Source organism: Schistocerca serialis, chromosome 6 (genome assembly GCF_023864345.2).
Source record: "Schistocerca serialis cubense isolate TAMUIC-IGC-003099 chromosome 6, iqSchSeri2.2, whole genome shotgun sequence".
NCBI classification, from domain to species: Eukaryota; Metazoa; Arthropoda; class Insecta; order Orthoptera; family Acrididae; genus Schistocerca; species Schistocerca serialis.
Genome location: NC_064643.1, coordinates 164760822 through 164832910, shown reverse-complemented (window position 1 = coordinate 164832910; position 72089 = coordinate 164760822). Strand labels below are relative to the sequence as shown.

At 44.9% G+C, this 72089-nt stretch overlaps 1 protein-coding gene across 1 annotated transcript; it reads left to right on the top strand.

Moving 5' to 3' along the window:
* The first annotated feature begins 41642 nt into the window (after positions 1-41642).
* Positions 41643-65611, top strand: LOC126484275 (uncharacterized). The gene is made up of 4 exons (XM_050107698.1): positions 41643-41794; positions 57018-57103; positions 60807-60989; positions 64416-65611. The coding sequence occupies exons 2-4, from the start codon at positions 57050-57052 to the stop codon at positions 64593-64595; spliced, it is 417 nt and encodes a 138-aa protein (XP_049963655.1). The 5' UTR covers positions 41643-41794; positions 57018-57049; the 3' UTR covers positions 64596-65611.
* The last annotated feature ends 6478 nt before the right edge of the window (positions 65612-72089 follow it).

Below are 72089 nucleotides of genomic sequence, written 5' to 3'. Positions count from 1 at the left end.
GCTTCTCTAGAATGAAATGATAATTAAATTGACACTCTAGCTGCAAACAGGTGTTGATGTAAATCATTGGGGACATGTTGAAAACTGGTAGATTAATCTGCCACGAGTAATGAGTGTGATGGGCAAACATCTATTAGGCGTGGACATGCTGGGAATGTGGGTCTCACGGGGAGCGTGCAAGTGATAAGTACCTGCAGGCTCACTATCCTCTCTGATCTCGGTGTCTCAGATGGATAGAGTGTCTGCCATGAAAGCAGGAGATCCAGGGTTCGAGTCCCGGTCGAGGCCCACATTTTCAACATGTCCCCAATGATATACGTCAACGCCTGTTTGCAGCTAGGGTGTCGGTTTAATTATCATTTCATGTAACTGTGTTCCCGTAGCTCTGTGTAAAACTCGCTCACTTGTGTAAAGACACGAAATTAGGTGGTATTCGTCTCGCATACTGCTTTTAGGTGGCTGAAAAGTATCTAAGAAGCAATAACTGATAATCACCAACTCTACAGCTTCTTCGTATGTTATAAGATTTAAAATAATATCGTAACTCATTGTTACTTCGTTTTAAAATGACTTAGTTACAAGCCAACTGGCGTTATTTTCACTGTGTGCTAGTAAAGTTACGATTTCTATAACTAGGATATAGCCCTTGTACGAGATGCAAGGAGCACGCCCGGCCGCTTTGACCGAGCGGTTCTAGGCGCTTCAGTCTGGAACCGCGCGACCGCTACGGTTGCAGGTTCGAATCCTGCCTCGGGCATGGATGTGTGTGATGTCCGTAGGTTAGTTAGGTTTAAGTAGTTCTAAGTTCTAGGGGACTGATGACCTCAGATGTTAAGTCCCATAGAGCTCAGAGCCATTTGAACCATTTGCAAGGAGTACTTATTTGCTGGTTGTCGAAATATCAGTAACCCTACAAGAATAGATAATATCATTACGTTGTCGTTGTTGCCGTTATTGTTGTTGTTGTTGTTGTTGTGGTCTTCACTCCACCATACCAGTTTGGTGCACCTTGCCACGCTAGCGTATCCTGTAAAACCTCTTTACCTTTGCACCACTACTGAAATACGCATAATTTCCAACCTGCTTAATTTAGTAAAGCCGCGGTCTCATCTCATAGTTATTGCCCCACCCACTTCCCTCCAGTATGACACTGCCTCATGATGTGTCCTATCAACCGATTCCTTCTTTTAGTCAAGTCGTGTTATAAATCTCTTTTCTTCCGCAGTTCGATTCAGTACTTCCTCATCATTTACACAATCTACCGGTCTTCCTTATTCTTCCGTAGACTGCATTCCAAAAGCTTTCACTCTCCTCTTGTCTGAACCTTTTGTCGGGCCCATGTTCCACTTCTATACAAGGCTGCATCCCAAACACGTACCTTCAGAAAATGCCTGCTAACACTTAAACTCATATTCGATGTTAAGAAATTTCTCTTTTTCCGAAATACTTTCCTTGCTGTGTCAGCCTGCCTTTCATGTTCTCTCTACTTCGGCCTTCGCAAATTTTTGTCCCCAAATATCAGAACTCATCTGCTGCTTTTGGCATCTCATTTCGTAGTCTAATTCACCCGACATCACATCATTTAATATGTTTACATGCCATTATCTTTGTTTTATTTTTTTATGTTCCTCTTATAACACTATCCAAACTGTTTAACTACTATCCCAATTCATTTTGTGTCTCTGACAAAATTACTGTGTCATCGGCAGACATCAATGTTATAAATTCTGGTCACTCAATTGTATAACATAAAACCAAATATTTGTAATTGAAATTATTTTCATTATGTAATTAACTTTATCCCAAAGAAGAGACATGTGCAGCGCACTCAGTGGATTATATTTGCAAACATAGTGCCAGTCAGCGAAAAGGCACTGTTATATAGACCTATTTTTACACAGTAATGTGAAATGTCAAATAGTAATGCTTGTTGTCTCGGTACTTGTTTGTCAACAGAGCGCTTGATCGTCATGAGCAGATACAAGAAAGGCCTTGGTACATGTTAAAGTTTAAGATGGAAAGCAGGAACAAAATTCTGCCATTATTTCAGTTAGGACAGATACACAGTGCACTAATTGCAGAATCATTTCAGTGAAGATGTCAATGATATTTAAAATTTTATGCATAGAGCCAAACAGGACGGCAGCAAAACTGCTCGTTGGCCGACTAGCTGAATCATATGCTAATGAACGACATGTTCAGCAGTTTGAGTAACACTTGCAGTGCCTTTGAGTTTAAAGTGACATAGCGACAGTGGGCATTGTACCCCGTCGAACAACAAGTGTCTGCGGAAGGCGGTTGCTGGAAGGCAGGTTCAGCTAAAGCACCAGCTCCCAATAGTCCCTAAGTAGACTGATTACTTAAAGCGACCGTCACCCTAATCCTCTTCTGGCATTTATACACGATTCCACTCCAAAAAGAAGTATAAAATCTGCGAGTGAGTGCACACGTAAAGCAACTGTTATTCGACAGAGTGTCCCCCGAGAGTGAGTTGGTCACTAAACCACGAAACCATGGCCACATGTTATCCAACTTGCTGCATAGAAAGTGCGTCTTGTCCGACTACCGGCATACCATTCACTACAGCAAGTCCCACAAACAACAACAAACCGTTGAGACAACATACTTGTTTGCTTGCTTGCTTTAGCAAATGCCTCTTCTTCGTTCGGTCAAGTCATCTCCTCGACCATCTTTCGTTTTTTTTTTTTTCACTTACTAATGTTAATTTTTTTCTATCGAACGACAGAAGAATCAATTAACATGTATTATTTTAGCTAATTAATAACTTCCTCTGATTTCAAGAAGAATGTAATAACCCCAGCTCCAAAGAAGGCAGTTGCTGACAGGTGTGAATTTTGTGAGTTTCGTTTACTAATATTAATTTGTTCTCCCAAGCAACGACAGAAGAATCGATTAACACGAATTTTTTCTAGCATATTAAGAATACTCTCTGGCTTCAAGAAGAATGTAACAATCCTAATTCCAAACAAGACAGGTTTGAATACTACAGGGCCATCAGTTTTATAAGATAATACTAACATTAATTATTAATTATTTGCACAGGAATGGAAAAAGCTCGTCGAAGCAGACCTCAAGGAAGATACGTTTGGGTTCCAGAGAAATGCAGGAACTCGCGGGGCAATATTAACTCTACAACTTCTGCTGTAATTTAGGTTGAAGAAGGGCAAACATAAGTTTGTAGCATTTATAAATTTAGCGAAAACTTTTAACAACTAATTTCTTGTCCAGTATATGGAACACGATGGAGCAGGTTCCGCAATTGTAGCAATTACTTCGTACTGTTAATCGTAACAGCACCAGTTGCACTTTTAATTTCTATCACCAAGACCAGATCCTGCCACCAAAGCTATTGTCCAGTGGTTATAAGTCTAGCGTTGTGGGTGTAGACAGATGAGTGTGTGCTTAGCGCAGCCCGTAGTGCTGTAATACACTAACCCACCCCTGAGTGTGTAAAACTTCGTCACCTCCGCATTTTCTATCTTATCCGTTATGGGCCACAACGCATCACCCTCCTCTTGATGTTTAGATATCCCCTTAAATAATGCCGGGGAATCTTCTAATGTTCGGGTCACTCCCGGTGGCTTGTCCTTTTGATCAGCAACAACACTGATGCCATCCTTCTAAAGGTCCCCTTGCAACAAACGCGACTTAAGACATCCTGACTGAACGCTGACTATCCATCCGCGGACTGGCTGTTTACATGGAGCCAGCTACCGAGCTATCTGGATTCAGTGAGCTGCTTACCGCCTCATTGTTAATTCCGCAGCATGTCTCTGAATGGAGTCAAATGGTTCAAATGGCTCTGAGCACTATGGGACTCAACATGTGAGGTCATCAGCCTCCTAGAACTCAGAACTACTTAAACCTAACTAACCTAAGGACACCACACACATCCATGCCCGAGGCAAGATTCGAACCTACGACCGGAGCGGTCCAGACTGAAGCGCCTAGAACCGCTCGGCCACACTGGCCGGCGAATAGAGTCACATTTCGCTGTTGTGCAAATGTGATTGTAATACCGCCTGGATCAACGACTGAGCTAACAACTCCAGCCCCCACCCTCCACCCACCAGTGAACCCTTAAGAAACTGTCATCTGTTCGAGTTCGAGTTTTGCTTTACCTGCGGTCATGTGTACATAAATACATAAAAAAATGTTTTGCATCTCCCCAATTCCCAGAACTCCTGAAGATAGACGTTGACTGTGGATATTGTATCACAGACACAGACCCTTTGACTGTTCATAGATGTCACTAAACCCGCTCAAAGTTGGAAACAGCCATTCATGAGCAGTGCCTGTTAGACGGAGGGGGTCAGACAACCGATCAGTTCCAGTCATTCCGCCGGGAAGAAGGTACACTGCTCGTGTTGTCTGTTGTTCAACCATGCCTGGACAGTCAATACCGCTACTCGATCACGTCCGCATTGTTGCTTCGTGCCAGGGAGGGCTCTCAACAAGGGAAGTCTCCAGGCGTCTCGTAGTGAACCAAAATGATGTTGTTCGGACATGGAGGAGATACAGAGAGACAGGAACTGTCGATGACATGTCTCGCTCAGGCCGCCCAAGGGCTACTACTGCAGTGGATGACCTCTACCTACGGATTATGCCTCGGAGGAACCCTGACAGCAACGCCACCTTGTTGAATAATGGTTTTCGTGCAGCCATAGGAGGTCGCGTTACGACTCAAACTGTGCGCAACATGCTGCATGATGCGCTACTTCACTCCCGCCGTCCATGGCGAGGTCCATCTTTGCAACCGCGACACCATGCAGCGCGGTGCAGATGGGCCCAACAACATGCACCGCTCAGAATTGGCATCACGTTCTCTTCACCGATGAGTTTCGCATATGTCTTCAACCAGACAATCGTCGGAGACATGTTTGGAGGCAACCCCATTAGGCTGAACGCTTTAGACACACTGTCCAGCGAGTGTAGCAAGGTCGAGGTTCCCTGCTGTTTTGCGGTGGCATTGCCTGGGGCCGACGTACGCCGTTGGTGGTCATGGAAGGCGCCGTAACCACTGTATGATACGTGAATGTCATCCTCCGACCGATAATGCAACCATATCGGCAGCATACTGGCGAGGTATTCGTCTTCATGGACGGCAATTCGCGCCCCCATCGTGTACATCTTGTGAATGACTTCCTTCAGCATAACGACATCGCTCGAATAGCCAGCATGTTCTCCAGACCTGAACCCTATCGAACATGTCTGGGACATATTGAAAAGGGCTATTTATAGGTGACGTGACCCGCCAACCACTATGAGGGATCTACGCCGAATCGCCGTTGAGGAGTGGGACAATCTGGACCAACAGTGCCTTGATGAACTTGTGGATAGTATGCCCTGACGATTACAGGCATGCACCAATGCAAGGGGCGTGCTGCTGGGTATTAGAGGTACCGGTGTGTACAGCAGTCTGGACCACCACCTCTGAAGATCTCGCTGTATGGTGCTACAACATGCAATGTGTGGTTCTCATGAGTAATAAAAAGGGCGGAAATGACATTTATGTTGATCTCTATTCCAATTTTCTGTACAGGTTCCGGAACTCTCGGAACCGAGGTGATGCAAAACTTTTTTGATGTGTGTATATTGCCTGTAAACCCACAGAGGGAATACCCATTCAACTTTGTCCCTTAAATCCGTCGAACGTTCTTCCATTTTCATTGGCTTTCTCTTTTTGTACCTCCATTCCTTGACCTTGTTTTCTTTTTTCTTTGCGATAACAGTCTGTAACATCAACATTAACATTAATTAAATTTTTCTCTGTGTCCAGAGACATATACTCGTATATTGAGTGAGAGAAGAGATAGTATTTATGCATCACTGCTGGGAATTACATACATTACCTGTTTTATTGAGCGTTGTTCAGCTTGCTCGGTCTTCTTCTTCTCCTCTCTAGCGTAGGCATTGAAGCTGTGTGGCTAATTTTTGCATTATATATTGAGGTAGAACAGAGCCACTGATGTATTAATCTTGTTGAACACAATCTATTGAAAGATACAGAGATCTTTCTCATGTTATTCATGTGCAGTTAGTCAATATGTGAATGCACTCACCATTCTTGTCTTCTTAAATGTTAAGTCTACAAATTCTATGTAATCTTAGTTATGTGGCAGTCCGCGTATAATAATGCTGTTGGAGAAGGGTAACATTGTCAAATATTTGTCTCCATATCTGTTGTTGAGACAGCCATATTAGCAATCCTCAGTAAAATCAGGAATTATTATTTCTATGTAACCTCGAAACTTATAAAGATTTCAAGAAATATATCTTTTAAAAATTTTTCAAACAAATTTTAACTGTTTTTTCTTCAATAAATCTGACATAACATTAAGCATATATGACATGTAACACAATCCAACCATTTTCTTTACGTGAACCCTATGCTGTGGTGCATCTGCCGCAGAGGACCGGAGGCCGAATGTCTGCCGGCCTCACAATTCAAACGGCCACTCTATCTGCGGCAGGGCCAAGAAGTCCGCGAGTAGACCATCAGAGGGCGACGCCAGCGGCCACACCTAAATCTCAGTTGTATTATTATTATTATTATCATTATTATTATTATTACGCTCGTGTGAGAAACATACTTAACACACCGTTTATATAATCTTTGACCAAATTTGGTCACTTCCAGTGCATTTTCCGTTGCCTTTCGAAGGTCATCTTCTGTGCAGGTGGCTGGACACAGTCTACACTGAAGCATATGTTCAACAGTCTATTCTTCCCCGCAGTCACATTGGGTTTTGCTTTCTTCAGCATGCGGGCTTTCAAATAAGATGAGTGATGGTGTGGCCCTCAACTATGTACCCTCCGACTCAACGTTGAATTATTAAAAGTTTTGGCTGGTTTCATTGTCTAGCGGCTGGGATACGTAGTTTCTGCATTACAGGCCAAATACTGCTGAGTCTACAGTATACGATAAGAATACACACATGAATCCAATGGTCAAAGGTTTCTATCACTCGGCAACTGCGAATTATGAATGTAACATATAAATTTATAAATGAAAGATTGCAATTAAATGAAATCTGCAGGTACTATCTTAACAACTTTAAATGATGAGTACGATGGTAGAAGTACTTTTGAGTATGCGGTATATTTCTGCAAAACACTTATAGGTGTCGATGGTCCACCAATTAAATAAAATATAAGTTGAATAAGAGGGAAACAATAGATTCCTACTGCACGTTATTAGTTATGAACAACTTCATAGCTTGCGAGATATTCACTTCTGAACGCACACTACGTCTTCAATGTAGAAGCCACGGAAATCTCACAAGTGCACAAGTCGGCACTCCGAAGTATTTCTATCTGCCGCGACCACGCGCAAACCGCTCTACATTTTCCAAGTCTCTCTCGCGACTGTGTGTGTCCTGTGCGACTGTCTCTCACGCCGCGCTGTTCCAGACTGCCCCCCGTGTCCTCTCTTGAAGCGATCCTCCTCCCCCATTTCCGTACAGTCTCACCATTAACGAGCACTGTGGTTGGCTGGAGCGCTCCCTTCATGTCTCCAAGCCAATGTACACTCACAAACATATTTAAGCACATATGAAATGATGGATTTACATTTAAATACTTGAAATTAAATAAATATTCCTACGGATGGGCCGGCCGCAGTGGTCTAGCGGGTCAGGCGCTCAGTCCGGAACCGCGCGACTACTACGGTCGCAGGTTCGAATCCTGCCTCGGGCGTGGATGTGTGTGATGTCCATAGGTTAGTTAGGTTTAAGTAGTTCTAAGTTCTAGAGGACTGATGACCACAGATGTTAAGTCCCATAGTGCTCAGAGCCATTTTCCTACGGATGGACCATAAACATGCTCTATCACACATTATTAAATACATAAACTAGTTAAATAAACATGTATCAAAGGACTAGAACAAAAGGTAGGCCAGTAGCCTAATGTCTCTTTGCTTTCTAAAACACAGTAAATATTTAACCAATTTCTTTATGAATAGTATATCTCGGATATAAACAAAGACATAGATGAATAAATATATTTACAAGAATGCTGTTACCGTTTTTTCGTGTAACTTGGAGTACTTATGGCCTGACACGACCGATAGTAATCGGCCACTTTGACCTCAAATCACTCATGTACTATTCAAGTTACAAGTCTGTAATTCATACCAATTTAGGTTTACACTAATAGCTTTCTAAAGACATGGCGATCGACAAACTCGGATGAAGCGTTTATATTTTGGAAATTCGTTGCTGGGTGATACTTGTATAATTTATCAACTCCGAACATATAATATTTCCAGGGCGCCACAACTCGCCTCTTACCTCACAAGCACATCCCCATTTTGCCGGGTTATGCCACAATCTGCCCACTCCTGACCTCAGCCTTTTCAAGGACTATCAGACTAGCCAATTCTCGTAAAGACCAAAGGATGAAGATTCTGAAAACCTTTTCCAGCCAGGATGGTGGGATGCCTCAGACCTCCATAGTTGCAGCCTCGTTTCTTCATCGGTCGTTGTTAGTTTCTCCGATGTTCCGACGAAACTTTTCCTTGATGTTAGCCATTGCGTGTAGGGTTGTAGCTCATGCATGGGGTGTGTTTTTCCCTTGCTCCAGTTTCGTTCCTTGCCTGTTTCCTGGTATTTCTCTTCGAAGGTGGTGCAATTTCTGCAGGTTGGTAGAGCCATTCGACTGGAGTTGACTTCAAGGAGCCTGTTATAATTCTGCATGTGTCGTTTATGGCAATGTCCACCTGCTTGGCATGTGTTTACTTTTACCAAACAGGACAGGTGTACTCTGCGTCGGAGTAGCATAATGCCATTGTATAAGTTCAGATGGTTTCAGCTTGGCTGTTTCACTGTGATCCGGCCAGTTTTCTTAATACATTGTTCCCGATGGAGACTTTTCATTTTAAATCCATGCAGTGTTTCTTGAATGTTAGAGATCTGTGGAGTGATATTCCTAGGTATTTTGGAGCGTAACAGTGTTCCACTTTAACCCCTGGACATTCTATCTTTAACTTGCGTGTCTTTTCGTTTTCCCTCAGATGGAAACCACGAACTTGTCAAGAAATGACGGCTGATCCTTTCATACCAGAAACATCCAAATACAAGCCCTTTTTAGGGCAACAGCTAAGCTAGCCGATCAAGATTATATTCTGCTTCCGCGACCTAGCCAAGCAGTCAGTCTGAAAGAAGTGGTACTTCGCACATTGAGGATAGCTGAAGCTGGGGCAGCAGAAGGCAGTGACGTCACCAGCCCGGAACTGATGAACTTCACCACAGCTGTTGCCGTCCAGTATGCTGTCAACCACAATTCTTAGACGAAGACATCGCGGTTCGGGCAATGGACTCTGCCAGTTCGGCGCGTTTGGACTTCGTAACTCACTGCATTTACATGAAACACATCTTCCGAAAGACGAAAACCGATTTTCGGTAACCGTTTTTCGCTCTCATGTTTACATTTGCTAGTCCAATTAAATATGGCGTCTGAAAACAGCTTTTACAGTTGTGATTTAGTCAACACAATCGTTATTTCTCTTCAGTTAGACGAGGCGTAAACAGCTTCGATCTAATATTTCAACTTATCCTTCACTGCACAAAGCCGGCCGCGGTGTCTCGCGGTTCTAGGCGCGCAGTCCGGAACCGCGCGACTGCTACGGTCGCAGGTTCGAATCCAGCCTCGGGCATGGATGTGTGTGATGTCCTTAGGTTAGTTAGGTTTAAGTAGTTCTAAGTTCTAGGGGACTGATGACCACAGCTGTTAAGTCCCATAGTGCTCAGAGCCATTTGAACCACTGCACAAAAAGCCACTACGTTCATATTAGCCGAAAATTTTTAGAAACAAGACGAAACGTGACAGGCCAAGCACGTTTCAAAATCAGTTGCGTTTACATGGGAGCGATTGCCGAAATGGAAAACCGGTCCCTAGAAGCGGATTTCTAGAATCTGTTTCAAAGTGTTTAGTTGACCACCCAGAAGCGGCATTGGGAAATCGGTTTTCGAAGTCCCGTTCTGGGAGCCCCCATGTAAAGGGGCCGATTGTTTCTGTGACTGCAGCTAGGAACATTAACTTTTTAATCACCCGTGGTCAGCACAGACCTGGTGTTCGTTCACAAGGAATGCGCTCCATAATGGCGTCAAGGTCACTGATCCTCGTCAGCCATTCAAAGAAAATCTGTGCATCAAATTATAAGAAGTCATTCGTTCAAAAATGTAAGAGTGTGATTGTCTTCCTGCCGCCCAACAAGGTAACCTAGAGCCTCTGTGTCACAGAGTTTTATGAACGTCCCAGAATCGTCTGTTGGTATGTGTGTAAACTTGATGTTTACCTGCACGAAACATACAGTCACACCATTTACAGTGTTCTCTGCATAGAGTGGCCAGTGATCTCAAAGGGGGCAACGGCCTTGCTGCCGTGGAAACACCGGTTCCCGTGAGATCACCGAAATTAAGCGTTGTTGGGCGTGGCCGGCGCTTGAATTGGTGACCATCCAATCGCCATGCGCTGTTGCCATTTTTCGGGGTGCTCTCAGCCTCGTGATGCCAATTTAGGAGCTACTCGATCCAATAGTAGCGGCTTCGGTCAAGAATACCATCATAACGACCAGCAGAGCGGTGTGCTGACCCCACGCCCCTCCTATCCGCGTCCTCCTCGGAGGATGACACGGCGCTCGGATGGTCCCGGTAGGCCACTCGTCGCCTGAAGGCGGAGTGAGTGATCTCAAAGGAGATTAAAAACATTAATTTAAGGACCAGGATAGATGTATAGATGTGTTACCGTTTCATTACACTCTTATGTGGTGGCCAGAATACCAAACTCTGGCAGGTATTTGCTAGTTCATCCGGAATCAGTAAGGGCGAAGGGGCTGTGCCCCTTTTCGTGATTTATAACTGTTCCACAAGTAACATACGGACATAAAGGAGCTGTCTCTGCATCATACAGCAGAATGTATTTATTTCATGTATTTATTTATTTAACCTGACCTGATTAGTTCCATCAGTCACTCTCTTATGCTGCACCACGGTTTCACACATACAGAAGCTTTTTTATATCATATTTACCTAAGAAATAACAATTTTAATATGGCAAATACTATGTAAAGGATTTGAGTGTCTTTAGCGACAATGTGAGTAAATAATACTACGAACTAATAAACGTACCTCTGGCAGGACTTGTACTACTGCTGCTCCTTCCACTAATGACAATAATCATAATTATTATTACAGTGACAGATAGAAAAAGGCCTTATAGGCGCACAAAATAGATGTTTTCCAATAAAGTGAGTTCTGGGAAAAGGAAAGTTAACGAGATTGCATCAACTAAGAATACTGGGGAATGAGGAAGATTTGGTTAGAAAGAAGGATGTACAAGGATAACGAGTGCGTACAAGGACAACGGTAATCACTACTCTTGCTTTAGTAGATGTGTTATTAACTTTCTTCTGAAGCTGGAGATGTTATTCAAGCCTCTAATACAATGTTGAAGGTTAGTCCAGAGTCGGGTTCTTGTTACTGAGAAGGACTTCTGAGAAGTGGCTGAACGATGGAGTGAGACAGACAGGATTTTGTTCTGGTGGGAACGAGTATTTCTGTCATGTTGTTCAGACAAGAGCTTTAAGGTTGAGGAGGCATATGAGGGATAATTAATGGTGATAAGACAATAGAAAAGGCAGATGGTATTAAAATCTCTGTACGTGTCTGCGTGTATCCAGGATAGCTGTAGCTGTGCATGTGATAGTGAGATACGATCAAAGAGTCGAACATCGCAGATATAACGAATAAAGATGTTCGTAACCAGTTCCAGCCGCCGTGAGCTTTCCTGAGAAAGGCCTTGTAGGCTGATATCGCTGTAATCAATAATTCGTACAAGTTTCTTTTTCATGTGAAGAGGGAAGAGCTCGTTACATTTTTGTAAGACATGTAGAGATGCTGATGCCTTCTTGCACATTGCAGTTACATGGTCACTCCAGTTTGGATTTTCATCTATATCACTCCTAGACTCTTTGCTGAAGGAGAAAAGTTGATATTTGTCACCTCTATCAGTAAAGGTGGTAGGGATTCCCGATAATTTCAGTTAGTGAGCCTAGAACGGTCAACCAGTACCGCTTGAGTTTTGGATGGGTTGAGCTTTCACCCTATATCTTGCCCATTCTGACAGTGCACACAGGCCGATGCTAACTTCCTCGATACCTGTCTCAAGGTTTATTGGTTTTGCACTTAGATGCAACTGTAGGTCATCAGCGTACATGTTGTATTTGCAGTAGTGCAAAACAGATGTCACATCATTGACGTACAATGGAAAGAGTATAGGTCCTAATACCGGACCCTGGCAAAGGCTTTACTGAAGTCTAAGAATCACATGATAGTCGCCTCTTGCTTTAGGTCAACTCTTATCCTCATTAAGGCAGAACTTGTGCTGCAGTGTTAACGGGAATCTGATTGGTATTCGTCTGGTAGGTTGTTTGTGGCTAGGTAGTTTGTTAGCTGGTTGTGGACTACATATTGTAAGGTCTTGGATAGCGAAAAAAATATGCAAATGGGTCGGTAATTAGAAGGTGCTGTGGCAACGTCATTTTTAGGTAGTGGCTTAACTAATGCTCTGTCCAGGCCTCAGGGAAAACACTTGTGGTTAAGGAAAGATTGAATATATCCGTTATATAGGGCTGTAGTGTGTCAATAATAAGCTTCACAATTTTGACTGTGATGCCTTCGTATCCAATAGATTATGATCTGAAACGGATGATGGATTTTTTGACAGTATTGCAAGTAACATGCTTTAGACATAATTTTTCGTGACTGCAGTTGCTTACGTCCATGAAGTAATGAATGAGATTCTGTTTCGCTTTTAGTATAATTGTGGTTGTCCGTAATATGAAGTACCGTTTCAGTGCTTCAGCTGGGATAATTGGATCAGCTGCAGCTTTCACTTTGCGTATACCAAGGCCACGCAGGTTCTTCCATAGTACGTGTGGTCTATTTCAGTTGTCACTTAATGTAAGGGCATGCCTGAGTTTACATTTCTCACAGCTTGTCTGACTCTGTTCCGCATCTGATTTTCAGATGTAGAGAGCAATTTGTATGTCCGATATGCAGCGTCCGTCAGATTCATGACATGTTTTAGTTCTTCTGTTAGCTAAGTTGCAGGTTTCCTTCTTGCTTTTCCGGTCTTTAGGGGAGTATATTTGTCACACAGTTGAGTAAGTTTGTTAGTAAATCCATGAAGTTTTTCGTTTATGTCCGAGAAGGGAATATAAGAAGTCTCAGGAACTATTTCTTGCACCTCAGTTGCAAGTTCAGATAAATTAATGCATTTGAAGTCTCGGTATGTAGTGAATTGTGGTTTATTTCTGGGACATTCTAGCTAATATGTTATGAAAATGAAGTCTTGGGCACACATGCCAAGTAGAGACATTTGAGACATACGAATTATTCTGTTTGGGAATTTTGTTGCAAATACATCTACGAGGGTGCGACTACTGTTCGTATGATGGGTAGGAGCTAGATGCAGCAGCGACACATTTTAAGAAGAAAGCATTCACTTAAATTTCACGCTGGACGAAATGTTGTGTAGATAATTTATGTTGGTGTCACCAGCTATAATTACATGGTCGTATATCGATTCAGAGTTAAAAGAGCTGTTTCGAAGCAGACAAACCAAAGTAATTGAAAAAGTTTGTAGAGGACACATACCAGGTACTTACGGTGAAGGGATTTGATCTCTATGAGCATATAATATATTCCACTTGTCTATCTTCATTATTGTTGGATGTGTGCACAGTGGGTAATAAATCATAGCGTGTGCACGTCGCTACTTCTCTTCCTTGTCTTTGACATGTGTCGTGTCTTGGAAAGATGTAGCCATGGACGTCTATGGTTTGAAATATATGACGGAACTCATCGAGATGAGGTGGTCATTTGAGGAATGTGGAGTTTGGTACGTTCAGGTATAAAACTCGCAAGGTTGCCGCGGCTGGACGTTAGAGACTCTGGATCAGCGATAGCGATGGAACAAAGCATAGCGAAGCGCGCTAAAGGTGGGGAGGATGGGTTTCTTCAAGTGAAAGTGTCAGATACCTTCAAGGGGGAGAGAGGTTTTATGGCCAAAGCCAGCGGGCTTCGCAGCAGTTGCTGAAACGTCGAATGATAAATGGAAAAGAAACTCACTAAACAGAGCTATAATAATCACTGAATATGAATGTAACACTAGGCACTACTCACACGAATCTTGAATATGTTAAACTGCTTGATAACACCCTAACTGCATGATAAAACTTCTAAATTTCCGGTAAACTTGCAAGCAGAACTAGCGGTCGTCACTCACTCACCGCCATCTTGCGTGTAGTTAATACTGTTACGTTTTTATGTATGTCATTTGTAGACATTTGTTCAACTACACTGGTGTCAAAAATAAAAGTAACAAACGGAAATTTTTCAAGGTTACTTTTATTTTGCCATAAAACAGTATAAAAGATGATAGGAAAGTAGAAACGATGTAAATAATACAGAACGTAAACAACTGCAACATGCATAACGGTAGACAAAAATGTTCTTCGTTTTTTCCAACTTGACGGATTTGCGCACACATTCCGACAACTGGTTAATGTGCTCAGTCTGGGGTGTGATGATGTCATGTCTCATGTAAAGGCAATAACGCCCATTGTTCCTGCAGAGCTGCTTGCAAACCATGGAGAGTGAATGGTGGATGCTAACGTATGCAAGCCGCGTGCGTAATGGTCACTTCAAATAAGACTTGAAACTCGGCGGCCGAACTTCGCCGGATGGCGCCTGCCAGCCTTCAATGTCACACGATCATTTTTTTCTGTGGGATTCAAATCGGGAGAGCGAGCACTCCACGACATGACTGTAAAATCTTCCATTTCCAGGAAAAGATCAACTACCAGTGCTCTACGTGGTAGAACATTATCATTTATCAGTACGACGTCTGGGCCCACAGCACCTCGCAACAACCGCAAGTGAGGTCCCAAGATCTCGTTGCGATACCTGACAGCAATTAAACCTTGCCGATTCACCCACGCAGTTTCATGGAGAGGTGTTCGAGTGCTAAACTTAATCCTTGCTCACACCATTGGAGACCATCCTCGATCTCGGCCTCTTTCCACGATGTCTGGGTCCCGAAATCGTTTTCCACGTTCTCTCCAGATGCGAATCAATCAAGAATCACTCTCCAGACTAAATTGGGACTAATCTGTGAAAACAACATTGGCCCAGTGTTCGATCGTCCAGGCAGCATGTTGATGACTACACTCCAGACGTTCCCTTCTGTGAAGACGCCTCAGAAGTAGACATACTGCATGCCTCTGACAATAAAGGTCACTTTCCAGAATGAGATTTTCACTCTGCAGCGGAGTGTGCGCTGATATGAAACTTCCTGGCAGATTAAAACTGTGCGCCCGACCGAGACTCGAACTCGGGACCTTTGCCTTTCGCGGGCAAGTGCTCTACCATCTGAGCTACCGAAGCACGACTCACGCCCGGTCCTCACAGCTTTACTTCTGCCAGTATCTCATCTCCTACCTTCCAAACTTTACAGAAGCTCTCCTGCGAACCTTGCAGAACTAGCACTCCTGAAAGAAAGGACATTGTGGAGACATGGCTTAGCCACAGCCTGGGGGATGTTTCCAGAATGAGATTTTTACTCTGCAGCGGAGTGTGCGCTGAAATGAAACTTCCTGGCAGATTAAAACTGTGCGCCCGACCGAGACTCGAACTCGAGTTCGAGTCTCAGTCGGGCGCACAGGTCACTCTTCTGAAGCCCTCTGCACACAGTTTGGCTCGATACAACACATCCAGTTGATGCTGCGAGGTTAAATGCCGGTTTCCGTGCAGTACTAAACCGCTAATGTCGTGCACTTACAGCCAAATAACGGTCCTCTCTTCTGAGGTGACATGTGGTCCGCCCTGCCCTTGTCTTCCGGATACAGTTTCGGTCTCCACAAACTGTCGCCACATCCGAGAAGCAACAAAACGATTCACATTAACCCATCGGCCCAAATCAGTTTGTGACTGCCCTGTTTCCTTTCTTTGTATGGCCCTCTACCGCACAGAGTCTGGTAGACATCATCTCTGTGGCATAGGCCTACCACACCGTCTGTGACACAGCGATTGCAGATGTGGGACTACCCAGCAAACACTACCTTGTTTCACAGGTGCCCTGACCTCAGCGATCGCACGGTTGTCCGTTGAACGGAATGCCCTCTTTCCTACAGAACACGATAGTACTGGTTGACAGTTTGTATGATAATAACGCCACGCACCGTCAGGTGGCTTGTGGAGTATGGATGTAGATCTAGATGTAGAAATAGACACAGGGCAGGAAATAGCGGTTTGTTGCTTTGATTTTGGACACCAGTGCATATTGCATAATATAGATATAGATAGAGATATATGGTGTGATGGGGATAAGTGCATGTTTTTTATATATGATACCTTAATTTTTCCCTTGTGTCGAACAGTCTTCCAAAATACACATCGCAAACTTTACGACCTGATGCTTTCTGCATGGTCGTAACTGCACCACTAAGTGGACTGTGCCTGTTGGTACAGACTAACCATTTTGCATGCATGCATCCACACTTCAACATCTGACCTGCTGCCCAGGGGAAAATACCACTAATAGCTTGCTCTTGCCACATGTACCTACAGGTACAGGCCAAACTAAAAATGTACAGCTAGTAGTAGGTATAATTATTAATCTGAAAATTACGGAAATACTGATGTAATGTTGTTCAGTACACAGTCCTTAGTCAGCAATAGATACATCTGCAATTATGCCCGTTACACACTGTGTATTTGTGTGTGTATGTGTGTGTGTGTGTGTGTGAAACATTTTTATTACGTGCATATTAGCCACGAGATAAGATGTTTACTTGTGATATGTTAATCGTGAAAGACATTAGTCACATTTCTGTGATATATAATACTAAGTGTCTGATATATTCACTATCTACTTAGTATTTACACAGTTTGATAAGCACAGTTGCGTCTATAAATAGAGAATTTCAGTCAATATTGTTAGAAAAAAACTTCATGTTCTGCCTTACAGAGGTCTTGTCATGGGTGAAGCTTCGTGAGAGAGGGCCACCGCATGAGCGTCTAGGAAAGTGATTCCAGTGGTGTTTTCCCGTTGCCTTCCACTAATAATGATAGAATGATAATGAGGACAACACAACATCCAGTCCTTGAGAGGAGAAAATCTTCGACCCAGCCGGGATTCGAACCCGGGTCCCTTGGCATGACTGACCGCCGCACTGACCTTTTTTTTTCCTTCGATATAGTTCGTTGCGTTTGGTCTGGGCGGACATCACAAGACATCCATTCAAGTTGATCGTTGATTCCTTGACTCAGTTTTTTTATTACATAGAGTACACAGCCCTCTGACCGAACACGCTGAGCTACCGTGCCGGCGACCACTCAGCTATTGGGGCGGACAATATTGCTAGAACTAGGGTAGTTGATCTGACGAGATATGCATCTATGGCCACTCTCCTTTTTCCAAATACCATGAACTATTGTCAGCACTTTGATACGCTGTTCTTCTGACAGACGCAATAGGCACTGTACAGGGATTTGACGTATTGATGAGGACGTCGTGTTCTGTTTTAGATTTAGTTTATGTGTTGGTTGCACGCATTTATCACTCAGCTGTGGGGAGGGCAGCAGTATTTATTTGCAGTAGAAGTAACCTGAAGGTGATCTTATTTATGTACTCTGTATGTAAATACCGAGGCGCATAGTTCGATGTTACTACCTAATCCCCGGGTTCGATTCCCGGCCAATTCGGGAATTTTCTCGGCCCAGGGGCCGGGTGTTTGTGTTGTTCTCATCTTCTCATGATCATCATTCGGGTAGTGGCGAGATTGGAAATGGAAAGACTGGAACTTCTTAACTTTAGCAGTAGCCTTGCACCAATGTGCTTTCTGATAAATAAGGAATGAACAAAAGTAACTATTATGTATTAATCTATGCAACAAATATTCTATTACCTAATGATTCCATAAGGTGTCATGCTGTCATCGTTCAACGTGTTTTGTGTGGAGGAAATGATGATCTGATGCTAACTCTAAATAATGATAATTTAAATTTACTATATCTTTTAAACAAATAAAGTTACAGAGTTGATATTCACAACGTTTATCATTTTAATGATGCGCTTCTATATGAAATGTAGATCGTTAAGATCGACCAAAGCGTTCAGATTATAGCATTTAGATCCTTGTGACAAAACTTGTTAATTTCACCTTAACAGTAAATCCTAAACTGTTATAGATATGATCAGTATTCAATTTTTGTTGGGATCACCACGAAAATTTATGGAGGATGGCAGATTAAAATTACTGTGACTTGATTGCCTGCAGTACTACAGAATTAAATAGTTTTCATAAATGTTTCCCTTTATGGCCGATCTTAGGTCCGCCATATTTAACACTGCTACGTCTCCTCAGCCACAAAAGCCTTCTACTGGGTTTCCCTATGTCGTAGGTTCTCGTCTGTCTCACTCGCACACTACAGCGCTTAGGCCTTAATAGACAATAGACGCCTGTGAGTTTCCCCATCTCGTGGTGAATCTGCGCCCTGGACGACTGGGTTCGTTTCACAATTCCTGAAGGCTGACTCTTTCGGCCGTATAGTTAAATGAGAGCGCAATGCTCGTTAGCTCACAAGTGACTGTAGGAGGATACAAGGCGACTAAGACAATATCTCCATTTGGTGTGATGAATGGCAGCTAGCTCTGTTAATTCAGGTGAGTACGAAAAACAATACCGTAATGATCGAATATAGGATTAATAGTTGCCTGCAAAGTCACATCGATTACATATCTAGGCGTAACTTTGCAAAGCGATATGAAATGGAACGAGCTCTTAAGGACAGTTGCAGGGAAAGCCAACAGTTGACTTCGCTTTATCGGGAAAATTTTAGCATTCGTCTGTAAAGGAGACTGCGTATAGAACAGTAGAGTGACCCACACTTGAATACAGCTCGGGTGGTTGGTATCCTTACCAGACATCGAAGCAATTCAGAGAAGGTCAACTAGATTTGTTACCAGCAGGTTGGATCAACATACGAGTATTACGGAGGTGCTTCGTGAACACAAATGGGAATCCCTGGAGGGAAGACGAGGTTGTTTTCGAGGAACACTACTGAAAAAATCTAGAGAACCGGTATTTGAAGCTGATTGCAGAGCACTTCTATTGCCGCCAATATACACTTCGTATAAGGACCACGAAGATAAGATACGGGAAATTAGGGCTTATATGGAGTCATATAGATAATCGTTTTTCCTTTGCTCTATTTGCGAATGCGACAGGTAAGTAAATGAGTAATAGTGGTGTAGGGTAGCTTGCGCCACAAATCATCCGGTGCCTTGCGGTGTTCAAATGTAGATATGTAGAAGTAGATGCAGATGTACTGCCTGTATGAATATATACAGCACGCATCAGCTTTGGTGGCGCTCTTTGATTTAGGTCCTTACCGTATTTCGGCGTGCCGTCAATTTTTTATCTAATTCTATAGCGTCTTTCGGCGTGCCGTCAGTTGAACAATGGTCACCATAAATAAACACTGGAATGGGAATTCGTTGTTCCCCGCCACGAGTTCTGCTGCAGCCTTAGGAAGAGTCACGATATCAACAAGTACAACCACAGTGATCCAACAAATCCCTAGTTGTAAAAACTGCAAACACCTAGAAATCATTTGACTTTAAAGAGCGCCAGAGCTGGACACAGCGGCAGCAGTTTGAAAGAACCCAATCAAATTCAACAGCAAAAACTTCACTTCCATCGGCATGATGAGTCACCAGGCACTGCGAAAAGGCATTACGACGGGTAGTAAAAGGAACGTTATCAAGTTTACTCTTTGCAGAGCCTTAAGTTTCACAACCACTGGTGAAGGCCTTTCGTAACATTAGAAAATGGCCTGACACAGAAACCTATCACGCCACGTAAACTGAAATTTTTGGTTCAAAAAATGGTTCAAATGGCTCGGAGCACTATGGGACTTAACTTACGAGGTCATCAGTCCCCTAGAACTTAGAACTACTTAAACCTAACTAACCTAAGGACATCACACACATCCATGCCCGAGGCAGAATTCGAACCTGCGACCGTAGCGGTCGCGCGGTTCCGGACTGAAGCGCCTAGAACCGCTCGGCCACCGCGGCCGGCTGAAATTTTTGGTACTGGATATAATTTTCTTCTACCATGGAGCAATAAGATCTTATTCTAAGACATGCAATGAGAAACGACGACCGAAAACGCTTATACACATTCAGCTGCGGCCCGCTAGTCACCGCGGTGACGTAGCGGGTTCGGTTCCATTCTTAACGCTTGAAGAACTCACACATCTACGTGTGGAGTTGCAAGGACCGTAACGGTACTTGTCGCTGGAGGTAGTCTTGGCTACTAGCAACGCTGACACTTCCTGTAAAGACTACGTTACCGTAACACTATTCTTGCTTTGTGGATCATCAATAAGACGTACTCGCATTAGTTTCCTGCTTTTAGACTTCTTTGTCAGTCTGTCATGGCATAAAAGTATCTCCCATTATTGTGGGGTGCCATAGTTTTCATGTCTCGCTCAGCGATTCGTGTCTGTTCAGTCGTGTTAACGCTGTCAAAAGGAAAGTATTTGAATACTCTGTGCAGGAAGGCTTCTGATGTGGTGCGATTAAAGGCAGCCCACGCTAATATGCCGCACCACAAGTTCCTCTTAAAGGTTACCGTCACCAGAGTGGAGACTAGTTTTCCTCACCACACAAGTTTTTGACGTAATGCATCCTTCACAGAAGCAGCTCTCTGGTGTAAAAATGCAAACAAGAGAAAATCATAATGACGCCAACATACTGCATTGATAATTATTTTCCGCGTTCTTGCTTTATGTTCTCACACAGGAAGCGTATAATTTCTTAGCTGAGCAAAAAACTTATGTTACGTGAACAGGCTCTCCAGTTAGTGAAATGATTGCGTCATGTCAAATCAGATGGGTCAAATGGCTCTAAGCACTATGGGATTTAACATCTAAGGTCATCAGTCCCCGAGACTTAGAATTACTTAAACCTAACTAACCTAAGGACATCACACACATCCATGCCCGAGGCAGGATTCGAACCTGCGACCGTAGCAGCAGCGCGGTTTCGGACTGAAGCGCCTAGAACCGCTCGGCCACAGAGGCTGGCGATTGTGTCATGTGTACTATCTATTGAACTACGACTGTAGCTTTTTCGTTTGTGCGATTTGGAACATCATCAAGATTTCAATTTAACCGCAACTGAGGAGTATGTACACTGAGGTGAAGAAAGTCATAGGATACACATTCTAATATCGTGTCGGACCACCTTTTGCCCGGCGTAATGAAGCAGTCCGACTTGGCGAGCACTTGACAAGTCATTGGAAGTCCCCTGCACAAATACTGAACCATGTTGAAGCTACAACCGTCCATAACTGCGAAAGTGTTGCTGGTGAAAGATTGTGTGCACGATCTGACCTCTCTATTATGTCCCATAAATGATCGCGAACACTTGTGGTCTGGTGACATGGCGCATGCTCATCCATAAAAATCCCTTCGTTACTTGCATACAGGGTGTTACAAAAAGGTACGGCCAAACTTTCAGGAAACATTCCTCACATACAAATAAAGAAAAGATGTTACGTGGACATGTGTCCGGAAACGCTTAATTTCCATGTTAGAGCTCATTTTAGTTTCGTCTACCTACGCTCAATGGAGCACGTTATCATGACTTCATACGGGATACTCTCTCTACCTCTGCTGCTAGAACATGTGCCTTTACAAGTACAACACAACATGTGGTTCATGCGCGATGCACCTCCTGTACGTTTCAGTCGAAGTGTTCGTACGCTTCTCAACAACAGAATCGGTGACCGATGGATTGGTAGAGGCGGACCAATTCCATGGCCTCCACGCTCTCCTGACCTCAACCCTCTTGACTTTCATTTATGGGGGCATTTGAAAGCTCTTATCTACGCAACCCCGGTACCAAATGTAGAGACTCTTCGTGCTCGTATTGTGGACGGCTGTGATACAATACGCCATTCTCCAGGGCTGCATCAGCGCATCAGGGATTCCATGCGACGGAGGGTGGATGCATGTATCCTCGCTAACGGAGGACATTTTGAACATTTCCTGTAACAAAGTGTTTGAAGTCATGCTGGTACGTTCTGTTGCTGTGTGTTTCCATTCCATGATTAATGTGATTTGAAGAGATGTAATAAAATGAGCTCTAACATGGAAAGTAAGCGTTTCCGGACACATGTCCGCATGACATATTTTCTTTTTTTGTGAGTGAGGAATGTTTCCTGAAGGTTTGGCCGTACCTCTTTGTAACACCCTGTATATGATGTCGCAGATGGTGTCAAAGTAGCCAAACATAACCATTTCCACTCAATGATCGGTTCAGTTTGACCATAAGCCCCAGCCCATACCATGGAAACACAGCTCACACCGTTATGGAACCACCAGCAGCCTGCACAGTGCCTTGTCGATAACTTGGGTCCATGGCTTCGTGGGGTCTGCGCCACACTCGGACCCTACCATCAGCTCTTACCAACCGAAATCGGGACTCATCTGACCAGGCCTCGGTTTTCAACTCGTCTACAATCCAACCGATATGGTCACGAGCCAAGGAGAGGCGCTGTCGTGCTCTTAGCAAAGGCACTCTCGTTGGTCGTCTGCCGCCATTGCCCATTAAAGCCAAATTTCACCGCTCTGTCCTAACGGATACGTCCCACATTGATTTCTGCGGTTATTTCACGCAGTTTTGCTTGTCTGGTAACACTGACAACTCTACACAAACACTTTTTTTTTCTTTATTGTGATTTCATTCCCCTGCCCCATATGTGCTGGGGACGGCTGTCAGCGGCACAATCCGCCGATCTTCAGCCGAGTGACATGACAGCTAAAACAAGAATAAAATGTTACATATAAGGCGATAAAAATGGGGACATAAAACAGAGTAAGGGGAGATAATGGCGGTAAAAAAACACTGACATGGAGACGTTCATGTGGAACAATTTAAAAAGTCAACATACAGTTAAAAAACACAGTTGGCGATTCACAGAACACAAAAAAGACACTGAAGTCACACACACAGGTTAAAAGTTGGCCACAATATTAAAAACACTCCGCAACAACACACTTTAAACCCACTTGGAGCACACACAATGAAGAATAAAACTGCCATGTGGGACCTGCTGAGGGAGAGGCTGGTAAAGGATGGGAGAGCAAGGTGCAGCTGGGGAGGGGGCGGGATGGAAAGAGTAGAGGCGTCAGCAGGTCCACCAAGAGGCAGGAGACAGGTGGGGCAGGGGATGAAGAGGGAAGACAAGGCAGGAGAGAGCGCAGAGACACTGAAGGGGAGCACAAGAGAGGGAGGGGGAGTAGGAGGGGTAAGCCGCTCAGGAGAAGGGAGGGGGAGGAGAGGGAGCCCTATGGAAGAGGCAGGAGGAAGATGAGGTTGGAGTTGGTAGGAAGGGTAGATGTCAGGGCGAAGCTCACCATCCGGGAGGGGTAGATGGTGGAAGTTGCGTTGGGAAAGGAGGCGGAGGGTGTGGAGATGGAGAGAGGGTGGGACACAACGGTAAAGGCGCGGCAGTGGGCTGGGGGTGGAGAGGAAGGGAGGCACCAGGGGGGTGAAGGGGATCAAGGCGGCGGACAATATATAGAGTGCGGATGTTTTAAAGGAAAAGGAGAAGGTGGGGGAAGTGGATGAGGTTGTAGAGGATGCGCATGGGGGACTGAAGGCGGATGTGGAAGGCGAGGTGGAGCGCATGGCGTTCGAGGATTTGGAGGGCTTTATAGAACCTGGTAGGGGCGGAAATCCAAGCAGAGGATGGTGTGGATCAAGGATTTGTGGGTGTGAAGGATGGTGGAAGGATGCAGACCTCACATCCGCCCAGACAGGAGTTTCAGGAGGCGGAGTCTTTTGTGAGCTTGGTGTTAGATGGTAAGGATCTGAGGAGTCCAAGAGAGCTGACGGTCGAGGGTGAGGCCAAGGTATTTGAGGATAGGAGAAAGGTGGATTGGACAGTACGCAAACACAGTTACTTGGGGTTGGGGTTGTTTTTTGGGAAGGAGACCAGACAGTGAGGTCATTGGTCTCATCGGATTAGGGAAGGATGGGGAAAGAAGTCGGCCGTGCCCTTTGAAAGGAACCATCCCGGCATTTGCCTGTAGCGATTGAGGGAAATCACGGAAAACCTAAATCAGGATGGGCGGACGCGGGATTGAACCGTCGTCCTCCCGAATGTGAGTCCAGTGTCTAACCACTGCGCCACCTCGCTCGGTACACCGTTACTCTCGGTCTTTAAGTGTTGGCCGTGGTGAGAAGTAATGCCTGAGGCTCGGTATTCTCGGCGCACTCTTGACACTGTGGATCTCGTAATATTGAATTCCCTAATGATCTCCGAAGTAAAATGCCCCATGGTTCTAGCTTCAACTACCATTACGCGTTAAGAGCCTGTTATTTCCCGTCGTGCGGCCATAACCACGCCGGAAACCTTATCACATGAATCACCCACGTGCAAATGTCAGGTCCACCAATCCGCTGCCCTTCTCTTATTTTGTGTACGCGATACTACCGCCATCTGTATATGTACAATTCACTATCCCATTACTTTCGTTTCTTCAGTGTGTTTCTACCTACCAAATAATGTTTGCATGATTAATCATGTTATGCGTTTCCTTAAACGTGAGTGAACTTGCAACGTTACATCAGCTTCGTTACCTCTATTACAGCTGCTCCAGAAGATGATGTAATGTTACCGCAAATACTCGTGGTCTCGCAAAAACCAAACGATGCGATGTCTTGTTTTCATCGCTAGTGACTCCTGACCTCTCGTAGTTGCTTGCCACCAGACTGACGTCGCAAGTTGCCACGAAAGGTTCTTCGCACTGCACTGCCACCGCCCGTATCAAACCGACCCCCAGTCGTGTTTACACTCTAAGGAAGAGAGATACTCTACGTTCACCTCGCTGCTGATGCAAATCAAATCAAACATCTCGCAACAGTTAGGCGTTGATCATAAGTGTTGTGCGACACACACGGTATGTGTGAGCGACACACTATTAACTGTTCATCATTTGTCCACAGTGTTACCAATGCGGATCCACATCTCGCCGAAATAAACTGCTGGTCAATTGAATTCTGATGTTCCGTAATTTCATGGAATTGTCGTGTCCGGAACTAATTTTTCGTTCCCAAAAATTGTTATTTTAACTTCATCTACTTGTGGAAACGCCACTTAAGTTCCTGGCGCAGGGTTCATAGAACCCCTCACATTAAATTTCTATTATTCCAATCTCTAACAGCGCGCAGATAAAAAGAACACCTATATCTGTCCGGGCGAGCTCTGATTTCCCTTATTTTGATGATCGCTTCTCCCTATGTAGGCTAGCGTCAACAAAATACTTTTACATCCGGAGGACAAAGTTGGTGATTGGAATTTCGTGAAAAGAAAAATGGTTCAAATGGCTCTAAGCACTATGGGACTTAACATCTGATGTCATCTGTCCCCTAGACCGAAATAACCTAAGGACATCACACACATCCATGCTCGAGGCAGGATTCGAACCTGTGACCGTAGCAGCAGCGCGGTTCCGGACTGAAGCGCCTATAACCGCTCGGTCACAGCGGCCTGTCGTGAAAGGCACCCACCGCAAATAAAAATTCCTTTGTTTTAATGATTTCCACGCCAAATCTTGTATCTCTCCCATATTTCTCAATAATACAAAAAGTGGTGTTCTTCTTTGAACTTTCTCGATGTACTCCGTTAATCCTATGTGGTAAGGATCCCACACCGTGCAGCTGTACGCCAAACGAGGACCAACGAGTGTAGTGTAGGCAGTCTCTTTAGCAGATATGTTGCATCTTCTAAGTGTTCTGCGAATAACACGCAGTCTTTCATTTGCCTTCCCCACGACATTTTATATGTGTTCTTTCCAATTTAACGTGTCCGTAATCATAATTTCTAGGTATTTAGTTTAATTTATGGCCTTTAGATCTGATAGATTTATTGTGTACCCGAAGCTTAACGGATGTCTTTTAGCACTCATGTGAATGACCTCAAGTTTTCATTATTTAGGGTCAATCGCTAATTTTCGCGCTGTACAGGTATCTTATTCAAATCGTTTTGCAATTGTTTTTATTTTCTGATGACTTTACTAGACGATAAACGGCAATATCATGGTCGACAGAAATCACTTCCTTTTTACCCGATGACTTTCAGTCAGTTAGTACGAACTGTGACCTCTCTGACAGCAAATCGCCGGTCCGAGTGGCCGAGCGGTTCTAGGCGCTACAGTCTGGAGCCGCGCGACCGCTACGGTCGCAGGTTCGAATCCTGCCTCGGGCATGGATGTGTGTGATGTCCTTAGGTTAGTTAGGTTTAAGTAGTTCTAAGTTCTAGGGGACTGATGACCTCAGAAGTTAAGTTCCATAGTGCTCAGAGTCGTTTGAACCATTTGAACAGCAAATCACGAATCGTGTCGCATAATTGAGACGATATTCCATACGCAGACATTTTCATTACAAGCGCTTGTGTGGTGCAGTGTCAAAAGCCTTTCGAGAATCCAGAAATACGGAATCAATTTGAAATCCCCTGTCGATAGCACTCAGCACGTCGCGTGAGTAAAGACCTAGTTGTGTTTTACAAGTATGTTTTCTAAAGCCGTGTTGACTATGTGTCAATAGACCGTTCTCTTCGAGGTAATTCCTAATGCTCTATCAAAATATATGTTCCTAAATCCTGCTGCAAATCGACGATAGTGATACGGGCCTGTAATTTAGTTGATTACTCCTACTATCTTTCTTGAATATTTATGTGACCTTCCGTCCAGCGAGTTGTTTATATGATTACTAAGCACGGAGCTATTGCATCAGCATGTTCCGAAAGGAACCTAATTGGTATACAATCTGGACCGGAAGTTAATTGATTTAAGTTGCGTGGTAACTCTGAGGATACCTCCTTCTAAGTTACTCATGTTGACGGCTCCTCTTAATTTGAATTCTTGAATATTTACTTCGTCTTCTTTGGTGAAGGAATTTTGGAAGGCTGTGTTTAGTGACTCTGCTTTATCAGCACTGTCATCGACAGTATTTCCATTGCTATCGCGTAGAGGAGACATCGACTGTGTCTTGCCACTAGCATACTTTACAAACGACCATAATCTCTTCGGTTTTTCTGCCAGGTTTCGAGACACCGCCCTAAATTTCGAGCTTCTGCAAAAGACCGCCGAACTTGGGTGTTGTGCGATAGTTTAAGCTATTTTAAACTTGTCAGCTTTAAAAATTTTAATAAAGATTTTTGGAACAGCGAACAAAGAAATTTTTAAAAAATTTTTCTTTTTAAAATACAGTCTTGATCGCACCATGTATGCTACAAGAACATAGGTGACCGGTTTCGGTCATGTCACAAGACCATCATCAGACCTGTAATTTAATTTAGAAAGTGATAGAAACCTTACTAGACTGACAATAAAATATGACAAAGTGCTTATAAGGATAAAATACAATAAGACTTGTTATACCCATGGCATCCTTCGAAGATGGTAGGTGGAGTACTCTTCTTAGCTGCTGTGATGTCAAATGGTGCTAGCAAGTGACGGGCATACGCTTAAATACGAAGATGCTCCGCCTACCTCTTCTCCCTCTACCTCAAGTCAACCAATCAGTGTAAAACGGATTCACATAATCGTCAAAACGTCAAAACAGACAGAATTTTAAAAAGAATTTTTTTAAAGCTTTAAAAAAGCTTTCTACCAACGGGATTCTTTCATTGTGACTTCCTTTGGAAACGACGAAATCTAATTCAGAGTGAAATAAGCTTACAAGTTTTGAAAAATTACCTATTTATATTCTTTAGCATATCGCAGCAATTACTCGCCAATTGCTCGTAATACTGTTGGATGATAACTATCCGGAGGGAGCTATGTAATGTGAAACTGAGATCTACATGTCATGGGAGATGGAGCCGCCAGTATAAAAGGCGGCGGGGTGTCTTGTGCTGTCAGTAGAGAAGCAGTAACGACAGAATAACAGCAGAGCTCGGTGTCTACGAACGTGGACTAGTAATTGAATGTCACCTGAGTAACATGTCCATCAGGGACGTTTCAACCCTTCTAAAGCAGCTAAAGTCGACTGTTGCTCATGTGACTGTGAAGTGGACACGCAAAGGAACAATCACACTTAAACCAAGACCTCAAGTACTGACTAACAGGGATTGTCGGACATTGTGGAGCGTCGCTGTAAAATCGGCGAAAGGCAACACTCACGCGTTGCAAAGCGCTGCCGGCAGCCCAGCTAAACCTACGACTATCCGTATGAAGTTAAAACGAATGAGGCACTATGGCCGTGCGTCTCCTCATAAGCCACATAACTGAAGCGTCAAAGAAGGCACGCGTATTCAAATACAGAGATTTGTAAACAGGCATAATACGACGCTGCGGTCGGTAACGCCTATGTAAGACAAGTGTATGGCGCAATGGTGAGATCGTCTACTGCTGCAATGGCAGGTTATCAAGATTTAAGTGAGTTTAAACGAGCGATGGGACGCAGCATCTCCGAGGCAGCGATGAAGTTGGGATTTTCCCGTACAACCATTTCACGAACGTACCGTGAATATCAGCAATCCTGTGAAACATGAGATCTCCGAGATCGCTACGGCCGGAAGAAGATCCTGCAAGAACGGGGTCAACGACGACTGAAGAGAATCGTTCAACGTGACAGAAGTGCAACCCTTCCGCAAATTGCTGCAGATTCCAATGCTGGGCCATCAACAAGTGTCAGCGTGCGAACCATTCAGCGAAACATCATCGATATGGGCTTTCGGAGCCGAAGGCCCACTCGTGTACCCTTGATGACTGCACGACACAAAGCTTTACGCCTCGCCTGGGCCCGTCAACACCGACACTGGACTGTAGATGACTGGAAATATTTGCCTGGTCGGAGGACTCCCGTTTCAAACTGTATCTAGCGAATGGACGTCTACGGATATGGAGACAACCTCATGAATCCATGGACCCTACATGTCAGCTGGGCACGGTTCAAGCTGGTGGAGACTCTGTAATGCTGCGGGGCGTTAGCAGTTGGAGTGATATGGGATCCCTGGTACATCTAGATACGACTCTGACAGTTGACTCGTACGTAAGCATCCTGTCTCATCACCTACATCCATTCATGTCCATTGTGCATTCCGACGGACTTGAGCAATTCCAGGAGGGCAATGCGACACCCCACACGTCCAGAATTCCTACAGAGTGGCTCCAGGAACACTCTTCTGAGTTTAAGCACTTCAGCTGGCCACCAGACTCCCGAGACATCAACATTATCGAGTTTATCTGGGATGCCTTGCAAAGTGCTGTCCAGAAGAGATCTCCACCCCCTCGTACTCTTACGGATTTATGGCCAGCCCTGCAGGATACATGGTGTCATTTCCCGCCAGCACTACTTGAGACATTACTCGTGTCCAAGCCACGTCGCGTTGCGGCACTTCTGCGTGTTCACGGGGTCTCTACACCATATTAGTCAGGTGTACCAGTTTCTTTGGATCTCCACTATGTTTTACAGAACCGTGTATTGCATACAGTTGAGAAATAGCTCGAAGGTGATGGCTGTTTGTATCAAAGTGACAATGCACCGTGTTATAAAGCTGCATCTGTGAAGCAGTGGCCTGTGGACAATAACGTTCCTGAAATGGACTGACAAGGCCGGAGTCCCAACCTGAACCCACTGGAGTACCTTGGCGACAAGTTAGAACGCCGACTTCGCTCCAGACGCCATCGTCCAACAACAATGACGTCTCTGGTTTTGGCTCTTGAGGAAGAATGGGCTTCCATTTGCCACTGAAATTCAGACACCTCACTGAAAGCGTTCTCAACAAAGTTGAAACCGTTGTAAAGGTGACGTGTGGACACGATCCCATATTAGTGTCCAGTAATAACTGTCAGAATACTTTTAATGCGTCGATATATGTCTTAAATAGAATACTTGTGAGCAACTAACATTAACTTGTTTGTGACAGACAGTCGATGTCTAGATGCCAGAGGTTTTGATGGATGCGGATATCTCCAATGATATCCTGAGTTATAATTACGTCGATCTGGATATCTGCTGGTATTTCTACAGGGATGAGCCGTAATAATTGCTTCGGGGGTAAAAGTTAAAAGACAGTGATTATATTACGATTTTCTGTCTAATCGCATTACATGGGATGAGCCGTAATAATTGCTTCGTGGGTAAAAGTTAAAAGACTGTGATTATATTACGATTTTCTGTCTAACTGCATTACATGCGATGGACGTGACTGCATGAAGCTGCACAGCACGGCAATTGTAAAGGCGGCTGAAATCTTTCAGTTTTGAAATATTTCCAAGCCACACTCTTCGCAAGTCCATTTCCTCAGTTACCTTGTAACTACTACCGTTAAAGCGGCCGCTGTTTACTGTACATTGCCGAGACCTTGTCTTCGCTGCAGTCTGTGAAGCGCCTGACGGTTGACTCACCTGGCCGCTGACTGAGTTGTTGCCTTGGGACTACCGTCCGATAACCCTCTGTAGCACTTGAGTGTTAAGTTAAATCGGTGTCGAACATCAGACTGCCGTGAGTGCGCTAATAATATCAGCTACACTGACATAATTTGGAGTAATTTGAAGCAACTAATGAGGAAAACTAAACTGAAATCAACAGAAGACAGAAATTTGGCTTCGTTTTCGATGGCATGGAGAAAAAGAAAACCGTGACTTAATTGTTGTTGTTGTTGTTGTTGTTGTTGTTGTGGTCTTCAGTCCAGACTGGTTTGATGCAGCTCTCCATGCAACTCTATCTTGTGCAAGTCTCTTCATCTCCGAATAGCTACTGCAACCTATATCCTTCTGAATCTGCTTAGTGTACTCATCTCTTGGTGTCCGTCCACGGTTTTTGCCCTCCACGCTTCCCTCCAATACTAAATTGGTAGCCGGCCGTTGTGGCCGAGCGGTTCTAGGCGCTTCAGTCCGGAACCGCGCTGCTGCTACGGTCGCAGGTTCGAATCCTGCCTCGGGCATGGATGTGTGTGATGTCCTTAGGTTAGTTAGGTTTAAGTAGTTCTAAGTCTACGGGGCTGATGACCTCAGATGTTAAGTCCCATAGTGCTCAGAGCCATTTTATCCATTTTTGAACTAAATTGGTGATCCCTAGATGCATCAGAACAGGACCTACCGACCGATCGCTTCTTATAGTCAAATTGTAGAACAAATTCCTATTCTCCCCAGTTTTATTCAGTACCTCCTCATTAGTTACGTGATCTACCCATCTAATCTTCACTATTCTCCTGTAGCACCACATTTCGAAAGCTTCTATTCTGTTCTCGTCTAGACCGTTTAAAGTCCATGTTTCACTTCCATACATGGCTACACTCGCTACAAATACTTTCACAAAAGACTTCCTAACACTTAAATCTATGCTCGATGTTAACAAATTTCTCTTCTTCAGAAACGATTTCCTTGCCATAGCCAATCTACATTCTATATCTTCTCTACTTCCACCAGCATCAGTTATTTTGCTGCCCAAATAGCAAAACCCATTAACTACTTTACGTGTCTCATTTCCTAATCTAATTTCCTGAGCATTCCTTAATTTAATTCGACTACGTGACATTCGACTACGCGAATTAATTACGTAAAAAAATGTAATCTCACAGAGAACACAAAACGGTAACTTCAAGTTTGTTAAAACAGAAGTGTAAGTCTGGACAAAATCGCATAACTGGTATTTTATAACGTTAACAGAGATGTCAGAGTTCTTGAATTTCCCCCCGAATATGAAGGCTTGGCGTCGAAAATGACTTTTCTTTTTAGTTTTAAACGTCGCATTTGGAGATGGTTATGTTGAAACTGCACAGTTCGCTTATTGACTGGGAGCGGGGAGGGGGGGGGGGGGGGGGGGAGGGTGCTAACGAGGTGCAGTGGCGTTTAAGGAACTGGTACCTCGTCGAATTATCACTTCGAGAAATTTTAAGGAAACCGCAGAACTTCTGCTCGAAATGTCAAAAGAGGCGATTTAGGAACACTTCACGACTATAGATCTTATAATTAATTTTCCCAGAGACATTTTAAGTCTCACTTCTGTCTAGGATAATGATGGAAGCTGAAGAAATTATTGAAAATAAAAATAAAAAATCCCGGCTGTGGCACAAATTTTAATTAATTTCTTCAGCTTCCATCGTTATCGTAGTTCAAGACTATGGAGCATTGCATATGATCATGATTGTCATCTATGTTCTTAATTTGTAGAATGTAAATTTCGAGATCCACATTGATAAGAAGAAAATTAAGCTCACGCGTTAGCCTACCGCCAGAGCACTGGTGCATAGAACGGTTTAAAGCGCGTTACAACTTTTGGTATTCGCGGATGTGGATAATAGAGATGTGGTTGCGATTAAGGTAATTGCGGATGCAGTGCTAGTAGCATTTTTCGTATCAGCTCAGTCGTCTACCTCTTACCGCGCCATCGTACCTGTTCCTCGATTACGTCTCTAACGATCCCGACTTGAATGGGACGCTAAGCTGCAGCTGCCTTCCTTTTCTCTATCCGTATTTGGGTCACCACTCGTCAAACGCGTTCGGTCGCCTTCTCCGTCGCTGCCGTCCTCTTTTCAGCTTGTCGTCGTCAGCAAATTAATAGCGGCTCTTCGGCCTGTCCGTAAGGGCGCTTGCCACTATGTACTTTGCTGTGTGAACTATGGGAAAATGACACAGGGGACCTGGGACATTACAAGACTACTCAGCTTCCGCTACGGCCACGAGGTCCTCTATCCTTTGGTAAAGACGCAATGTTCTACAATGGTAACTGACTAATTCTTCTCGCGTTATCAAGTGAACGGTAACGTCGTCGCGAAGCAACATTTCAACATGTTTCTTTCTGCTCACCTTCAGACTTCGCCTGACTATGACAAGTAAGAAAGATGTTGAAACGTTACTTTAAGATGAAACTGTAACTCGACTGATAACCCGAGAAGATGTGATTTGTGACATTCTCCAAGGATTCCTGCAATCTCATATTATAAGAATAACAACGTACTGGTATATGTTTCTTAATACGCGCCATATGCCATGAAATTACTATGACGCATCTTGAAGCTTTGGTGATGATAAGATCGTGCGTGTATTACTGTTCAGTGATGGAGAAAATATAACGCACTGAAGACGTCCAGTAATCCACAAGCTCCCTGCGCTATGCTAACATTTTATTTTATTCAGTCTTTCATTAAATTATTAGTGGCTTTTGAATGAGAAATCCTTGAGATGATGGACTGGTCTAGAGGCAAACTGGTTATGTGGTGTGACCAGTTATTATGACACACCTGCAGTGTGTTACAGTAGCGCGTGGAGCTACTTGTATACTAAGCGCAAATTAGGAATCCGAAAGCGATCATAATTTTTTGCTCACCGAATTATTAGTCTCTGAAGAAAGAATACAAAGGTTTAAGTACCACAGAAAGCCCAGACTACTGCACTTCAAGTAGCTGTTCTCCCACGCACACACTTGTCTTGGTACTTTTTTTCTGTATCAGACTCCTGTAACTGTCTCTGTCCTGCACCAGCCTCTTCACCTCAGAGTAGCACTTACACTCAACGTGCTCTGTTATATATTTTCTAATCTCTGTTTCCCTAAAATTTTTGTCCTCAATGGCTGCCAGAGTAGAATGGAAGCCATTCCCTGACGTCTTACCACATGTTCTGTCAGAGTACCTCTTCTTCTGATTCTAACAGAGTGAGATAGTGCATTTTGTAGAAACATTGGCTTCTTATCATAGAGGTTCATGCCCTGACTAGCCATCCAGAGTTAGGTTTCCGTGATTTTCCTGAATCAGCTCACTCAAATGCCAGTGTCTTTCCTTGAACAACGTCGCAGCTGATCATTTACCCTTTCCTTATTAAACACACATGTCTTCACTCATTATAAAATGATCTTTAGACGAGTAAATTACTGGTACTAACATTTTCCACATATTCCTTTCGTTGGCGAGTATGCGCAGAACCCAGTTTCTTATCAGTCTCCTTAATTTTCAATATGCCTGTGTAAAAAAAAATACCTGAAACTCTAGAATTATCTATTTTCCCGCTTTTCAGACAATCCATGATTCTCTTCGGTACAATACTGTGCTCCAGACGAACATTGTCACAAATTTATTGCTCGTATAAAAGCCTACGCCCTATGTATGGTGCGAATAGCCCTCTTTCGGTGAGGAATGTTCCCTTTACCCGTGCTAGTTTCATTCTTTTGCAAGGGTTACTCATCAAGTATTAATTATTGAATGATACTGCAAGGTACTGGGAGGATCAGCTTCGCGAAATATCTCATTTCCGATTTCCTAAATCCAAAGAATGACTATGCAAGTAGAGTCTACGATCGCTTGCCTCGAACAAGTACCTACTCAAAATTTATGAGTAGTGGGCCAAATTTATTTAAATATTAATTAGTTAAACTAATGAAAAGGAGCCACTCCACAGATCATTTGATGATTTAATAAAATACCAATCCATATATTGGATATAAAGTAATCACGATAAATTTCATTGAAGCATCGCTAATGGGGGAGGGAGGGGCTGCAAACGGATTTTTTAAGGATCCCAACTAGGAAGTGTAATGAAGTGGCGCTGTAAGATGTAATAGCAACGAATTTAAGAATAATTTTATTTCCTCATTAAAGGTAATTCACATACAGATGTTAAGATAAAATACAGTTACTTGGAATTCTGGCGCAACAACTGAACCGACACGTGTTGGGGTAAGTCTACTAAATTACTGGCTAAAATTTATCAAGGTCACACACACCACATTCACACTGGTCACTCACACAACAAAAGATAGAATTTAGGAGAAAGCTTCCATACTCCACATGTAAGTTCACTGGGTCAGAATGAGACTGGTTATATCTGTCAATTTCAGACAACAAAGTCTACTTCCGAAATTCAGTGGCACTCAGTAATTTTGAGAGTAAATTTACCAAACGTGAGCGCATCTACTCCACAATCAAACTGAGGATTCAATTCGAACACGAGAGGTATTTACGCCGAGTTGGAGCCTTATGGTTTACAAAGAAACGCACGTGATACAGCAGAGCACGAGCTACTAAGTCCATGGGAATGAAACCAAATTGGACGGTAAATGAAATTTAACACAATCATTCCACAAAGCACACGACACATTCATACATGATACACGAAACTAACTAAAACTGTACATCACGTGGAGGTAAACAGCTAGTCCACCTCAAGATGAAGTTGCACAAAAGATCTAATCGAATAAACTGGATACTAATGAGATTAATACCGTTCTCTGACTGAAATAGGTGATGCTGTATGATTATCAATGCTACACACCAGAGTGACTATCAGAAACTGAAAGGAAGCTAACTCCTACACATTTCAACTTTGCAACTAGAGGTACTACTAGGAGCATACGAACTCATCGGCGTTCTAGGGAAGAGAAAAACTAACCTGCGCGTCGTCGGGGTCCACACAGTGACCTGGAAGGGCTGAGAGAGCGTAAGCTGTCACTACTTGTACCAACCTCACAATGGATGCTGACCAGTGGCCACTGATGCCTCTCTGACCCAACGCAACCGTATTCGAAGCTCTACAGAAAGGTTCGCTAAGCTGCCCTTAACATTCAAGGAAATCTTCTGGCAACAAGAAAACCCGAAGTGCCAGCTACAGAAAAACCACAAATTCATACTAGCAGACTACAGTGGGGACAGGAAAGATATGACATGAACACATGATAATGGATTACACAGATACGTACAGAACATTGTTATGAATTTTGACCTGAAGTATACGTTCTCATTCGGCGTTGAAATGCCGCTGAGAAATGCCCCTGTTACATCACGCACTCTCTCGTCTATCTTTCTCACCACGTATAGACGTACTGAACATCTGAATCGTTAAGAATACATAGAAAGAAGGATCCTTTATTGTATGATTATATGATAGCGAAACAAACATTGGTAGCAGTTACTTGTGTAAAATATCTGGGAGTATGCGTGCGGAACGATTTGAAGTGGAATGATCATATAAAATTAATTGTTAGTAAGGTGGGTGCCAGGTTGAGATTCATTGGGAGAGTCCTCAGAAAATGTAGACCATCAACAAAGGGGGTGGCTTACAAAACACTCGTTCGACCTATACTTAAGTATTGCTCATCAGTGTGGGATCCGTACCAGGTCGGGTTGACGAAGGAGATAGAGAAGATCCAAAGAAGAGCTGCGCGTTTCGTCACAGGGTTATTTGGTAAGCGTAATAGCGTTACGAAGATGTTTAGCGAACTCAAGTGGCAGACTGCAAGAGAGGCGCTCTGCATCGCGGTGTAGCTTGCTGTCCAGGTTCCGAGAGGGTCCGTTTCTGGATGAGGTATCGAACATATTGCTTCCCCCTACTTATACCTCCCGAGGAGATCACGAATGTAAAATTAGAGAGATTCGAGCGCGCACGGAGGCTTTCCGGCAGTCGTTCTTCCCACGAACCATGCGCGACTGGAACAGGAAAGGGAGGTAATGACAATGGCACGTAAAGTGCCCTCCGCCACACACCGTTGGGTGTCTTGCGAAGTATAAATGTAGATGTAGATGTAAGAACTGTAGCAAAACCGAAGGTTGCTTTCCAAGATCAGTGGAACGGCTCACATGGAGACTTTTTATCATCATCTCGAAAAAATAAAGGTTGGTAATGAATATTGACAGATGTCAATATTAAATGGATATAAAATGTAGATTGGCAATGGCAAGGAAAGCGTTTCTGAAGAAGAGAAATTTGTTAACATCGAGTATAGATTTAAGTGTCAGGAAGTCATTTCTGAAAGTATTTGTATGGAGTGTAGCCACGTATGGAAGTGAAACATGGACGATAAATAGTTTGGACAAGAAGAGAATAGAAGCTTTCGAAATGTGGTGCTACAGAAGAATGCTGAAGATTAGATGGGTAGATCACATAACTAATGAGGAAGTATTGAATAGGATTGGGGAGAAGAGAAGTGTGTGGCACAACTTGACCAGAAGAAGGGATCGGTTGGTAGGACATGTTCTGAGGCATCAAGGGATCACCAATTTAGTATTGGAGGGCAGCGTGGAGGGTAAAAATCGTAGAGGGAGACCAAGAGATGAATACACTAAGCAGATTCAGAAGGATGTAGGTTGCAGTAGGTACTGGGAGATGAAAAAGCTTGCACAGGGTAGAGTAGCATGGAGAGCTGCATCAAACCAGTCTCAGGACTGAGGACCACAACAACAACAATGAATATTTTGTTTGTTTATAGGTACATGTCTGCAGTCCTGGTACACATTGAAATCCCCGCACCACTGCACTTTAGCATGGCGCTAGAGGGACCAAAAGAATGCAGCAGCCCATAAATGAGATGGAGTATCTTGTGGTAATTCGTTTTCTGCATTTCTAGGGGAAGAAAACTAGAACAATCTATGCCGATCTGTTGCAAGTGTAGGCAACAATGCAGCGTTGTATGATAAAGTGGTACGTGGCCCTGACATTTGCATTGTGGCCAGTCAAGTCTAAATGAGACGCAGCGAAATGGTAGACAATCTCTTTGTGATGAACCGACAGTCGAAAGAGAATTGGAATACCAGGTGCTGGGATTCCGGGGTATCACAATCGAGGCCACAGTGGGAAAGGTGAAAATCATTCCCGGATCAGTTTTCAACATCTTGCACGACATTTTCAACATGACAAGGGTCGACCACCCGCTGGGTCCCGTGACTGCTCACAGTCTTTCAAAATACCCGTCGAACTGGGGCAGCAGCGGAAATGCGGGTGCATAAGCCCATCCAAATTTGTCCTGTAGCCACCTATTCACCATCGATGGGTGAATCACTATGACTCCGAGACAAGCGAGTAAAGCAAGCAGTGGAAACAAGTAGATCCACCAACGCCCAAATACGCGAAGACACAACGATCATGGAACATCTATGACGTACATATGTAGACTGAAGCGGTAAATGAAAATTTGCAACATGGACGGAATTCGAACCGGGGTATGCTGCTCACAGGCAGATTCGCTAACCACTGCACCAACCTGGCACAGTGGCTTTGCATAACAGCACGGACTACCTTAGCATGTTCTATCTACGAGGGTTGTTTCTTTTTCAACCTCCGATCGATCGCGAAATGGAAACATTTAGCTACATCTTCCAGATACTTCTCTACATAGTCACCGCTCCGACTTAATTGTATGTCGTAGCGCTATGCTAAATTTCCAATACCCTAGTCATGCAGCCTGTGAATTCCGTCCGTTCCGTACACTGGTCAGCAGCTAGTGGTCTGCGCCAAAATGCTGTCCTCACAGCCAGTGGTTCATGTGAACGAGGAGATGAAAATGAGAGGGAACATGTCTGCGCTGTGCGCAGGGTGATCAAACATTTCTCATCGAAAACGCTGCAGAACCGTCTTCAATGCATCTGCAGTGCGCGGCAGAGGACTGTCGTGAAAAAGAAAATGCATGACAATTACGTTATGTGGGCTGCATGAAATCAGGCGAAAATTCTCAGTGAATGACAGCACGCACTTCACACTTGGTGGGAGACTGTATTGTTCTGGGCATCTTTATTTGCACACTGTGCACTCAGAACGTACTAGAGGCACTGCACAATCCATCTGCGCAACGCTTCAGAGGATTTTCGCTGTGGTTTTAATTTCAGGACCAATCGGAGTTTACGACAAAAAATAGTCCTTTGCGTTTCGCGGGCAAGTGGTGAACCGACTGAACTACCGGAGCAGCATTCAAGATTGGTCGTGATAGCTATACTGCCGACAGTACCCCATGTCCTACCTTTCAAGTTTCTCATAAGTTCTCCTACATACCTTGCAGAATTAGCACTCCTGGGAGAAAGGAAATATGACAGAAATGAAACTTCCTGGAAAATTAAAACTGTGTGCCCGACCGAGACTCGAACTCGGGACCATTGCCTTTCGTGGGAAAGTGCTCTATATCCCTTCTTCCAGGAGTGTTAGTTCTGCAAGGTTCGCAAGAGAGTTTCTGTGAAGTTTGGAAGGTAGGAGAAGAGGTGCTGGCAGATGTAAAGCTGTGAGGACGGAGCGTGAGTCGTGCTTGGGGAGCTTAGATGGTAGAGCACCTGCCCGCGAAAGGCAGAGGTTCCGAATTCGAGTCTCGGTCCGGCACACAGTTTTAATTTGCCAGGAAGTTTCATATCAGTGCACACTACGCTGCAGAGTGAAAATCTCATTCTGTGACACAAATGGCTTAGCAACAGGCTAGGGGATTGTTCCTAGGGTTCATTTTCAATCTACAACGGAGTGTGCAGAACCAGGTACGAAAAGAATTAGTAAATTACTCGATGAAGGATCATTTTGCGACGATATACGATTTTTCAGCTTAATACAGGGAAAATAATGTCAAGTATACAGACACTGGAGTAAAGACATGAAAGTTTAATAAGGTGAGGGCAGGTGGTCAGGTGAAGCATTGTTGCAGGAAAAAATGGTTCAAATGGCTCTGAGCACTATGGGACTCAACTGCTGAGGTCATTAGTCCCCTAGACCTTAGAACTAGTTAAACCTAACTAACCTAAGGACATGACAAACATCCATGCCCGAGGCAGGATTCGAACCTGCGACCGTAGCGGTCTTTCGGTTCCAGACTGCAGCGCCTTTAACCGTACGGCCACTTCGGCCGGCTGTTGCAGGAAAGATTGTGGCATTTGCGTGAACTGATTTAAGAAAACCACATTAGGACATCTGGGCAGAGCATTAGCCTCTGTCATCCTGAATCTGAAGCCACTGTCTTAACAAATGTGCTACTTCATTTTGTTAAAAACAGAAGAAGGAACTCTCAGATAGTATATGTATTAAGACGTCAGGGAATAGCTTCCGTTGTGCTCAGACGATAGTAGATGGCAAAAATTGTTGGTGAAGACTGAGATTAGAGTACATACAAGAGAGGACGTTGAGCGTTAGTGCTACTCCGACATGAAGAGGATGGTGAAGGATATAAAAAAGTGACGGGCACATACAACCAATTAGAAGTCTGGTGACATAGAAAAAAGGACCAAGCCAAGTGTGTGTGTGTGGGAGGGGGGGGGGGGAGGGGGGGGGTGAGAAAACTGCCTCGTACTCTGGGCCTCCTACGGTCCTATTTGCTTTGCATTCGTTCTGCACATACGAGTAATTTGGAGAACGAAAAATTACGCTTACTTTTTGATTAACAATTTGCTCTGAGTACAGAATACCTTCGTGTGTTACTCTAAACCATCAGACTGCTGTCCTCATAGCTTGACTCAAACTTCAGAAATCAGTTATGCTCTAAAGTAGTCCACACCCTCGAGGACTAATACCGTCTTCAGGTTTCACGCTCACTGACGAAAGTTTACGAGTACTCGACTCGCCGCGCGGGATTGGCCGAGCGGGCTGAGCCGCTGCAGTCACGGACTGTGCGGCGGGTCCCAGCTGAGGTTCGAGTCCTCCCTCGGGCATGGGTGTATGTGTTTGTCTTTAGGATAATTTATGTTAAGTAGTGTGCAAGCTTAGGGACTGACGACCTTAGCAGTTAAGTCCCATAAGATTTCACACACATTTGAACATTTTTTTTTTGGTTAGGCGAGAGGTCTAACGCACGACGGGGAGGAGCGCCTGGTCCCCAGCACGAATCCGCCCGACCAGTCTGTGGATGGTTTTTAGGCGGTTTTCCATCTGCCTCCGCGAATGCGGGCTCGTTCCCCTTATTCCGTCTTAGCTACACTATGTCGGCGATTGCTGCGCAAACAAGTTCTCCGCATACGCGTACACCACCATTACTCTACCACGCAAACATAGGGGTTACACTCGTGTGGTGTGAGACTTCCCTGAGGGAGGGGGGGGGGGTCCACCAGGGGCCTAACAGCACAACAACCCTGGGTTCGGTGTGGGGCGGCGGAGGGGTGAAGTGGACTGCGGTTGTGGACCACTGCGGCTGCGGCGAGGACGGAGCCTCTCCGTCGTTTCTAGGTCCCCGGTTAACATACAACCCACTTTGCGGCCACCTCATTGGTGAAAACATAGAAACAACACGGGCCATAAAACGCGACGTCGAGAAACATTTTAAGGAAATTGTAGTGGTTACTCGTTTCTGTGGTGACTCACGTTCTGAACATTTTCATTTTTTCTGCACGGCAAGTGTCATTTCATTGAGAGGCGTAGTTAGTTACGGCGGCAAGGCCGCTCCTTGCGGAGAGTAATTACGGCGGGGAGCGCTCGACACCTGCACACGAACGAGGGGACGCGAGCGATCGGTGCGTGCGGCGGCGCTGGTTGGCCGGCGTCCAGTTACGTAAGGCACTTCCTGCACGCGGGAAGAGTTGGCCGCCGGCCGCCACCTCGGCTGCCGCATGACCAGTTTCCGCACCCCGCGAGCCAAGGGCGGCCCCGGCGCGGCGCGGCCGGCGAGCGAGAGACGCTGCAGGAGCCGTCCCGATATCCGCGGACCAGGAAAGCAGGTGCCGGCGGCGGCGGCGGCGGCGGCAACGCCAATGGCAGCCGCCGCCGCAGCCCCCGCGGCACGCCCACAGGTAGCCAATGGCGGGCCACGCCACCACCGGGCTTCGGCCGCCGCGGGCCGCGTTTCGTCAGCCGACCCGGCGCTACTTATAGCCAAACGCGCGCCGCCCGCTTATCAGTTCGCGGTCGACGTCGCACCAGAGCGCAGGCGAGCCACTCTGACGTTGCCGCTCTCGCAGCCCCGTGTAGCACCACTTATCGCTCGCACGTCACCCGAAACCCCGAACGCAGTTCCTCCACAGGTAAGGGCGGCCACCGCAACAGCTTCCCTACGTTCTTAATCTCCATTATCAACGTCTCCTCTCTCTCTGTGTCCCATTTCCCGTCCCTCATTCTCTCTCCCTTCCTCTGTCTCTCTCTCTCTCTCTTCCGACTCCTGCTCCACAAACAGTTGTTTATAATATGCAGAGGCACAAATCGGCATAAATAAAAACACTGCTTCTTTTCGACCGTGTACTGCAAAACCATCCAAAGCTTTACCCAAGTGCTCTTTCATACCTCTGTTCTGCAATGGAACGCTTTTGTACTGTGCGCGTATGCAAATCTTCACAAAAAAGAAAACGGCAACGCTTCGACGCTCTCTGATGACCTCAACATCGATGGCATCTTAATCCACAATCCTCCTTCCTTGTTGGGATACTTTGAAAAGAGCAGAAAATTTCGTAGACTCCACCGCTGCAGAACAATCTGCTGGCGCTTCCATATGCACTTTATTAAAACAGCGGATGCTTTGTACTAATACTGCAGCCAGTTGCTTTATAACACTTTTCAGAAAACGTTTACTTTTCCACTGCGCAGTGTACTGCAAAACCATCCAAAGATTTACCCAAGCGCTCTTTCATACCTCTGTTCTGCAAAGGAAGGCTTTCGTACTGTGCACGTATGCACATCTCCACAAAAAAGAAAACTGCAACGTTTCGACGCTCCCTGATGACCTCAACATCGATGGCATCTTAAATCACAATCCTCCTTCCTTGTTCGGGTACTTTGAAAAGAGACAGAAAATTTCGTAGACTCCACCGCTGCAGAACAATCTGCTGGCGCTTCCATATGCACTTTATTAAAACAGCGGATGCTTTGTACTAATACTGCAGCCAGTTGCTTTATAACACTTTTCAGAAAACGTTTACTTTTCCATTGCACTGGAGTCTCATCTTCAGATGGTCGGTATTTACAAGCACTTCATACATTACTCCAGGTGGACTGCCTGTTATTACTAACCATCTGAAGATGATCTTTTTCACTGACTCGAAAGATACGTAATCGACAAGTAAATCATTTATGGAAAGTATTATAAAGTGCCTGGTTGCAGTAATAAAACAAAGCATTCGCTATTTTTGCCGTAGCCTCACTTTTAACGTCCATTATAGATGAGACAAATGTAATCTGTTAACCGTATATTGTGTGGATTTATACTTAGCTTTCTCTTATTTAAGGCATATTTATATTGCTTTATCAATTTCTCGACTATAGAGTCACATGTTCACCTGTCAGTATAGCTGTTACCATTACTCGAAATCCTAATATGTCGTCGTAACATAAACGGCATTCGCAGATTTCAAAATTCGCGTCACATCTAAGGGTATCATACGCGACTGAAATGGCAGGAAAATACTAATCTCCTGTTACACCTTTCAAACATATGAACGCCATTTTGATTTGAATGTCGCATGCTAGAAAATAATTATTTGGTTTGCGTTTCTTAAGTCCATGATCGATGAGATGAAAATGTCTGTAGCAAAGTATCTCATCATGTTAAAAATATCAATCTAGTGTATCTAACGTAAAGAAGCAAAAACTTACCGCTTGCGATAACGATGTTCTCTGGTAATGCTGAAATCAATCCCACATGGGAGGCAGATCAACGGTATAAAGGCTACGTAAAATGTAGTCTTTGTTGCTACCAAATTAATCGTTAATAGTTTCTAGTTTGGCTTCATTTCAATCGTAAAACGTGTTTCCTTCTTTCAGTTGTACGCTGTAGCGGCCAAGAGGAAATCAAACTTGTCTTTAGCACATATAATTGCCAGAATAGCTAAAATATACGAGAAACATCGTTGTATTATAAATATAAAATGCTACACTCGTTCATGTATTGGGGAACAGAATGCATTAATTTTTCTCCAGACGTATGCAACTATGTTTTTAGTACGGAAATCGGATTCTCATAGTTCATTCCTTATGAGCGGTTATCTGTAGATAGGGAGCAAATAAAATCTGCAATTTGGTTCAGGAGTTACTATCCTCCGATATCGGTACGTGGTAAGTAAACTAAACATCTAATCTAACGCGTTTTCAACGTTACTCTTCGTCGATCGACATTTTCCTTTTTCGACGTTTAAGCGCTTTCCTTGGAAACTTCCGTAGTCGTCTCTTCGAATATTCATTTCTAGACGTATCTGACAGCGTGCGCCTGCTGCAGCTGTCGATCACCACAGAGAGGCGTGTAGAGCAATGAACCTCCGACCCGAACGTCTAAACGAAGTTCAAGAACTCGGACTGGGAGGTCGCGCCTGTTAGTAGGCAAAGCGTTGCCTCCGTGTCGTGCGTGATGCCTGCCGGGTTGCATCACGGCGCTAATTGGTCTTCGTTTAATTTCAAAATTGACCCGTTAATTATAATAACAGGATGCCTTCGAAATGGTATATCTGCCGCACAAAAATAATATTTGTATTACAGTTTGTAGCTAAAAGCATAGGAAAGTTTGAAGAATGGCGCGAGAAGAGATCTATTTTTAGTCTGAGGCTAACGGAGCTCCATTCTTTACGCGTACCTTTTTGAACAGGTCTCTACCTATTATCGATGCTTGCAGTGCGGTGTCGTTAAGAAGAGTACGCAAATGCAATTTGTGGTAGTGGTTACTGGTGGTAAATTTCGGTTTCACAATTGCAACTTTATTGGCAGAGAGGAACAGGAAAGTATATTAGCACTGAGCACTATGGGACTTAACATCTGAGGCCATCAGTCCCTTAGAACTTAGAACTACTTAAACCTAACCAACCTAAGGATATCATACACATCCATTCCCCAGGCAGGATTCGAACCTGCGACCGTAGCTGTTCCAGACTGAAGCGCCTAGAACCGCTCGGCCACACCGACCGGCAGGAAAGTATATTGCAGTCAAATTCTCTCGTAAATTCTGTAATGGCGAAACCAGATTCGATGGACAAGTCATTTTCAGTTCCACGTCGAAACCAGTGTAGTCATTAAAGAATTCACGAGGGCATCTGACTGCACTAAACTTTAATGTTAATCACAGGTTGTCACAGAACAATATGAAGTACGCATCTCTATTCCCAGAAATGTACTAATAGATACATCGCTGATTTCTCACATATCGTTTCCTGCTTGGATATATTGTGATGTTCGTAGCAGTATTTTTAACTGATGTTCCCATTCACGAAAAAAGAGTATTTGTCGAAGTGAATCTAGTATCTTTTGCGTGGAACGTAAAATCAGGAGCGCGAAAGCTTCCCAGAAAACGTTTAACGTCAGTTCCATGGTTTCTCCCTATGGCGCAGTAGGTGTTGTGACTATTCTCCAGCGATATTATTCTTCTGTACAAAGGAACTTGAGTTTTTCAGCACTTTGTTGTAAGTTTAAAGATATTCTAATACGCTCATTACGCGGCCTGTTATGAAAATGATGAGAAGATAGGTACGTTTTGCCTGCGTTTTACTGTATCCAGGTAATAACTGCTTCAAGTTTCAGAACGGTAGCGTACTGCTCCGCGTGTTAAACACGCTTCCCTGTTGTACGAGCTCATTTTGAGGCTTTCGGCCCGAACTGTTATGCTTTGTATGGCAATGAAAGCTGCTGGCCACTCGAGTTTCAGGTCTCGCTATCTGACGCAAGAGCTGACGCAAGTCCGGTCATGACATTCGCAATACGCCCGAGTTCGGTTCTCGCTCGTTTTGGAAAGAGTTGAACCCTACTGCGTGCGCATCATGTGAGGCTGGGAGTAGCAAACTTTGCGCTGCGTAGCACATATCGTTCACTCTCCTGTCGTATACGATCGTCAGTCCTGCTGCATTAAGTCGGTTCGATTCTCGGCGGTGAAAGACGTTGACACCAGTCGTTAATCGGTTCGTGATCACCGGACCGTTCGTGCTTAGTGTAACCGACGTTTTTGCAGTGCCTCACGGAATCCGTCTCTCCCCTACCCTACCCCCTCCACTCGGACCTTCCACGAAAAAGTCAGTGCTGCACTCCATACATACTCCGGTGAAGATATACACCCGCGACAAAGGTATTTCAGTCTCTGTATTTAGTCTGCTCAACTTATTCTTTTATTGGCGTTGCCTTCTTTACTTATCTATACATTCATTAATACGTCAGCACAACGCTAAACAGGCTTCCTGTAAATAACGAACCTGTCTGAGTCACCGCTTCTCCGTACTTTTATTACAAAGCTATAGAAATATTACGTTTGCCCTGTGCCTTCTACTGATTTTGTTAAGCCGGACTCCACATCTAGAGTCTCAGTCAACAGATACCATGAGAAAGCCAGCAAGAAGAACATTGAGCGATAATCAGCTATGTTTGTAAACTCAAGGGACATAATTAACTGCCGTTGCGGTCTTTTTAATTTCGCTCTCACAGTTGGTTACTGCTAGTGACCTTGATCATGTGGCGTATTGTGTACGAGTACATTTACTGATACAGCTTAGCTCTCTTTACATATTGGTCATTTTTGTTCAGTTTTTTGTTGTTCTGAAGAATGCTGATAACGAAAGAAACCGATACTCGGCCATATTAATTTGTAACTGTGACACAGATTAATAATCAAATGTATCTTCCCAACAGTAGCTGCGCGTCTCTGCTGACATTAGGCTTCCTTTATCGAAAGCCTGCCGGAGTGGCCGAGAGGTTCTAGGCGCTACAGTCTGGAACTGCGCGACCGCTACGGTCGCAGGTTCGAATCCTGCCTCGGGCATGGATCTCTGTGATGTCCTTAGGTTAATTAGGTGTAAGTCGTTCTAAGTTCTAGGGGACTGATGACCTCAGAAGTTAAGTCCCATAGTGTTCAGAGCCATTTGAACCATTTGAACCTTTATCGAAGGAATCCATTTTCAACGAAGGGGAAAACATGTTTCACCCTATTGACATTAGTGACTGCCTCGTGCGTGTCTTACTCCAACTTTAAACGCGGCCTTATCAAAGAACTGATGCGAAGCATTTCTAGTGCACCTGGTCTGGAAGCAAAGTGAGCAGTTCTAATAGGGTGATGCTGATATGGTGTTTCTCCAGATGTTTCTACATTCCGTTGCCACGGTAGCTGAGTGGGCACCATGCTGAGGACCCAGGTTCGATTCTCGGTACTAACAAGGACTTTCCCTTGGTGGCAGAACTGGAAGAGGGTGCTCTCAGACTCGTGATGGCAATTGTGGAGATGCTAGAATGACATGTAGTGGCTCAACAGTCTGGAAAGTCGCATCGCAAAATGGCCGGGAAAGAGGTGTGCTGACCAAGTGCCCTGCATGCCACGTCAGCATGACACTGCAAGGCAGAGGATGACACGGCGGTCGGTTATCATCCTTTATGCCTTCATGACCTGGACGAGGAGCTCGTTTCTTTTTCTGCATTGCCTTACTGTGGCCCACACATGATTCTTTCTTATACACTACTGCCCATTAAAATTGCTACATCAAGAAGAAATGCATATGATAAACGGGTATTCATTGGACAAATATATTATGCTAGAACTGACATGTGATTACATTTTCATGCAATCTGGGTGCATAGATCTTGAGAAATCAGTACCCAGAACAACCACCTCTGGCCACGATAACGGCCTTGATGGCGTGTACAGGTGCAGCTGCCCATACAGCTTCAACACGATACCACAGTTCATCAAGAGTAGTGACTGGCGTATTGTGACGATCCAGTTGGTGAGAGATCTGGAGAATGTGCTGGCCAGGACAGCAGTCGAACATTTTCTGAATCCAGAAAGGCCCGTACAACACCTGCAACATGCGGTCGTGCATTATCCTGCTGAAATGTAGGGTTTCGCAGGGATCGAATGAAGGGTAGAGCCACGGGTCGTAACGCATCTGAAATGTAACGTCCACTGTTCAAAGTGCCGTCAATGCGAACAAGAGGTGACCGAGACGCGTAACCTCCTCTCTTGACTCAGGGATCGAGACGTGGCTGCGCGATCCGTTACAGCCATGCGGATAAGATTCCTGTCATCTCGACTGCTAGTGATACGAGGCCGATCTAGGACACAGTCATTGGATCTCGAGCAACGCGAGCAGCAATGTCGCGATACGATAAACCGCAATCGCGATAGGCTACAATCCGACCTTTATCAAAGTCGGAAACGTGATGGTACGCATTTCTCCTCCTCACACGAGGCATCACAACAACGTTTCTCCAGGCAATGCCGGGGAACTGCTCTTTGTGTATGAGAAATCGGTTGGAAACCTTCCAAAAGTCAGCACGTTGTAGGTGTCGCCACTGGCGCCAGCCTTGTGTGAATGCTCTGGAAAGCTAATCATTTGCATATCACAGCATCTTCTTCCTGTCGGTTAAATTTCGCGTCTGTAGCACGTTATATTCGTGGTGTAGCAATTATAATGGCCAGTAGTGTAGATAGAAGCGTAGTCAGCTGATAGCTCTCCTGACGTTTCCGAACTCAATAGGAATTGAACTACTTCAGTTGTGAAAAGATGCCAAGAGGATGGGTGGTGGTGTGAGAGTAGGGGCACAGTGAGTATGACTTTCTGTGACGTTGTGTAAGTAGGCTGTTTAGGTTTTTTTATTGGTAACGCCACCTCTGTATGAAAATCACTGGCTGTGCTGTGTGCAGTCTGTGGCTAGTTTGCATTGTTGTCTGCCATTGTAGTGTTGGGCAGCGGCAGCTGGATGTGAACAGCGCGTAGTGTTGCGCAGTTGGAGGTGAGCCGCCAGCAGTGGTGGATGTGGGGAGAGAGATGGCGGAGATTTGTAATTTGTCATGAACTGCTATATTTATACATGATGATATCAAGGTAAATACATTGTTTGTTCTCTATTAATATCTTTCATTTGCTAACTATCCCTATCAGTAGTTAGTGCCTTCCATAGTTTGAATCTTTTATTTATCTGGCAGTAGTGGCGCTCGCTGTATTGCAGTAGCTTGAGCAGCGAAGATTTTTGTGAGGTAAGTGATTTGTGAAAGGTATAGTTTAATGTTTGTCAGGGCCATTCTTTAGTAGGGAATTTTGAAAGTCAGATTGCGTTGCGCTAAAAATATTGTGTGTCAGTTTAAGCACAGTCGTGTATAATTGTTCAAAGGGGACGTTTCAGTTGATCAGGGTGGATGTCAGTACGGAGAACCGCTACACGAAGAGACCTGCAGTAGACTGCAGCACTTTGGCCTTTCTAGCTCCCGATCTAGGACTTGTCCTGGTGGGAAAGCGAACAGTGGCGAAACGTGACGGTGGAAAGACAGGCTGCGGCAGCAGCGAGGCGAAAGCCGCTGCAGTGTTCGCCGGGTTCACTGCCAAGGCCACGCCGCGGCGCGCCGAGCCGCTTCCGCCACACAATGACGCTCTCTCAGCACCGCCAGGGCTCCCTGCTGCAGCCGTGCGTTTCTGCGGAGAGTCTAGCCCCAGGAGGAACCAACCACCGAGCGAGCTGGCGGCGTACCGTAAGGTACTGCGGCCGTCGTCCGTCCAGACTCCATTACTCTCCGTGTCCGTTAACGTCCACGGGTTATACTTCCATACTGTCGACTCTCAGCTTTGTCTTACATTACGGCTGAGATGTTCAGGATCCTGTATTTTATCAAATTGGTTCAAATGGCTCTGAGCACTATCGGGATTAACATCTGAGGTGATCAGTCCCCTAGGCTTAGAACTACTTAAACCTAACTAACCTTAGGACATCACACACAGCCATGCCCGAGGCAGCATTCGAACCTGCGACCGTAGCAGCAGCGCGGTTCCGGACTGAAGCACCTAGAGCCGCTCGTCCACAGCGGCCGCATTGAATTTTATCAGATTTCAAATTTGTAACCGTACATAAAGCAAATACGACTCGAACAACTTATGTAAAGACGTGATAGAACCTTCATAAGCACAGAGGGTTTGTTTTCTGCAAAGCATTTCCAACCCGTACTGACTGAATATTATGCGTACTTCGTACCTAAACAAGAACGAAAAGCGTTCTGAATCCTGACCTATGGGCTCGATTCGTGCCTCGAAAATGTGCTCCCAGTTTGTTGCAGATATAATTTTAAAATTATGTAAGACCTCAATAAGATCCGACACGCAAGGACGCGTAAAGATTATTGTCGCTCACCTATCGACCGCTATGGTGACCACCTCGAACTTTTCGTTGGGCGACGAATTCTTCATCTTCTGTCGACGATTTCGTTAAAAACTGGACACTGCAGGGAGACTCCAGGGGCCTAATTCTCGGAGGGTGTTGTGGTAGATGGGATGCCTGCGGTAGAACACTTGCTTCTTCCTTAAATGTTCTTCCGTTACAGCTGGTGTTCCAACGGTTGACTCTGGTTACTTGGGCAGACTCTAAACACCCTGTGGAACTTGCCACAAACAGCTGACATAAGTAAGAGATCTGGATTGACTCTGAGCCCCGGTCAACTTTCCGGGTACTTCAGTCGTCCTGCTGATATAAGAGTAGTTCTGGTCGACTTTATCTCCTAGGCACGTCGCGTGTGCATTGTACTTCAGGATGACTACCCCTCCATTAGGCTTTACTGGAAACTACGTTGTCGTTCTCTTCGAGGTGCGTAACGAAATGCTTCATGGCGTCTACCAACTGCAACTTCGAATGATCTACTTTAAGCGGTTATGACTGTCTCATCAGCATTGCTGAAGAGCCGTGTTCTTTGAGTATTTGCGACGTCACTTGAAGAGATGTTGTACAACACAGGTGACGGCACAGCTCCTCGACCCAAACTGTTTAGGTTCCTCCAGTTACCCTTCTTTCAAATGGTTCAAATGGCTCTGAGCACTATGGGACTTAACATCTGAGGTCATCAGTCCCCTAGAACTTGGAACTACTTAAACCTAACTAACCTAAGGACATCACACACATCCATGCCCGAGGCAGGATTCGAGCCTGCGACCGTAGCGGTCGCGCAGTTCCAGACTGAAGCGCCTAGAACTGCTCGGTCACAGCGGCCGGCACCCTTCTCTCGTTGGAGTATTTCATGCAGCCTTCTGTTCAACGGCGTTTCTATTTGAAAGTCTGTGACACAGAAAGCGTATTCAAGAGGAGCGGGTTACAACTTCACAGCAACCCTCACTACAATCCGTTCAGTGAATGCTGGTGTCATCTCAGTACCAAGGCCTCATTTGAATATTTCCCTCATCTTTCTCGGGTTTATAATGTTACTCTTTCGTACATTTCTTAATTTTGGTTTTCATTATGGTAGCTAGAGAGTTGAATCCTACTATTTGCGCTACGTGTGAGGCTGGCGGAATCTCTCCCCTCCTTCCGCTCCACCCCTCCCCCCTTCCTGTGGTACAGACAATGTTAGACTCCACACGCATTTTTCACTGTGCTGGACAAATACAGCTACTGTAAAGCTCCTGTAGGTATTTGTCTTTGTCTACTCAGTCTGCTTCAACTTACCCTTCTCACCATTATGTTAACTTGTTACATGCTCCTCCTAGTAAGATAAAAAAAAGAAAAACTGAACAGTTAACAAAGGATGAGTGAAATAAATTTATAAATGATTCCTGATGCTTATAGAGAGTTTTTATCCATGTCTTAGAAGGAGTCTCTGAGTCTGAAACACCATTGTGTCAAAGGCATGAAGGGTCCCCATCTGGGTGTACATCTGACTACGATTTTTGGGTGTTATGACTCCCTGGCGTTTATATTTTGCAGCTATAGCTTTGTCTGTGTAGGACTAGTGTACAGTTCGCGGTCCTACCGGAGATTTCTCCTCGGTGGGAGGACTGCAGTGGAGTTCAGTCAGGCTCGTGATGTCAGTTGAAGAGCTACTTGAGCCAGTAGTGGCGGCTCCAGGTCACGAAAACTGACGACAACCGGGAGAGCTTTTGACACCGTTCCTCACAAGCGACTTCAAATCAAGCTGCGGGCCTATGGGGTATCGTCTCAGTTTGTGCGACTGGATTCGTGATTTCCTGTCAGGGAGGTCGCAGTTCGTAGTAACAGACGGCAAATCATCGAGTAAAACTGAAGTGATATCAGGTGTTCCCCAGGGAAGCGTCCTGGGACCTCTGCTGTTCCTAATCTATATAAATGACCTGGGTGACAATCTGAGCAGTTCTCTTCGGTTGTTCGCAGATGATGCTGTAATTTACCGTCTAGTAAGGTCATCCGAAGACCAGTACCAGTTGCAAAGCGATTTAGAAAAGATTGATGTATGGTGTGGCAGGTGGCAGTTGACGCTAAATAACGAAAACTGTGAGGTGATCCACATGAGTTCGAAAAGAAATCCGTTGGAATTCGATTACTCGATAAATAGTACAATTCTCAAGGCTGTCAATTCAATTAAGTACCTGGGTGTTAAAATTACGAACAACTTCAGTTGGAAAGGCCACATAGATAATATTGTGGGGAAGGCGAGTCAAAGGTTGCGTTTCATTGGCAGGACACTTAGTAGATGCAACAAGTCCACTAAAGAGACAGCTTACACTACACTCGTTCGTCCTCTGTTCGAATATTTCTGCGCGGTGTGGGATCCTTACCAGGTGGGATTGACGGAGGAGGTCGAAAGGGTGCAAAAAAGGGCAGCTCGTTTTGTATTATCACGTAATAGGGGAGAAAGTGTGGCAGATATGATATGCGAGTTGGGTTTGGAAGTCATTAAAGCAAAGACGTTTTTCGTCGCGGCGAGATCTATTTACGAAATTTCAGTCACCAACTTTCTCTTCCGAATGCGAAAATATTTTGTTGAGCCCAACCTACATAGCTAGGAATGATCATCAAAATAAAATAAGAGAAATCAGAGCTCGAACAGAAAGGTTTAGGTGTTCGTTTTCCCCGCGCGCTTTTCGGGAGTGGAATGGTAGAGAGTGTACAGGTGCTCACAGATTGAGTACGGGAGTCCTTTATTTTCAATACAAGAAAAGGGAAATTTTTTCCTAAATGCGTGAGCTATGGATGGTAATGGATCTTCACAAAGCCGTGCACGGGCCCTGGGTTGGCGACACATAAGATTTTTCCAGTATGTGCCGCTATCCCACGGCTTGTTCACGTGCTCGACGAACAAACAACCTTTCTGCTGACGGGGTGACTCTTAGGGAAGCGTGGCTTGCCTAGGCAGAGCTCCTACAGCAGCCAATCAGAAAGGTACAGGAGATGACGTGTGAGCGCCCACCGCGCCGAGCTGCGCGAACGAGGCGTGTGGATCGCTCTCTTTTACTGACAGGCCCCCGAGGAGATCAGACGCATTGGCCGGTTGCCTCCGTGCGCTTTTCGAGCCCTGGCTCAATCTGTTTGCGCCTTAGGGCTGCTAAACTCACATAATGTACCCCGGCTAGGTCATCAGCAATTTTTTTTTTCAATAAACGGAAGGCAGTTTGCCGACCGGAGTTGAAAAATTAACACTTGTTCTTTTTTAGACCCCACTTCCATCTCACCCACATCCTGACATGTACAAGAGATAGTATGATTGTGGTTCGATGAACCCTCTGCCAAGCTCTTAAATGTGAATTGCAGTGTAATCATGTGGATGTAGATGTAGATGTAGATGGCCCCACAGCCGTTCCACACCGCATCGAGTGACGCTATTGGCGGAGGACGACACGGCGGTCGGTCGGTCTCAATGGGCTGTGGACGAAGTTTCTGTATAACATTGACTGCTGAACGTGGTAGCCGAGGTTTAACTGAGATTACTCGAATTGCATCCTGACCGAGTTCGTGCTTACGTCCTACTCGCCGTACGAAGAGTTGCCAGCAAACGCTAGACACCCCACAATTGGCGTTCTCGATCCCCTACTCGGCCGTAAGTAGGGTACCATGAAATGCGTCCAGTGTCCGCTGCGAGCGGCCGGCACGCCGAGGAACGGGCGCTGCTGTGCCCCCAGCGTTCGGGCGGCTGTGGCTGCCTTACGTAAGGCAGGTGGCTGCGGCGGTGCAACGCAGCCGAGGCCGGCCATTGGTCGACGCTAGCGGTCGGCTGGCTTTTCCTCGTGCGGGACGCGCGACCGGGCCAGGTGAGCAGAACGTGAGCCTCACCTGACGGCGGGCGAGCCTCACGTGACCGCCGGCCGCAGACCGGTCTCCCGGCAACGAAACGCAGCGCCAGTCGCGAGGCAACCAGCACACCAGCCGGCCGATATCGCGATGCACGAAAGATGCGCGCCGCTCACTCACACACACACACACATGCACCTGACCCTGCGAGGTCCAGCTTAGGGTGGCAAAACAGCTGTGACACATAAACCTTACAAGTTCCTAGTATGCAGGGTGGAAAGAACGACCAGGTAATTAGGTTGGGGCACGGTAAGGGGCACCGAATCGAGAGAAAGTTTCCACACGACCACAGATCGGAAATGCCCGGTTGTGGAACTTCGTACATACGATCACGACGGCCAGCCAGCGACGATCGCACGGAAGCTCTTCCGGTAAGCGAATGTGTCTGGGTGTGTCTAGAAGAGCATTTTTGATCGACTAAGCCGATCTACTGTACTAGTTCATTCAGTCTCTCTGTACATTATCAAAGTGTAATGCATGCAGCAATTGAGTTTCGGTATTTATAATACTGCATCTTACACTATCTTACTGCAGTGCTCTTTCTGCGCTACAGCTTTCTTATACAAGGGGCGATTAAAAAGTATTCGTTTGAGTGCGCTGCTGCAGAGTATATGCAGTCGAGCGCTACTCTGATGCAGGTATGTAAGCATCGACACGAAAGTAAGGACTTGCTGTGGCCCTCAGACGGAATCTTTTTGATCGCCCCCTTATATTAACAAATTAGCTCCGCGTTAGTTTCATAATAGTTGATTTAGTAGCCAGTCTCTCCGCCTGCTTAGCTGAGTGCTAATATGTTTGCCTACCATGCAGCGGGCCCGGGTTGGATTCTCGGCCGGGTAGGAGATTTTTTCTCCGCCCGAGGACTGGGTGTTGTGTTGTTCTCATCATCACCGACGCAATTCCCAATGTGGCGTCACCTGAAATAAGATATGCAACCCGGTGGCCGAACTTCGCCGGCGAGGCCTACAGGCCAATAATGTCACACGATCATTTCGTTTCACATTATTAGTCATCCTTTATCCTGTAAACTTTGCGAAAAATTCGTGTATAACATAACCAGCCATGGACAGCAATTTAAATTGTGTCTGTTCGGCTGAAACCATTATCTTCTGCTGTCACCGTCAGTCACTGCTCTCTTCAGCACAGCAACTGTTATGACGGGGCCATTCAAAACAAAACGATCCTGAACCCTGTAAACAGACATGTGTACCTTTGTTTCAAAACTATTCATTACCCAGCACTCTGCCGCTGTAACACGTGGCAGTGAATGTCCGCCAGGTAAAGTTCCTGCGCCTGCATTCTGAAAAAGTTCCGAACGTACGACTTAACGTCCTCGTTCGAGGTGAACGGTTTGCCTTTGAAAGCCGTCTTTAGCTCTCCAAAAATGGCAGGCCCGGACTGCGTGGAGGATGACCGGAAACCTCCCATTTAAACGTCTGCAAGAACTCCTTGACATCGTTTGCTGCTTGTGGCCTTACAGTGATGTGGAGCAGAACGAGACCGCGGGTGAACCGCCCTGGTCGGTTGGATTTAACCGTTTTGCGAAAGGTGGTCAAGGTCTGTATCACAGCCATTCACCGTTGTCCCATGCTACAAGTAATCGATAAGAAGGTGAGCACTGCCTTTCCCGCACTTGTGTGGGTGGCTTTGGATGTTTTGGCTGACTGCTACCCAGCATGTTTTCGGTTGTATCTGAACTGATGGCAACGTGTGTCATCTCCATTTTGGAAAAAAAAGGTTTATAACCACAGGCAAATGGAAGTTTTTCCTGGACACTGCATGGAATACGTAACTAGTACTACTTCTTCGGGCTAAGTCCATTTGTACATCGCAGTAACGAAATTGCAAGAAAATGTCGAACCTTAATTTTAAAAAATGCGTCTGACTACTTTGAGGAGGGACACCAGGTGTAAGACGCGTAGAGAGATACACAGGGTGACAACTACTGAACTATATGAAATAAAATCGTCGTAACGGAATAATCGGTGCGATATTCCTTGATGGCAACTTGACTACCGAACGGTATTTGCAGGTTTTGGAAGATAATTTCATCTCCATTATCCAAAATGACCCTTATTTCGACAAGATGTGATTCATGCAAGACGGAGCTCGACCCCATCGAAGCACGAGAGTATTTGATGTGCTGGAGGAGCACTTCGGTGACCGCATTCTGGCTATGGCGACCCAGAGACCACTACCATGGGCCTCGATTGGCCGCCATGTTCTCCGAATCTGAACACACCTTTCTGTGGGGCTATATTATAGGCAAGGTGTAAGCAGTAACCCCAAAACCATTGATGAGCTGAAAAGATCCATTCAAGAAATCATCAACAGCATCGATGTTCCGCCACTTCAGCAGGTCATGCAGAATTTCGCTATTCGTCAGCGCTACATCATCGCCAATGACGCCAGGCATATCGAATATGTCATAACCTAAATCCGAATACCTGCGGTGACGTTTACATATTGAATTAAGTGTGTGCACGCCGTAGTTTCTGTATAGTTTTTCATGTGTTGTTGTGGTCTTCAGTCCTGAGACTGGTTTGATGCAGATCTCCATGCTACTCTATCCTGTGCAAGCTTCTTCATCTCCCAGTACCTACTGCAACCTACATCCTTCTGAATCTGTTTAGTGTATTCATCTCTTGGTCTCCCTCTATGATTTTTACCCTCCACACTGCCCTCCAATACTAAATTGGTGATCCCTTGATGCCTCAGAACATGTCCTACCAACCGATCCCTTCTTCTGGTCAAGTTGTGCCACAAACTTCTCTTCTCCCCAATCCTCATATAGTTCAATAATTGTGACTCTGTGCCATTTCTTTAGGTTTTTCTGTTTAGATACTAGACTCAGAACCTTTGTTATTGCATGTAATTCCACTGCCCGAAATTTCAGCCCATAACTGAAGTCACAAATAAGTTTAAACTTTGAGAATTGAGACTCAGGATTAGTCGAGGGATGCTAAATATGAGATCCTTAAAATCCAAACCCGTAATTCCGAATTAGAAGGGACGAAGAGGTCAGCTGCACTAAATGTTTGGAATCACTTGGTATAAAATGTCTCGATACGTGTAAATAATACGACGACTTATCTCACGCATAAATAATGTCTTTATACGCTATGCTCACAGTGAATATGATATTTACCTCATCGATGTATATTAATTTGGACAGTAAAACACGAAAGTGACGCAACAAAGTAACAAGTAATTATATATCAAATTTTTAAAAGGTATTCCGCAGCACTGTATAAACGAGAGATGTTGTTTCTGCTGTTGCAGGTGCCAGAGCAGACTTCTGAGTCGCCAGCAAGATGGCAGCTTCTCTCGGCAGTGAAAGTCAGCCAATCACAGTTCCTCCCACCACGGTAAGTTTCCATCATCTTTACTCAGTGCGCAGGCGTCTATCGCTGTCATAACATGTGCGTTAAAAGGCATATAAAAGGCATATAATCAGTCAGTCCCTAACAAAAATGGTTCAAATCTCTCTGAGGACTATGGGACTCAACTGCTGAGGTCATTAGTCCCCTAGAACTTAGAACTAGTTAAACCTAACTAACCTAAGGACATCACAAACATCCATGCCCGAAGCAGGATGCGAACCTGCGACCGTAGCGGTCTTGCGGTTCCAGACTGCAGCGCCTTTAACCGCACGGCCACTTCGGCCGGCAGTCCCTAACAAATTTTTTTTTATATCTTCAGGGTCAGTGTTCGCTGTTAGCACAGTTTACTGTCGTAGCTTGCTGCTTGCGATAGAAGGGTACAGCCCAATACACGGACCATGCGGTGCATCACACACACACACACACACACACACACACACACACACACACACACACATGAACACAAAAATTTTTTTTTAATTTTTGCCTGGGACTTGATTATCCCATAATTACGTTAAAAATAGTGCGAATCAGCTGATTGCTACCAAGGTTTTCGGGATGATTACCTTGGTTTTAAGGCAAACACAGGAACTATTAAGCCTCTCCTGCTTACTCCAATTTGTTCATCTTTCTACCACACAACCTTATCTCCTAGTAGTTGGATCGAAAGAACTGTGTCCCTGTAATGGGGCGGCCGGAGTGGCCGAGCGATTCTAGACGCTACAGTCCGGAACCGCGCGACCGCTACGGTCGCAGGTTCGAATCCTGCCTCGGCATGGATGTGTGTGATGTCCTTAGGTTGGTTAGGTTTAAGTGGTTCTAAGATCTAGGGGACTGATGACCTCAGAAGTTAAGTCCCATAGTGCTCAGAGCCATTTTTGAACCTGTAATGGGCCAGATCACAAACACTCCACTCTATATATCACAAACCATCTCCTAAAATTCTAATGCATCCAGAGGAGTAAGAATTAATTCCTAGACTAAAATTCTGTATTATTTTTAAGATTCTCCAGGCAACATACTTGTGTGCACATGTGAAGTTAAAATTTTCATCTTTTCGCCATTGCATTACCATAATGCCGTGTGCCGCTGGAAGTCATGAGCTTCTCACCTGTCCTTCCCTTTCCATCCCCTTTCGGTATCTCATATAAACTTCCTCATTAGCTATCTCGCCCACCCATTTTATCTCATTATTCTTCTGTAACACCACATTTCATAAACTTCTGTTCTCTTCTTGCCTCAAGCATTTATAGTCTTTGTATCACTTCATTCAGATAAAACATCTTCGGTAAAGACTTCCCAACACTTCAATTTATGTTCGACAGTAGCAAATTTCTCTTGATCGGAAAAGCTTTCGAGGTATTGCAGCTCTGCCTTTTATACCTTCCGTGCTTCAGCCATCATCAATTGTTTCACTGCTAAAATAGCAAGACTCATCTCATAATTTTAGTACCAGTATCTAATTTCCTAATATAATTCCTTCAGCATCACTTTATTTAATTCGACTACATTCCATTACCCTTGTTTCACTTCTGTTGATTTCTAACTTATAAATTCGTTTCAAGACGTTATCAATTCCGTTCAATTGCTCTTCCAAATCCTATGTAGTCTCCAACTTAATTAAGATGTCACTAAATAATACCTTTCCAAGTTTCCTCGCGTTCCCTTTACTGCTTGTTCAATGTACAGATTGAATAACATCGCGTGTAGGCTACAACCCTGTCTCATTCCCTTCTCAGGTAATGTCTCCTTTTCATGTCCTTCAATTCTTATAACTGCAGTCTGGTTTCTGTACAAACTGTAAACAAATTTTCACTCCCTGAATTTTATCCCTTCTGCCCTCAAATTGCAGAGTATTCCAGCCAACATTGTCAAAAGTTTCGCTAAATCTAAAAATGTTATTCATATAACTTTTTCTAAACGTAAAAATGCTGTACATATGGATTTACCTCTCTTTAACATATCTTACAAGACGAATCGTAGGATCAGCATTGCCTTTCATGTTCCTGCTTTTCTCTGGAGCCCAGGATCTTCCTGCCACGACACTTTATTGATTCCCACTGCATCTAACTTCAACTTACCCACTTCTCTTTTCAAATTCTCTAAGCTACCAATCCGATTAAGATATCTAACATGTCATGTTTCAACCACCAAAACGCCAGATTTCTTTTTTTCTGATGATATCCTCCTGAATAATCGGCGCCCAGAGATCCGAATGAGAGAATATTTTAACGCTGGAATATGTTACCCAAGAAGATGACAATATGCTTAAACGGTACAGTTAAGCTACAAGGCATCACGAATCGTAAAAACTGTAGCATTGTCCCTACTTTCAGCTGTTCGCAGTACAATTTAGCATACCCATATAGATGTTAAAAGGTCAGATACATCAGCCATCGAGACTGTCGATCCTTCAGCTACTGAGAAGGCTGCAACACCCATCCATACCTTACCTGTAATAAGGCTAAGTGTATTGTCTATGTGCCCCACCACGGCAAAGTCCATGGTTTGTGGGCTTTGCCTTCCATATCCTTCCCCCATCCTGAGCTTGTGACTGGGTACGAGACCTTGACCCCTAGACATACGACTATCCTTCCTTTCTCACCACTCCTCCCTTCTCCCTTTTCTTGTCTCTCTCTTTCTGCCTCTCTCTCGCAATGCTGCTACGTTTACGGGGCCATGCTGGACAGTCTGACCCTTATACACACTCTCATCCTTCCTTTCTTCTCCCTTCCATCTTTTTTTCTCCTTCTGTCTCTCTGTCTATCTCTCTCTCTCTGTCTCCCTCTCTTTCTCCCCCCCCCCCTCTCTCTCTCTCCCTCCCTCTCCCTCTCTCTCTCTCTCCCTCTCTATCTATCTATCTCAATGCTGCCAGATCGGCGCACTCCATGTATCAATGCCTGTCCCCTCCACAGACTCATATTTCCTTCCTCCTACCCCCCCCCCCCCCACTGTATTCTCAGTTTCTTCCTTTCTGCCTCTCTATTGCTAACGCTTCAATTGCTGACATGTTCCGTGCAGCACAGGTTGACTCCTTGACATATACTTTTCCTTCCTATCCTGTCCCGCTGCCCTATTTTCTTGCTTCCTCCCTTTCTCTCACAGAATGCTGCCATGTTGACGCACCTGTGCTGCAAAGCCTGATCCCTAAGCACTCCCGCGCTGCTGCTACGTTCGCAGGTTCGAATCCTGCCTCGGGCATGGATGTGTGTGATGTCCTTAGGTTAGTTAGCTTTAACTAGTACTAAGTCTAGGGGACTGATGACCTCAGATGTTAAGCCCCATAGTGCTTAGAGCCATTTGAACCATTTTGAACGTAAACACTCGCTCACCAATCCTTCATTCCCCCTCCCCATTTTTTTCTCTCTCTATGTCTCTCTCACAACAGTGCCATGTTGGCGTGCCCCACGCAGCAGTATTGACTCCTCATACACGCTTGTCCTTCCTTCCTTCCTGCTCCCCACCTCTATCTGCCCATCTATCGCACACCCGTGTTGATGTACACAGTGCTGACTGCCCTGCACGTCAGAACTTGGCCCTGGACTGGAGCTTATCCTTCCTTCCTTCGTGCTCCCCTCTGTCTGCCCCTCCCTCACAACACTGCCATGCTGAAACTGCCCCATGCAACTGCGGTTGGCACCTCGACACCTGCTGCAGCAGTCTGCAAAGTAGTATGGCATTGTTACAGGCGGCGGCCAACCTGCTCTCGCTGGCTGGTGATGCGCTATGCCTCGCTGTGACCGCGCTGCGGCTCAGGGACCAGCAGCCGCCACAGGTGTCTTTATCAGAAGTCGCCTGCCATGACTGCCCTGATGACTGCTGGATCATTATCAATGACCGCGTCTATGACATCACGGACTTCCTCTCCAAGGTAACTACCTACCTCTCTCTCTCTGTCAGGGTGTAACTGGTATAATTGCAGATATTTTTGTATGTGGACCTTAATATGTACCCACAACCGTGTGTTGGTTGTTTTGTCTCCGCATCGACTGGTCTTGCCACAAAAGCGTCACAAGCTTTACGACGTAATGTCTTCCGCACTGCTGTAACTGCACCACTAAGTACCGAGCGAGGTGGCGCAGTGGTTAGACACTGGACTCGCATTCGGGAGGACGACGGTTCAATCCCGCGTCCGGCCATCCTGATTTTTCCGTGATTTCCCTAAATCGCTCCAGGCAAATGCCGGGATGGTTCTTTTCAAAGGGCACGGCCGACTTTCTTCCCCGTCCTTCCCTAATACGATGAGACCGATGACCTCGCTGTCTGGTCTCCTTCCCCAAACCAACCAACCAACCAACCACTAAGTGGGCTGTACCTATCAGTATAGACTAACCGTTTTGCGTTCATGCATCCTGACTTCAATACCTGATCTGCTGCCCCTGCTTGTCACATACATTTGGAGGTACTAACCAACCTAAAAATATACGACTTGTAACAATTATACTTATTAGTCAGCAAATGGCGTAAATAGTGATGTAATGTTGTTCAGTATGCTATCCTCAGTTACCAGTAGAGACATCTGCACTTATACCCGCTACAATGTGCATATAAGCCGTCTAGACAAGATACTGGTCACTCTCACTCTCTTCTAAAAGGAATGATGAGCCACTGTCAGCCATGTAAGATGAAGTAAGAATACTGGTCGCAGAAACATTCGAATGTACAGGGAAGGAAAGATGAGTGTCATGCCTTATCAGTGGCAATCGGTTATAAACCTGCCAGTGAATGTAGGTCCATCTAAATAATGTCCAATCAAACATAATGAAAGGAGCAGCGTGCAATGGTCATATGGAATCGGGTGCCTCGCAAAGAGACGTAGCTCACATCGGTACATAAAGCTGTATATACTTAATGGTCCAAACAAACGTATACTTGACACTAGTTGACTGGTGGCTGGCATGTACTATGGTCATGCAGGTCACGCTTTTACCTCTTTTCAGATGATAAAAGGCACTGCATGAACTGGCGGCGCAGTTACGCGTTTAAGCTGCAGTATTTTGAGGGTATAGTTAAGGCCAGATGTGGTTACGAAAGGTTAATGACGTGTTTTTCTTGCCATAATTTTGGTCCACTCATTCATGTTACTGTGAACATGAACCACGATGTTTATTCAAGATCCGGTGACTAGGTGTGCCTTTCTTCTACATCTTCATGATGAATGTCATGTGGATACTACTGCTTTCCCATATAAAATGTGAGGGACTTTACAACAACAGGTGAAAGACAGTAATCACCATTTTCACAGCTTGGTATCTGAATGGGATCTAATCATCAATGAGTAGTTTTAGCTGCGTATGGGACATCATAAGAAGGTTGGGATTTCTCTTCCTCAGTGAAATCAGACCATTACCAACACTAGAGGCTGTCATTGGGGACATGATAAAAATGTGTGCCCCGACCGGGACTCGAACCTGGGATCTCCTACAGGAAACCCGGGTTCGAGTCGCGGTCGGGGCTCACATTCTCAACATGTCCCCAATGAAGTATATCAACACCTGTTTGCAGCTAGGGTGTCCATTTAATTATCATTTCATTTCTAGCAAAGCTGAATGGCCATTAACGGTAACTGTTTTTTAGGGAACAGATACTACCGTCATATATAACTAGAGGCTGTATTGCAATGTACTAGCGTAAGCCTCCTAGACTGACTAATATTTCATCCATGTAGCTTACATACACGCTTATTCATAAATACCTCCGAGGGTTTCAGAAATCGACTGTGCGAATACTACAAGGCATTCCGAAAATATACACATGTGAAAGGACAGAGCATCTTTCCCAGTTTGTAACTCACATTACAAGTGTTCATTACGGGCTCCGTTTGTGATGCGTCGAATGTCAACGCAGGCGGGCAGTTCACTGAAGTCGTTGACAAGAATTGCCCCGAAACGTACGGCAGCAGCTTGCTTCGGATATCTGTACACTGGGTTGCCTAACCTCAAGCATCAGCTAATAATAATGAGCGTGTGGCATTGGTGGCCGGGAGACCCCTTGCAGGGGGGTTCCGCCGCCACTCCACAAGTTCTTTAACGCCACTACGGCGACTTGCGAGTGAATGAGGATGAAATGATGATGAAAGACACACAACACCCAGTCATCTCGAGACAGAGAAAATCCCTGACCCCGCCGGGAATCGAACCCGGGACCCCGTGCGCGGGACCACGAGCCGCGGACAAGCATCAGCTAATTTGAGGCGACAACACACTGTGGATGATAGCTCTACACGTTCTGTGACACCTACCCCGCTAGTGCAACAACGCTGCAGCGCGTATTACGAATCAGAACTTGGAAAGATTGTCTATCCACTGATATGCGTCAGTTTTCTGTGTGTCTTCTGTTATTCACGCATCGTCTCTTGAAACACCAGAGGTACTTAAGCATAACCCTGTGTACTAGTTGGCTGATTTGGGCGAGGGGATCAAACAGCGAGATCATCGGACCCATTGGATTAGGGAAGGATGGGGAAGGAAGTCGGGCGTGCCCTTTCTAAGGAACCATCCCGGCATGCATCTCAAGTGACTAGGGAAATCACGGATTACCTAAGTCCTCCCGAATCACTGTCCAGTGTGCTAACCCTGTGTACTAAATATGACACTTGCCAATCAGTCGTCGTCGGCTGATACTCGTATCCGAGTTTTCATTTCTCTCCTGAGATTTCCTTTGTCACGGTTCAGGCGTGGAAGTATCGTTGATGGCTTAGCAATCCAATCCTAGAGTTGAACAGGTGGCCACAGACATTACAGCTGATGGAAGGTGGAGGACGTGGCTGAGCCTGGAGGAGTTTACGTCTCCGGCGTTTGTCATTCTCCATTCTTCGACGTTCCATCTCAAAGTTTTGAAGAGCATTTGAGGTAACTGAGCGCCAGCGACTTCGATCTTCTACTGTTGTGGACCACTTACTTGGATCGATGTTCAAGTTTTTCAGATTTTTCTTGTACTGATCCTTACAACGTTTGAGAGAGTCACCTCGTGGCCTTTTACCTGTGCTCACTTTGCTGTACAGCATTTGGCGTAGAAGTCCGTCATTTTTCATCCGCTGGACACGTCCGACCCATCTGAGTTGATGCCCAATGATAAAAGCTTCCATGCTATACATTTTTGCTTTCTCAAGAACAGCCGTGTTGGATATGAAGTCATCCCATTTCAGGTTCATGATATATTTCAGCTTCTGTTGGTTGAAGCGTTCTAGTTTCTTCAGATCACAGCGATATCACGTCCAGGTTATATATACCTTAAGGTCGATTTAACAAGGACAGGAGTCGTTCAGAGGGTAACCGTAGCTCGTCTTTCCTTGCAGCACCCCGGTGGCGAGGAGATTCTGCTGGAGTACGCAGGCCGCGACGCCAGCCTCGCCTTCCAGGGCATCGGCCACGGGCCGGACATGGTGGCCGTGCTGGAGCCCAACCTAGTGGGCGTGTTGCCGCCCAGTGAGCGCCTCTTCGACGCCAACGGTCGCATCCGCCCTGTCGAGCTGTAAGCGGGGCGCCTCCAGCGAGACAGCAGACAGCACGTCCCCTTCCGCGCCTCCGAGCGCCACATCTCACAGGCTCGCAGCTCCGGCCGGCCCATGCTGGGCCAACCCTCCGTGACGTCACAGGGAGGAGGAAGACTGGCTCACGCCTCATCACCACAACCCCGTCTGCGTGCTACGCGCCACAGACGCCAACCACTGCAGCATAGCTGGAACTGAAAACTCGCCGTCAGTGTCACGACAGCAATCCCACATCCGTTGACTGGTCTCCCACAGAGTCTCCCAGGGTCCACACCGCTCCATGCTTGGGTGTCATCTGGTAGATGTCAAAGACTGCTATCCTAAGCATGAGCTGCCATTTCCTACATGCAGGGATCTACTTCCTCAAGCCAACAAGACACTCTCTGCTTCATTCACCAGTGGTAAAACCCTACTACGGTTAGGTGGCATACTGTCAACTTCTGAGGCTTAATATGTAGCTAAGGTGACATCCTCACCCAGCTAGCACCGGAAGAGAAAGGCCAACTCCCTCTACCGACAGCGAAAATGTCATTGTGAGATAATTCCGTTACAGACTTTGATGCACCAGCGGTCTTCTTCGTTAATGGGTACTGGTTGTCAATAGGGTGTTCCTAGTTTGTAGGGGTGGATTCCTCCAGATATCATGTAGCAAAGCTACAGATCAGATCCACATTCCTGAATCCTTAATTAATTTTTTACTATTTATTTGCCTAATCTGTCCTGTGTTTGTATTATGAAGCTCCATTGATGCTCACTTCGCTAGTATTATTTCTTCTGTAAGTGAACTGTATTGTCATTGTATTACGTAAGTGTAGCACTGAGCGATCACGCCAGTATTATCATAGTATTTACGTGTGTTCATACCACGTGTGTGTGTGTGTGTGTGTGTGTGTGTGTGTGTGTGTGTGTGTGTCTGCCCTAGAGGTAGCAAAGTATGAATTTTTATACGTTTGTGCTCGACGATTCGTTATCAGTTTTCAATAAAATGTGCTTTTCCAATACTTGTAAGTGGTTATCTCAGTTTTTTCCCATCCTTTCAGTTTCTTTTATAAGCACCCATACCACAGTGCACATGAATATGCTCGTATTTTACACCACTAAACTAAAAATGACTGTTAACATGTTTCATCATTACTAGTAACACGTTTCCAGCTCCTGTGACGTAAGTAATGGCACATTGTTAGTTATAAACAAACACATGGTGGCAGCAAATGAATGCTGGTTTAAAATAATTACCACCGAGTAAACAAACGGAAGGGGCAAGATGGTTGTTTTGAGAAACTGAGCAGTAAAGTTTGAATAAAATCTCGCAAATAAGATGTGACAAGTACATCGGCTGTGATTTTTTATTTATTTGTTTTGAAATATGTCCAGAGTAGCGACATATTTTTAGAATTGTTAATTCTAACCAAAGTTTTATTCTTAAAAATACGTCAATCGATACATAACATCGTTTACTTGAAACTGAGTGCATTTAACGTCAGTTCTTATTGACTTACCACTGATTAATTGTTGCGTTTGTTAACCAATCATTACTGTGAAGCTTTACAAATATACAGATTTAAAAATTCCGAATTCTTTAAAATTAAGATACTAAGATTTTCATTTTCAGGTTTTGGAATGATAGAGCATTGCAACCTCAAAATTAATCTATGATTCGGCACAAAATAAAATTAAACTTGTTATCGTCTTACTACAGCATGTAAACAATTTTAGGGATTGCTCATAACATTTCTGACATAACAAGGTCACAAGAATTCACGTAAACATTGGTACTCAGCACTGGTTAACATTGTTTACCCGCTTAAATAATTGTTCACATTTACCCGATTTTGAAGCGCATTTGCGTTCACGAAAACATTCAGGATCATTACCCTCGGATTTGTACACATCGTCCCTGAAAAGCGTCTTCCTGGAACGAACACCTGAGGAGTTTCTCTACTGGCAGCCATCTTTTTGGGAGTACTACTGTTTACGAGCACACATCCTGACAAAGTTACCATTAGTGAGAATTTGGAATTAGATATAGAGTCGCCATTTCTCAGTTTGTCGTGTAACTATCAACTAATATGAATAAAACACACCACGTACCATGTTTTACCCATAATTACTCTGTTTCTCACCGATTTTCCCTTAAAAACTTTTACATCCGAGGCCTTCAAATCAACTTTAGATAAAAAAAATGTAACGGATGAAGAGAGTGGCGACAGATACAGGAATAACTGTCAAGTTTGTCTTCTAATTGAAATTAAACGCCAAATTAATTTGCTTCCCACACTACAACAGGATTGGCAAATATTGTAGGCAATTCTTGTATCAACGTGGCAATAATTTTTTACACCAAAGTTCAAAGAAAATCCTGTGGGTCAGTTGGGCCGTAAGCATACAAAACTAACTGTATCTCAAACTACTGATAATAATTCACTTAGGGCTTTTAACGTAAACTACTTTGATATCGAAGCATTACGTGTTGTTCAGTGGTGTATGGAATCTTTTGATTTTAATATGAATATGAATTATGGGTTTTCTGTTCAACTATCTGAAATTATATCATCATACACCACCGGAAAAGATGTTACTACCCCCTATTAGACGTTTTCAGTTCACTCAAGATGTTTTGTTAAAACAATGCATATAGTAGGTACATTAAATGATTACCTTTACAGATCAATAGGACAAGCGGTACCAGGTATCGAGCGTGCTGAAACACTCTTATTAGTACGTGGTGTAGCCTCTAGAGGCAGCAATACAGGAGCTGATTCTGATATCCGCTCGATCGTACTGATGGCAAATACTGTCGTGGGTTCGCCCTCCCAGGTAGCCCCGCAGTCTAACGCGCTGCTTCCCGAGCGGGAAGGCGTGCCGGTCGCCGGCAGAACTCCGCCCGGCGGATTTTAGTGTCGAGGGCCGGTGTGCCGGCCAGCCTGTGGATGGCTTTTAAGGCGGTTTTCCATCTGCCTCGGCGAATGCGGGCTTGTTCCCCTTATACCGCGTCAGTTACACTATGTCGGCGATTGCTGCGCGAACACTGTCTCCACGTATGCGTACGCCATACTTACTCTACCACGCAAACATTGGCGTTACACTTGCCTGGAATGAGTCGTTCCCGGGGTGTCCACTGGGGGCCGAACCTCACAATAACCCTGGGTTCGGCGTGGGGCGGTGGTTGGGTGAGTGGACTGCTGCAGCCTGTTCAAATGGCTCTGAGCACTATGGGACTTGCCGGCCGAAGTGGCCGCGCGGTTCTGGCGCTGCAGTCTGGAACCGCGAGACCGCTACGGTCGCAAGTTCGAATCCTGCCTCGGGCATGGATGTGTGTGATGTCCTTAGGTAAGTTAGGTATAAGTAGTTCTAAGTTCTAGGGGACTGATGACCTCCGATATTAAGTCCCATACTGCTCAGAGCCATTTGAACCATTTTTGAGCTAATAACTGGTTCGCAACAGTTCTTGCTGTCAGGCCTCAAAAGCCCTCTTATCTGTGCAGTGGTAGCTGTACGTCTGCCATTGCTTGCCTTACAGTTCGACGATCCTTGCGGACACCTGTGATGTGTGGACGTCCAGAACCCCGTCTACTCGTGTGAGAATGTTCACGTGGCCACTGATACGAGCATCGTTGCACGATTGAAGCAGCATACATCCAAGTTGTGTGGAAGTTCTCCGAAAGGACCATCCCGTTTCCCGGAAGACCACAATTTCACCAATTTCAGACTCGCTCGATTGGCTGTAGGAAGCACGAGATCGTATATGTGGCATGGTTGCCTTCTTGCTTCACATGTCTGAACGATGCTGAACCTTCTGGCTGTGAGCATTCCCTATTGTGAGATAGACACAGATGGCGCTCTGGCAGCTATGCCACTACGCTTTGTGTTGGCGGACAACGTTCAAACCATTACCAGCACATATACTACCCTACAGTTGGAATATACCGTCAGGATCGACGTCGTCTGTGTGCGATTAGATTCAAGCTATATTTTGAATTATGAAATACAGGTGGAAATATTCAAAAAAAATTTATTATGTTGCAATAATATTAGGCTAATACCGATATTCATAACAACTAAGAAAATCTGTTGGACAAAATCAACCAACAAAAAATACAACTTTTAGTGCTTTACAAAGTGATGAAACAGGGAACGGACTTTAAAAAAACACTTCGACTTCGGTGACATTTAAACACTCTGGTTCCTTACGAAACTTCATATCTGATCACGTCAATGGATTTATAGCTCGTTTTCTATTTCTAACCAGACACAGCAAAAGTTGAATAAAACGTGTTTTAAACGTTAACTTTTTTGTGTTGGTTGGAAAGAGCGTAACACATGGCCAGCGTCGATTGGATCAATCCGGGAAGTCTCCCAAGACTGCGTTCAAATTGGCCGGTAAAATCAGTGTTTACAGCTTAGGAGCAAATAAAGGCTGTCCTCGTCTCCTTAGTTTGTTACATTACTGCAAAGTCGTGTCAACTAGACAGCAGAATTTGTACTTCTACGACTGCATATGCAGCTGCGTTGCTCCCCGTATACCGGGTGGTTATAAATAAAATTTCTCAATTTGACACGTTATAACACGGGAACTTATTACCGTAAGAGGACAAAACTTAGTAGTATTAATGCTAAGGACATGGGAAAGAGAAATAATGTAGAATCAGTTCAACTGAAATACTTTTAATGTTTCCAGAATGAGATTTTTCACTCTGCAGCGGAGTGTGATTTGATATGAAACTTCCTGGCAGATTAAACGTGTGTCCCGGACCGAGACTTGAACTGGGGACATTTGCCTTTCGCGGGCAAGTGCTCTTAGCGACTGAGGTACCCAAGCACGACTCATGAGCCGTTCTCACAGCTTCAACTCTGCCAGTACCCCGTCTAGTATCCTCCAAACTTCACAGAAGCTCTTTTGCGAAACTTGCAGAAATAGCACTCCTGGAAGAAAGGATATTGCGGAGACATGGCTTAACCATAGTCTGGGGAATGTTTCCAGAAGGAGATTTTCACCCCGCGTCGGAGTGTGCGCTGATATGAAACTTCCTGGCAGATTAAAACTGTGTGCCGGACAGAGACTCCAACTCGGGACCTTTGACTTTCGCCGGCAAGTGCTATAACTTTTAATGTGCTGCTATGGTACATCATACCTTTACATACCGATACCATTACTGCTACAAAAAGGGCTCAATATGGCGCCCATCAGTATCGTGAAGAATCTGAAAGCGCAGGATTGCATTCTGCACAGCAGAACGAAGCTTGTCCGTATGTATGCTCGCTACCTCTCTTGATATGATGTGCTTCAGCACGTCAGTACATGTGTGTATGTTCCCCTGGTAAACCCTGTCCTCCTGGTACCCCCACAACCAGAAATCACAGGGAGTGAGATCAGGTGATCGTGCTGGCCAATCATCTGGAAACGATCGGCTGATAATTCGATCGTTTCCAAATGTGTTTAGAAGAAGCAGGTGAACTTCACGAGCGATGTGCGGCGGGGAACCATCTTGCATGAAAACTGTTATGTTCAGTGCGTCTCTCTCCATTTGGGCGGGTATGGTACGCTGGCGAAGCATATCGCAGTAACGCTGGCCAGCCACAATGCACGTCTTTGGTCCTCGAGCGCCAACCTCTTCAAAAGAGAATGGGCCACACAATACGGTGTCACGTTCGCCATACAGAGGAACTTCAAGCACAGTGACTGGAAGTGAAGATTCCCACACTCGGCAATTGTGTGTGTTCACCTCACCCTCAGAGAGAAATGAGCTTCGTATGCTCATAGGATGGTCCAGGGTCAACCCTCGTCAATTTCAATCTGAGCCGTGGCGGCTGGCGCTAGGGAGTTCTACTTGCATCGCTGATATCGATATTCAGCTGTCTTGTTATCTTTGACTGATTCCTCCATCCCCCTCACCCCACCCCCCGGCGGGTTTTCCGGGTGAACGTGTGACGGGAGAGTCTCCGGTCGGCGTTCAACGAGCCAACTTGTGTTGAAAACAAGCCTGCGTCCCTAACCGTGGTGCATGGTCCTCGCCGTGCTCGCCGCCCTTGTCTTTTTCGCGTCGGATGTACGGTGCCGATCACTGGACGCATTGACGTGCAAAATTGTGGTGGGCTCGTCGTCTCACGGTGAACAACTTCCCAGCGCGTAATTTGCAAGCTCCAAGTTATTCTGTGTTTAACTAAGAACATTGTTGAAACTTATTGTGGCATGGGTAGCTGCCGGAGATGGTTCTGAACTTGGTTCCACAGTGGCTATTTAAAGGAGGCCGATGTTCCTCATTTCGTTTCTCATCATTTGTGGAGTGTGTGTTTTAAGTGGTTTTCATGCACGTTTTAACTTGTTTTAGGACGTATTGACCGCTTGGGGACTGGTTGCCATTGTGTAGGCGCCCGGCAGCCGTAGAGTTAATCTTTTAATCATTTGTCACGGCAGGATCTGGTATGTTTACTTAATGCTGAAAGTGTCTTAAGGCAACTGCAAGTGATCTCTAAGTTTCCTGCTAATTTACTGGGAGACGGGTACAGTTAGAGTATTGCTCCATAAGAATTTTGGGGCATGTTTATTTTATATTCTAGTGTGGCTGCGATTTGACATTGTTTTCATTGCAATCTATTTGTGCTGCAGGCCATTTGTTAAGTGTGCTCGTTTCCTGGCGTGGGTGCGGTTATGGATCCTTGTCTGGACCGCGCATTGTGAGGCCGGTCGGACTATATATAAATATATACTGCCTGCTTGTGAGCCTATGCACAAGCCGTGGGAAGTGAACGCTCGTATTCCCTGCCGGCCGTAGCGTTATTGCTTACAAATACTGCTGCTGTGGGCCTTAACGCTGTTCTCTAAAGTTAAGTGAGGGCACTTTGTCAGTATTAGCGTTTCTGTGAGTTATTTTTCTGGTTATTACTAGCCATTCTCAGTCAACACTTATGTTAATCATTTGTATCTTTAATGAATGTGCAACTTGTTATTTTTCCTGCGTGCCAGTTTTGCGACCTTGGTTGACCCATTTTGCATTTTTACGTGGGCAGTTCAGTTTTATTAAGCTTTAAGATCTTTTTTTTTTTTTTTTTTTTTTTTTTTAATGAAGTTCTGGTATTATGTGGCTGTGTAAATTTGGGTTGGAAGTATATAGTGTTACTAGCCTTTTGAGATATGATTAAACGAGAACGATTGTTTATGATTGATTATTCACCGTGCGTACTATCTATGTTTTTGGTTGCGGATGCAAAATATAATTCTTATTCGTGTTTATGTAATCCAATTAAAGTGAAAATTTGTATATTGCATGAGTAAGAGAGCAAATGTCCGAATTGAAGTTTATAATAAAGTCTGTTTGAGTCAAATTAAAATTGTAAAACAATCACAAGCTTGTCCATGACCAGTGATCCCGGGCTTCCTATTTCCTTTAAATAACTGTGGTGAGACTGTAATTTTGATTTTCTAAAGAACTGAGTAGTACCAAGGTTCACAGTCCTTGCGAGAAAGTGGAGAGCGAAGTC

What these genes read in the sequence shown, in the direction of transcription:
- LOC126484275 (XM_050107698.1), top strand. Translation starts at nt 57,050, where the DNA reads ATGGCAGCTTCTCTCGGCAGTGAAAGTCAGCCAATCACAGTTCCTCCC. An exon ending in TCACAGTTCCTCCCACCACG is followed by an intron (nt 57,104 to 60,806) that starts GTAAGTTTCCAT and finishes GCATTGTTACAG; the next exon opens with GCGGCGGCCAACCTGCTCTC. An exon ending in TCACGGACTTCCTCTCCAAG is followed by an intron (nt 60,990 to 64,415) that starts GTAACTACCTAC and finishes CTTTCCTTGCAG; the next exon opens with CACCCCGGTGGCGAGGAGAT.